This window comes from Elephantulus edwardii, unplaced genomic scaffold (genome assembly GCF_000299155.1).
Source record: "Elephantulus edwardii isolate Elephantulus edwardi_28Jun2011 unplaced genomic scaffold, EleEdw1.0 scaffold00027, whole genome shotgun sequence".
Lineage (NCBI taxonomy): Eukaryota > Metazoa > Chordata > Mammalia > Macroscelidea > Macroscelididae > Elephantulus > Elephantulus edwardii.
The window spans coordinates 16,756,708-16,828,796 of NW_006399777.1; the positions used below are offsets into that span (position 1 = coordinate 16,756,708).

The following is a 72,089-nucleotide window of genomic DNA, read 5'->3' on the forward strand; positions in this document are numbered from 1 at the left end:
ATGTTGAGAAAAGAGACATCCAAGTAAACTGAAGAATGGAATTAGCATCAGTTGGAATGGGAATGAGAAGGCTGGTGCTGATGGGGAAAAGCCAGTCAGGACTTGTTTTGAATATGTTAAGTGTGAGACAGCTTTAGACATTCAAGTGTCGATGCAAAACAGGCAAGTGGACATTGTTCTCTATTGGAATGGTCAAGACGAGATAAAGGAACCTAGAATTTATCAGCATCCACACAGGGTCTGCGTTTTTTAGGCTGAATAAGATCACCAAAGGAGTGAGAGAGAGAAAATGACAGGACCCTAAGTATTCCAATGTCAAAACGTTATAAAACAAAGGAGACTAAAGGAGAATGGTTAACCTCCTTTGTTTTAAAAGCTTTGGACACTGGAATACCTTGGGGTGCTGTGGTTAGAGCTGAAAAGATTAGATAATGATGGGCAAGGTCCAATGGTGACTGATTTCATAAAATATAATGCATGGGAATGACTGTATGAAAATATGAATGAAGAATAGTGTGAAACACAAGGTATATGAACTTCTAGAGTAAACTAATTTAAAATTTTTTTAAAAGAGGCTAAATAGTATAAAGATAAAAGGGGGGGAGGGGGGAGAGAGAGAATGGTTAGTAAGGAAGGAAGAAACTGGCTTTTTCCCCTAAACCTAGTTCAAGAAAGTATTTTGCAGAGGAGGCCCAAATGCTGATGACATCAGTGACGTGTCAGCTCTTGGTGACTTCCATTTTACCTCCATTTTAGTGCTCATTTGGGTAAAGCTACTATTATTTTAAACTCGAGAAAGAAGGGAAGAAAAAGAAATGGAGAGAAGCATAGATGTCTGAATTATTTTAGTCCTAAAATTAAGGGGGGAAATAGAGCACCTGTCAGCGATGGAGGAGAGACGTTTGGAAGGAAAATAGAAAGAATGCAGAGAAGAGAGGAAAAGTGATGATGCAAAGTGCTGAGGGAGAGGGCAGCAGGGAACACAGGGCCTGGGACAGAAAGAGGACCCCACAGGAGAGCCACAGACCCAGGAAACCGCGGAGATACCGTGGGGTCAGTCCCCGACCACCACAGTAAAGCAAGTGTCACAATAATTCAGTTCACACAATATCTTTTGGGTAGTTCCCTAGTGCACATAAAAGTTACATTTATATTACAGTCTATTACATGTACAAAGGATTATGGCAAAGTTTGAAATACTGTGAGAATGAACCAAAATGGGGCAGAGAGACACAAAGTGAGTAGATGCCAGTGGAAAAATGGCACCGACAGGCTTGCTGGATGCAGGGCTGCCAGACGCCTTCAATTTGTCATGTTTTTCTGTGATGTGCAGTAAAGCCAAGCCCAAAGAAACAAGGTGTGCCTGAGAATGAGTGGACACAGGCTGGGAGGATGTGAAAGGTATCTTCCCGTTGCTTCTCCCAGAGGACTCTGTACAAAAAGCAATCATATACTTAAAAGATTTATTACCCCTATGCTATTAGCGCTTAATCCAGGCCATGACCTCCACAATTACTTGCTATGCATCAGAGACCTGGACAATGATTAAGGATGACAGAAGAATTGATGCCTTTAAGTTGTGGTGCTGGAGAAGAGTCTTCAACATACCATGGACCACCAAGAAAACAAATAGGTCTGTTTTGGAAAGAGTGAAAACAAGTTTTCCTTGGAGGGTAGAATTTTGAAACTCCGTCTCACATAAGTTGGGCACATGGCCAGGAGAGACCAGTCTTTGGAGAAGACTATCATGCTCGGAAGGGTGGGGGGACAGCACAGTAAAGGAAGACTCCAGATGAGATGGATTGATACAGTAACTGGGACAACGGGGGGTGGTGTGTCGGAATTAGTGAGACAGGCACAGGACAGGGCAGGCTTCAGAGCTGTTGTACAGAGGGTCACTATGGGCCAATGGAAACTCAATGGCACATAACAACAATGCTATCAGATGCTGGAGATGCAATGATTACAGAAAAAAAACCCAAAACCATCCATACAGCACAAACGCGCTGCCTATAATAATCACCAGGCCTTGACAGAAGAGACACTAGCATTTTGATGCCTCTGAATTGTGGTGCTGGAGAAGAGTCCTCAACATTCCATGGACTACCAAGAAAGTAAATAGGTCTGTCCTGGAGAGAGTGAAAACAAGTTTCTCCTTGGAGGCTAGAATGGGATAATTCCCGTGTGGAAAAGTACCAGACATGTTTCACGTTCTTGATCCCTGCCCCCTGAATTCCAGCTGTATGTCTCTGTAATTCTGACGACTATAACAATGTCTCCATACATTTCCAACATTCTCTTCTCGTCTAGCCAGGAGAATTACTCATAGCGGGTAGTAAATGCAGCAGGGAGCCAGGGATGCTAATCTGCACAGTGCATCCCCCATTCCCCCACTCACACCCCCATGCACCCCCGAGCCCAGCCACCTCTGAAACTGCTCCGTGGTAATCCTGCAGATGGGAGAAAACTTGTTGAGGAAACAGCACTGTTATAAACAGCTCCCTACACCAAGGCTAGCTAGCAATCACTGGGAACACACTGCTGCTATGAACATACCTCTATTTTGCTAGTCAGCCTCTCAATTTCACACCGATCCTCCCTCTGACACCTGGTGCTTCCTCGGGAATCCCGTACATGCTTCTTTTGAAGCCTTTCATAGCTTCTCTTCAGTTTGTCTAACTGGAGAGAGAGTTCGAGAGTTATCATTTAAGACCTTTGTAAATAGTGAAAGGATAAACTGAGATTACGAAAGCAATAAAACTAAAAAGTCTTATTAAGAGCAGACTGATGACATACTTGAAACAAAAATAAAAACAAAATAACATGGAAATTAAAAACTAGCAAAGAAATACACTTGGAAATTAAAAACTAGCAAAGAAATACACTGAAAGTATTTTTTTAAACAAATCTTTCTATTACAATAACTTTATCCTTAAGTATCTCTCTCCACCTACAAACACACACACACACACACACACACACACACACTAAAACCTTCTTGTCTTCTCTGAAGGTCTGTGGTCTTGAACCACGCTCATTCACATGGACTAATGATATTCAATAGCCAAAAGCGTATTTCTGTTTGAGTGGTTTTTTGTTTTGACGGGAGATCTTAGGAGGGATTTTTTAAAGGAGAGTTTCCACTTTCTTATAAAAGAAATATTTTCAATTTAAAATAATATAAGTTTTACCCAAATGACCACTAAAACTGATTTCATAGAAATTTCTTATGTTCAGGTTTTTACCACAAAACAGGTCCATCAATTATTTAAACCCAGTCACTATAACAGACAATAACCCTAGACAAACAATCAAAAAGCCCCCCAAGGAACCCCTGAGGCGTTAAAATATCATTTGAGCCACCTATTACTTAAGCCACTAGTAGAATGACTTACAAAGTAGCCTGTGAGTACAGCCCTCCCTTTAAATAATCAATGTTACAAAACCAAATAGTCAACATTTGCCCCACAGCAGCGATGAGAAGGATAGGAGAGGTAGGGAAGCTAGACAAAAGTAAATAGAACAGAAATGGGACTGCTGATACACTGTGAAAACTGTAACCAATGTTATGGAACAGCCAGTATAAAAACTGTGTAATGAGAACTCAGTTTCCTTGCATATAATAATAATAAAATAACAGTAGAAAATAAATAGAGAAGTAAACGCCAATCACTGGTTTAATGCAAAAATTCTAATTTTAAACATCTGGGTTTGTTACAAATATTTTACAGCATTATGCAAAAATAACTTTTTCATTCAGGTACTCAAACCAAGAAATGCATTTTAGAATCTCTGTTCTAGGTAACAGCAAGTATTCAAATGGCAAGATTCTACATGTAGCCTGTTGTTGTTGTTTTGTGCCGTCGAGTCGTAGACGAGTCATAGCGACCCTATGAATGAAAGGCCTGAGCACTGTTCACAGGGTTTCCGGAGACAAGCCATTTCAGAAGTGGACGCCACTCCTGCTCCCAAGCTTGTTTTTATCAGGGAGCTCCACCCAACACTGTCCACCATGGGTGACCATTATCACATCAGGGCACAGAAAGAAAGGATTTTCACTTCTGCACCATTCGTGGAATTTGTATCTGAGCTTTATCAACGAGAAAATGCTCATTAACACAACTCTCATTAAGTATTAAAGAGACAGAATTACACAACAATTTTTAAAAAATGGCCGTCTCACCTCTTCGTGTAGTTTCATCAACTCTCGCTTGTAGTTCATGGCCATTTCTTGCTTGACCTTCTCATGTTCTTCTACCTGCTGACACAATATTCCAACCTACAGACAGAGCAAACGGTAGCATTTCTCATCATTTACACTGAAATATAAAACAGGAAGTCACTTTTGTTCTTACACATAATCTCAAATTATATAAGGTCACACACCCCGCTCATCAGGAAGTCAAATATACAGTGCCCTTGATCATTTATAACATGGCCAAAACAGAGAAAACAGTTTTAGAATACTTAGGTGAGGTGGACACTTAACTCTCACTGCCTGATACACTCTTCACTCTTTTCATCAAATATTTCAAGCAAAAAAGCTTTAAGAAACATTGGAAACTAAGACTGAACAAAATTCGGCCAGATTTCAAGAATAATTTCCACAAGTCAAAGTGCAGGATATTAATGTTAGACAAAGAGAATAGAAGGTTTGTGCTTTTATCATTCAAACTACTTCAGGGAAACCAGCTGGTCCAATCTCACCAAAACAAAGGTATCCAAACTTGTATTTCAGTGGCTTCCTGTCAGCCACAGCTATTCAATAACCTCGCCCTCAGCTCCACCTGTATTTCTCTGTATCTCTTGACAATAAGGTCGAACTGCATCCATTAATAACAGGAAGGGAAGAGGGAGTAAAAGAAATCTCAGTCACAATACCAGTAGAGTCAAATCCATTTATAACAGGGAGGGGAGGACAGGGAGTAAGAGAAATCTCAGTTACAATACAGAACCACACAAAAAACTAGAAATAAACTCCCTCACAGGAATAAGAGTCGTCTCAATGAAAATACCAGCAGGAATTTATTCAAGTTGAAATAGAGATTCTGAAGCTCAAATTCATAGAATGGATAAATATTATTACTAACATACAAAAGATAAAACTATTCTTTTTTTTTTTGTGATTTTAATGCAAGTTTTAAAGAAGACTTCAAATTCCTTGTCACACAAGGTCAATCTGCTCTGTTGGGCCTGAGAAGACAATGGAAGTCAGAATGTCCATTCATATCACGCCAAGCCCAACAGTGTCACTGAAAAACACACTAACTTACAAAATGAGTTTTCATACCAAATGTTCCTGCAAGAGTGATTCTTCAGAGCAGGAGATGGGAGCTGGTCAAAACCCAAAGTCTACCACAGAGAGGGACCTTGAGCGAGAAGGAAAATCAACTGTGTCAACAGACACCTTGTTTACATCAAGTGACATTTTTAGGATACAAAACTTTTTGATGGAAGATGCAGTGTCAATTTATATCCCCTTTATCTCTTTGTGGACAAGCCTCTGTCTGAGCAATAAATACCTAAGTGCTGACCTCTTCTAGGTCTTTGCCCTTCAAACAAATTAGAATGACAAAAACATAAACTTCTATTTTCCAGTTCTTACAACATATATTGCTCAAAGTAGATGATGAACGTGTTTATAACTCTCACTTGACAGACGTGCTTCGATGCAACACAATTTCACCAAGTCTATGTGGAATAATTCCATTACTACTGAGTGGTAAAAGTACATTAATTCTAGAAACGTAATCAACTTTCAGCCAGCAAACCAATGAAGCAGGAAATGGACCAGACGGTTGCATTTCTTAATGTCTTATTTGTCCCTAGATCAAACCCGTAATCTTCAAATCCTACTGTAGAAACTATCCTAGCCATACTGTAATATCTCTTTACAGGTATTAAGTGATAGTAATAATGTCCCTGAACCCAAAGCTAAGCTAGAAGAATGAGTTCAAAATAGGCCTAGGTGGTTAAATGTTCGCATTATCACACTAACAAGAATTTCTTTAATGGGTTTCTAACAAAATGAACAACTTAGGTACCTATTTATATGGTGGCTTTCTTAACTAAGAAATGATTCTCATTTAAATTTATTATCCAGAGCTACTTTTGTTTTGTTTTAGGGAAAAAATAGATAGTAGCTGCCCAAAGAGTAGACAATAGGACAGGGGAAGATAGGGCCACGAGTGTCTTTCTGAAAGGGCCAGAGGGCCAGGATGAGTGAGAATAGCACAGCCTCTCACTCAGAAAGCAGACAAAGAGCCCGTAGCCCAGCACCATGGCTCTAGAACCACACCACCAGCAAGAGGTTCGTTTACTTGTTGTTGACTCACAGACTTAACTCTCAGTTGTAGTACCAAGAATGGGGTTTATTAGGGAATTAAGTTGAAGAGTAGGAAAGGCAAAACTATCACAATTCCTCAATTGGTCTAGGCTCTGGTTTCAGTTCAGCAACACAAATTCAACAAGCCTCTGGTTTCCTCAGTCATCCAGCAGGGTTTGTCTCAGTGCAGTTATAAATCAGCTTCTCCTTTAGGCATGTGGCAAGAACAGCAAAAACCTTTCACTGTGGCCTAATTTATCTCAGGGCTCCTCTGGCTACAACTTGCCTTCTCCACAGCAATGCCACAGTCTCTCTACCACCATCGCCAGGGGCTCACTCCAGTCTCCCTCAAGTCTTGCTGCTCAGTGTGGGAAGCACTCTCTCTTATCCTAGTTCTACAGCTGTTGATGATCTACAAGCTCCAGCGTCTGCAGTTAAGGCAGCGGGAGAGCAGAGGGGGCTAAAATAATGGCTAAGAAAAGCCAGCTTTAAGCTAACACCATAGTAGCTAAAGTAGCTTATCAAGAAAGAAGGACCCTATAAAAATTAGTTGTTATAAAATCATAAAAGATTATCATTCCATACATTTTTCCTACCACCTTCTCTATATCATTGTATAATATTCATTGTATGAAGCACAATTTTCAAGTACATTCTAAACCGAAGAGCCAAAATTATTTGTATACTATCACTTAAATAAAAAATAATTTAACAAGACAATAACCAAATAAATAAAACACATCTTAAAAGTTATGCATAAATTTGAGAACAAAATCCCATTTTGGTAGGTGGTATTTCCACCTAGAACACGGAATTTGAACAGCCAGTATTATGATGCAGTGCTTTCAGCCAGCGTGACAATGGCCAGCCACTGAAAGACTCCTTTGAAAAGCACAAAACACTTGCATTGTTGTTGCTGTTGGCAGGCATCAAGGAGCCCACCATGACTCATAAGGAGTCTATGAACAACAGATCTGAACCTTGCCCTTTCCCGTGCTAGTCGCACAATTTCTGGCATGCTCCAACTCACTGTCACAGTCATTATGCCAATCCATTTCTTTAGAGTTGTCTTCTTTTTCTTTGACCCTCCACCTCTCCCAGCATGATGTCTTTTCCCAAAAACTGGCCTCTCCATATTCAACGCACGTGATGTGAAGTTTCACCATCCTTATTGCGAAGGAGCATGCTTGGTTGCACTTCCTCTAAGACACGTTTGCTTTTCCTTCTGGTGGCCTAGTGGTAAGGAGTTGTGCTACCAACCCTAAGACATGCAGTTCAAATCCACCAAATGCTCAGGGAAGAAGGATGGACAATATCCTCCTATGCTATTTATATCCTCTGAAAACCTGCTGCAGGGTTACTTACAAATGGGTTCCAACTTGATGGCACCTAACAACAATAATATGGGGTATTTCATATTATTCACCAACACTACAATTCAAAGACATCAATTCTCCTTCAAGCGTCTTTAGTCACTGTCCAACATTCAAATGCTTGGTTTCTTGACTACTGCTGCCATGGGGGGTGGCGGGGGGTGGGGGAGTAGGGGGGGTAGTGACTGTTGATACAAATAAAATAAAGTTGCTGACATTTTTAACCTTTTCACCACCCACCTCTTCAAATTCAATATGGATTACATCTCAGCATTAAGAAAATAAAAATTCTTACTGTGCAGCTTGAACTTCTTCATTACCATTGGTTCTTCCTCATATATGCACTTCCTGAAATGGTTCAGTATTGACCAATTCTTTTTGGTATGTCTCTATGTATTCCTCCCATCTTCTTTGGATGCATCCTGCATCATTCAAGATTTTATCTATAGAATCATTCAGTATTGTAACTCAAAGTCTGAATCCGTTCTTCAGTTCTTCCAGCTTGACAAATACTGAGTGTGTTCTTCCGTTGTATCCAACTCCAGCTCTTTGATATTCTGCTATCCTACTTTGCCTCTTCTTCTTTAACTCTTTGAAATCTTCATATTTTTTACTTCATTATTTCATCCCTTTGTTGTAGCCTCTCTACTTTCTAGTGCAAGTTTCAGAGCCCCTTCTGATATTCACTTTGGTCTTTTCCCCCATCCCCCATTGTCTTTGCAACAGCCTTTTGCTTTCTTCTGATATACCCTGATATCATTCCTCCACAAGTCACGTGGTGCTCACTCAGTCACTACTGTCCAATGCCTCAAGTCCATTCTTGAGATGACTGTCTCTATTTTGGTTCTGGTGCACTTTGGAGAGTTCCTTGACAGCAGGTTTTTCCAATGCAACATATCTTCTGATTTCTTGACTGCTGTTGATTGTGCATCTCAATCTATCATGATGTTGCCTATTGGTCCACTAGTGAGGATTTTTATTTTCTTGATGTTGAGATGTAGTCTACTTTGAAAGTTATAGTCTTTGCATTAATTGTAACCGGCGACTCAAATACAAAAGTTGGAAACAAAGATGAAATTAAAAAATATGGACTTGGTGACAGACTAGAGACTGAATGAAAAAATTTTGTACAAGCACTGATTCACTTACTATAAATACCTTTTCTAAAAACCACATATAGCAACTATGTAAGGATCTCACCTGATAGACTACACAGGACTCAGGCTGACTACATCTGTGCAAAGAGTCCAGGGAGAAGCTCAACATCAACAGTCAAAACAAGCCTACAGGGGGAGTGTGGCACAAATCCTCAGTTATGCATGTGCAAGTTCAAAGTGAAGCTAAAGAAAATTACAAGTTCAACAAGATACAACCTTGAATTTCAAAACCATCTCAAGAACAGACTTGATATACAAGATACTAACAGCCAAAGACCAGTTAGTGGGATTACACTAAGGATATCATCCATAAAGAAAGCACAAGAATTACTGCATAACCTGGGAGGGTCTGGAGAGCATTATGCTGAATGAACTAACCCAGTCCCATAAGGACAAATACTGTATAAGACCATTATTTTTAAAATAGAAAGATAACTAGTAAAATGTGTAGGAGGATTCAAAGGGGATAAGCAGAAGGGTGAGGATAGATGGGGAAAATCATAAGGTTGTACAAAACGATGGGGGAGGAAGAGTGGGAAAAGGAAATGGGAAAGATCCACTGGGGATGTGAAAAGACAGGGCAAGGGTGGGCATGTTTTCATCTTTATTAATTGTCTAAAATATAATGAAAGGGAATAATTGTATGAAACATAACATGAATGAAAGCTAATATGAAACACAATGTATACGAACTTTGTAAGCAAACTAGCACAAAATAAAAATTTATTTAATTAAAAAAACGGCAAAAAATTATTCGAGCAGAGAATACCAGGAAGATGTTCACTGGTGTTTCATCAGCCATGCAAAAGCATTTCATTGTGTGGATTGCAACAAATTATAGATAATGCTGAGAAGAATGGAAATCTCGGAACATTTGATTGTGCTCATGTGAAATCTACAGAAAGACCAAGAAAAAATGCTGTCCAAACAGTACAAAGGAACTCAACATGAAGAGAGAAACAAGTCCACAATAACAGGAGACTAAAATACACCTTTTATGATGAAGGACAGAATGACTAGAAGGATCTGACACAAAATGTACTTTCCACTCGATAAGAGTATCAGAATCAGTGCACTGAGGGGATTGTCTAGAATAGACCATGTATTAGGTTACAAAGCAAAGTAAGCCTCAATCAATCAAAAACATCAGAATGCTGCAAAACACCATCTCTGATGACAAGACTCTAAAATTCAAAAGCAACAACAGGGAGATTAAAGGGAAAAATAAGTGCATTTCTGGCAGCGAATGGTGATGAAAACAGACCCTTCCAAATTTCTGGGACACAGCAAAAGCAGTACTCAGGTCAGTTTATAAAGCTAAAGCCATGTATTAAAAAAGAAGGAGTGAAAAGTAACACCTCAACCCAGCATCTCCAAAAATGATAACAAGAACAGTGAGCAAACTCTCAAAATGTTCAGAGTAAAGGAAATAACAATGAAGACAGAACTCGAACTCACAGTTGACCCTCCAGCGGGTCTTCTGAGGCTGTCAATCACATGGGAGAAGCATGCTCACCTCTCTCCTCTGGATTAGAGCCAAGAGAAAGGGTGTCCTTCATATTAGCCGTGCAACGCCTTACCTACTAGGCCACTAGAGCTCACTAACAGATAAACACAGAAATTAGTGAAGCAGAAAAAAATAAAAACAATAGACACAATCGACCAGACTAGAAGTTGGTCCTCTGAAAGGTTTCATAAAATCCAACCTCGTGCAAAACTGACACAGGAAAAGAAAGACCGGGTACAAATAACACAAACAAGAAATAGAACAGGTGAAGCGACAGAAATAACAAGGTTAATAAAGGGAGCTCGGGTGGCCTAGTAGGAAGAAACTGCACTGTGATCCCAAAGGCATGCAGTTCAAATCCACCAGCTGTTCTGTGGGAGGAGGATGGGCAATCTCTTTCTGTGTGATTAACTGCCTCTGAAAACCCACTAGAGGGTCAGGTATGGGTTAGTTCTGACTCAGTGGTACATAACAACAACAAAATAATGGAATACTATGAAGGACTCTGTTGTTAGGTGCTGTCAAGTCGAGTATGGCTCATAGCGACCCTGTGAATAACCCGTCTGAACCCTGCCCTATTCTGTGCCATCTTCACCTTCTCTGACACACTCAAGCCCACTGCTGCAGGCACTGCATCAGTCCACCTGGCTGAGGGTCTTCCTCTCCTTCACCGCCTCTCCCCTTCTCTAGCGGGACCTTCCTCTTCAAGGAATAACCAACACTTGAAACCTTAGAGGAAATGGATGTATTTTTACAAAGTCACTGCCTAGGGAGCTCTGGAGGTGGTAGTCTGGAGGTGAGGTGGAAGGGGTCTCACTGCCAAGCCCAAAGGCAAGCGGTTTGTGTACACCAGCTGCTTCATGACAGACATCTGGGCAACCTTCTCTCATTTCACTTGGAGTCTCTGAAGATCGACTGGAGGATCAGCTATGAGTCATATCTGACTCAAACGGCAATGAGCTGAGCTGACCTAAATTAACACATCCAGAAAATCTGTACAGACTCCTCACAAAAGGAGAGATTGAACAGGTCGCAAAAACATTATGAACCAAAATAATGCCTAGCCCAGAGAGCCTCCCAGGGGAATTCTACCAAACATTCAGATACAACGTGACACCAATTCTACTCTATTTCAGAATACAGATGAAGATGGAACACTCCTGAACTCAGTCTATGACACAAGAGTAACCCTCATACCAAAACCAAGCACAGACACAATTCAAAGAGAAAATGACAGACCAATATCCCTCCTAAAACACAGATGCAAAAATTCTCACCAAAATCCCAGCCAACAAATTCTAACATCACATAAAAAAATCTTTCATCATAGTCAAGTGGAATTCAGATAAGCAAAGATGAATCAAAATTAGAAAAACAACTGGTACAATCAATCACATCAATAAAACAAAGGAAAACAACATAACCATCTCAATTGATACAGAAAAGGCATCTGACAAAATTCAGTATTTATTTATAAAACTCTCAATAAAAGGTAAATTCCTCAAAGTGATTAAAAGCATATACACAAAACCAATGATAAACTTTATTTTTTAAAAAAAATATTTTTTGTGAGTGAAAGTTTCCTAATCTCTTTGGTTTTAATAATTAGTTGATGCAATTAACTTTCTGCAATGTCTAAGCCAACCCTGAATGTATACTGCTATTCCCTTTATTCATCTTCTTTTTATTAAGTTTTCCTCTTTCCCACCCCCTCAATTTTCAATTAATCAGCAGTATGTCCTGTTCCAGACTGTTGACTGGGATATACATCTGATCATCTACTCATTTCCAGTACAGGAATTATCTCTGCACTCTTTTCCTGTTCTCCCTGTCCACCCTTCTTCTACCTACTATCTTGCTATTTTTTATTAAATTTATCTTCCACAATATCTGTCCTTTTGTGACGGAGTTCTTTCATTCTGCATAATGTCTTCTGGACACATCCATGTTGTGTAGTGTTTCACGAGGTTTTCCTTGTTTTTCAATGCCGTGCAATACTCCACTGGGACAGCCAGATCACAGGGTATTTCTAACTGAGAAAGTGCTAGATTGCCTTCCAGAGTGGTTGCTCCATTTCACATTTCTACTGCAGCGCATGAGAGTTCCAATCTCTCCACATCCTCGCCAACATTTGCTGTTCAATAAATAACCTGTTGAACTTGGATATTGTCACTGGGGTAAGGAGATAGTCTCATTATTTTGATTTGCATTTATTTAATTGCCTTGATTAATATAATTAGTGCTGTAAAACAAAATATTTATGAGTAACTGAATGAAAATCAGTATGATTTAAAAACATTCATTCAAAAGTATTAAAGTTAAGACAGAAAATAAATGTGTGAATTATAAAAGACAACACAGAAATTTTCTTGCTAAGTGAATCACTTTCCTGAAAAAAATACTAAAAAAATATGCTTAATATTAAAAACCCTCTCATTATCATTGAATCAGAACCAACTCATAGCTGGATCTACCAGCAGTTTGTGGGAGGCTGTAAGTCACACGGGAGACCACCCATCCTTCTCCAAGAGCCAGAGAGGCAAGTTCTTACAGATGACACCACCAGAGTTCCCTGTTAATATAAAACTAACTTGTTGCTGTGGGGTTGGGATGGACTCACAGCTGACCCTCCAGCAGGTTTTCAGAGGCTAGCAATTAGATGGGAGAAGACTACCCATCTCTCTCCCACAGAACAGCTGGTGGATTTAAACCACCTGTCTGAGCTGGTAGCGCAGCTCCTTACCTACGGGCCACCAGAGAGTCACACTGAAGATAAAAGAAAGTCAAAATATCAGAAAGATAAAGAAAGGCAATGGCTTTACCTCTTTGTGCTTCATATCCAACTGATTCCTAAGAGCCTTAAGTTCCTGTTCACGGATGTCCAAGCAAGCCTCCAGGGCATGTGTCTGACCTTCCCATTCAGATTTTTTATGGGCCACCATTATGTCGATCTGCTTCATGAGCTCCTGCAGTTCTGCTTCACAGGATGTCAAAAATCCCCTACGGGAAACACAGCCCATTAACAACGCAGGACACACGGCCACGTGGCCTCTCATCCTTCACATGCAAAACATGAAGATGCACATGGACCTCACGTGGAACGTCAACAGGGAAACTGCTGGCAGCAAAGAACGGATGGGACTGCTCACCTTTTTGCTTTCTCTACTCCTATGAAGACAATTACCTACGCCAAAGGCTATTTCATCTTTCCAGGCAGTCAATCCGCAGACAAGCCATTTGGCCAATAGCGTTTTAAGGCTGGCTTGTGGGGTTCAACTTTCACAACTGGTAACTAACTCTTTAGTATTATTTGTTGAGAAGCTTCAAGGCATGTTTTCAGCTAGCCAAAATAAAAAGCTAGCAAAGTACGAATAGTGCTTTTAAGATCTATTTTCAAAAATGTATTCATGAGCCAATTTATGTAAACTATTTCTCCTACCTTATTATTACAAATTTAGTACAGTCTATTTTATTGGAAAGATACTCAGATCCTTCCAAGTTTCTGAAGATGCTAGATAATACTGCAGGTTCATAGTATAGAGGGACTCTGAAACAGAGAGGAACTTCATAGATGTACTGGAGTCAGAGACTCCTAGCCACGGACACAGCAACCTGTTAACTAGCAAGGTTGAATTACTTTTTCAAATAAAAGGCGCCAGCACTTGAGACTTTGAGTCAGAAAAAAAGTCTGTATTTTTCCTTTTTCAGACTAGAGAGTGCAAGGTTGGATTAAGGCAAGTACCCAAGTTCACATTTCTGAGGGGAGGAGGCAAATACCCCAAAAGGGCTGCTGGCCACACAGAGAATATGAATCAGTTCTGTGTTCAACAATGAGCCTGAAAAAACTTTTATATTCAAAGCACATTCTACTCACCCAGCCCCCGTCAGATTCTCATGCACGTTTTACTAGTTTTCCTTCTATTTCTACAATAATAGTTTTATACAGTATTTGTCCTTATGGGACTGAGTTCACTTAACATAATGCTCTCCAGATCCTCCCAAGTTAGGTAGTAATTTACAAAATCATTGCTCCTGCACCATGTGCAGGATTCCACCGTGTGAATTTACCACTATTTCTCAATCCATTCAATTGCGGTTGGACATTTGGGCTGGGAGGATGGGCAAGGGGATAATCAATAGGGTCACTCAATTTGATGGGAAAAAGGGAGGGAAGGGTAAAGGAAATGGAAAAGATCTGGTGTGAAAAACAATGTGTATGAACTTTGTGAGTAAACCAGTATAAAATAAAGAACTTTATTAAAAAAAAAATGTTCTACAAAGAAAATCCTTCTCAAGAGAACCAGCTGGATCAAGACACCAACATGGAACTCAAATTCCAGTCATAGTCCCAAGAGGAATTGAAATCAGGTGTGTCATCTCTGTCATCAGCTGGACCCTGGCAGAGAGCAGAGAATAACAGAAAGATTGAATTTATTGTTTCCTTGAGTTCTGCCACAGTGGACAATTAATAAAGTGGGGTTTGCTCCTTTAAAAAAAAAATCAAAACAAAGTAACAAAGCACATTCTAATCAGAGGCATAGCTTGGACATGCTTCTTACACTGCGGTGCAAAGCTTGGGGTCAAAAAGGAGACTTACCCACCATGTCCCCGACTCTGCATCCCCTCCAACAATGCCTCCATCACCAATTCTCCTTTATTGTGGCAACTGGAAAAAAAACAACAAAAAGCACACCACAGTCAAGGGGGGGGGATAATTTTCATTTCAAACATCTGACAATTTAAGAATGTGAATGAAAGCATGAAAACAATGAGAAAGAGGAGCGCTTCTTAAGATGTAGCACTTCAAGGAAGACTGAAACACAATATATTTCAGACTCAAATATAAAACAACTTAAATTACTGGACTGCTAATACTGCAGCGTCCCCAGTCAAACACATGACTGACAGCTAGTTCCTAATGCAAGGGCAGGGCAGGGGTGTAAGTGGAAGCTGTAGAGCAGAGGGACCCTAACAGGGACACTTATAAAAATGAAAGCACCTAACTGGGAGTCATACTAGTCAAACAGGGAGGTTTGGTGGCCACGTGGTTAAGGAGCTGCACTGCCAACTCGAACGCATGCGGTTCTAATCCAACAGCTGCTCCACAAGGTAAAGATGGGCCATCTTCTCTCTGGTGATTTACTGCCTCTGAAAATCCGCCGGAGGGTCAGCTATGAGTTGGTTCTGACCCAATGGCACTTAACACCTAGTCAAAGAGGAAATGTGTAATCCGCTTTATTTAGGTTTTTTAAGAGACAATTAATTGTAAGGTTAAAAGTAACCCATGCTGCACATGAACAAATTATAAGTGAAAAACTATATAAATTACAATGTAAATATTAATAAAATTTTTTTAAAAAACAACAACAAAATGTCCTGAGGTGGAATCCTGGTTTGTCCCTGCAGATTCTACCCACTCTTAAAGTGTCTGGGAAGCTGCCTGCAGCACCTCCCGCTCCTGGTGGGACTCTTGGACCCTCCCGTTCAAGGAGATCTCGGTTTTTTGGGGACTTTTGTTTGTTTGTCATTGCGTGGGTTTTTTGGGGTTTTGTTTTCTTTTTATTGTTGTGTACCATCAAACTGGATCCAAATGGCACCGGAGGAGATTGCCCCTCCTTTTCTAGAGGTGCATTTGAAGCAGCTGGAGATCTTGAAGATGTTCTTTCACAAATACGATGCCACCACACTGGCAATTAAGCTTCCACATACAATCCTCATCTGGGCACGTTGTTAGGAGAGGGCAGTTTTTGGGGAAAGGTAACATATTTGGAGAAAAACAGAGGGTCAGTGAAGAAGAGCTCTGAGAGGCTCACAGAGATGGTAACAATCCGCTAAGCACAGTGGAAACGGAGAGGAGGGCGCAGGACTGGGAAGCTCGTGGTTGTGCTGTACACAGGGTCACTGCAGGTCAAAGCTTACTCAGTGGGGCCTGCCGCACACACCTCAGACAAGCCATGTGACCAGGAGGAGACAACATGTGAAGAGACATTGTGCTTTTCCAACAAACCCCGTGAGTGTAAGAACAGTGTCATGAGCTCTGTGTGGCCACTGCAACAGCTCCGCAGACCCAGCAGCAGAGGCAGGAAAACCCTGGGAGCTACGGCTGGCATCAGTACTGATGGAAATTAGTGCAGGAGCATGAAGCCAGGTCTGCCCCGGCGAAAATGTGGTTTGTGTGGTGGGTGTTGTTGATGAGGACAGGTCCCCCATGTGAGTTAGAGGCCAGGTTTGGTCGTTCCCAGGCAGGGGTACCCTTTTACAAAGACACTCAAAATACTAGTAAGGACACTCGCTCTCCTCAGAGTCTACCTGAATGGACATGGAGGAAGTAAAGCTTTTACAGTGAAGGGCCTTCACTTGCTGTTGCGTCACAATTCAAAACGAGGAGAAACACCTGCAAACCACTATTAATAACTGAGAAACGGAATGTGCAAAGTATGAATCTAGGAAAACAGGGAAGTGTAAAAAACTAAATGGAATGCATAAAGATCTTAAGCATTAGTAAGCTGAAATGAATTCTGATCATTCTGAATCAAATAATTTTATGGGCTAAGAATGGCAAACTGAAGAGAAATGTCAGAGCTTTAAAAAAACACCACCACCTTTCCATCATAGATAATTAATCAATAGAATACAACAGAGAACCCAGAAATAAACTCATTTACCTACAGAACAAGTGATCGTTGACAAAGAAATGAAATCCATCAAGTGAAGAAAACACAGAATCTCCTCCATGTTGTGAACCATCAAGTCGGAACCAACCCATAACTGACCCTCCAGCATGTTTTCAGAGGCAGTAAATCACTCAGGAGCAGAGAGTTCTTTCTCCCATGAAGCAGCTGGTAGACTGGAACCATATACCTGTGCACTAACAGTGAAATTAATTACCACAAAGCCACCAGAGTTCCTACGTCCATAAACGGTGCTGGAAAAATGGAGCACCTAGTTTCAGAAACGAGAAACAAGACTCATTCCTCATACAAATGAAATTTTAAAAAAACAAAGTCTATAGATCAAAGACCTACACATAAAACCTAGAATTTTAAAAGACCACAGAAGAAAAAAAAAATGGGACAAACATAGGAGCCCTAATCTATGGAATAAATAAGACTATCAAATGTAACTGAAAACGTAAAATCAGCAGAAGAAACACCATACAGAATTGTCCTCTGAAAAATGAAAGTTTTATGTGTATCAAAATATTTCTCCAATAGTACACTACAGACAATATCTGGCAATGGCTTATCTTTATAAGATATAAATAAAAACAACAATGGGGTATCAACTCAACAGGACAGCAAACAACAAATGCTGGCAAGGGGCTGGAAGATGAACACTCCCACACTGGCTGGTGAGATTGTAAAATAGTGTAACTAGCAGTTTGGTGCTTCCTTTAAAAGTTGTAAACAGAAATGTCATTTGATCTAGCAATCCCACAACTAGGTATACATTCTAAAAACAAGAGCTGCAGCACGTACAGAGAAATGCACCGCCAGGTTTTCCAGGATTTTTACCAGGGGTGGAAAGGGAGGTAGACAGGTATAAAAATAAATAGATAGATAGATAATATATATTAATTTTGGTGAAGGGAAAGGCAACACACAATAAGGGTTTGTTTGATGTTGTTGATGTTGTTAAGTGCCATCGAGTTGTATACGACTCGTAGTGACCATATGAATGAAAGACCTGAATACTTGTATAGCTTTCATCCTTTCTCCAGGGTCACAGGGTTTCCAGAGGCGAGCTGTTTTGGAAGTGGATGCCACTCCTGCTTCCAAGCTTGTTTTAATCGGGGAGATCCACCAAACACTGTCCACCATTGGTAACCTTTCTCACATCTGACATGTCAGTGTCACAGTGTTCTGCTTCACAGAAACCACGAGTTTCCTCTCTGTACAGCAAGTGGACAGGATAGGACTATATGACTTTGAAGAATGTTTCATCAAAAAACAATTAAAGACAGGCCCAAGGGCCCTAACGGATTTTAAGATACCCCCTGGAGCAAACTCCACAGGCTCTGCCCTTACTTCCCCTTAGTCTAAGGCTCTGGGCCGCTCACCCACTTTTTAAGGGTAAAAAGAACACTAACACACAGCGAAAAGGACCCCAGAAACTTCCCTTGCCTTGAATGCCACCAAGTCAAGCCACCATCGAGATGCCAGCCATCCCGCCAGTTAGCCAGCTAACTTCCAGGGTGGAGGGGAGACTCCAGTCCCCAAGTCTCGTGAAAAGGGTTTGACAGATCATGTAATTAATGACATTAATGCTAAGCAATGTTATAAAACAGTGTGTTTTTAATGAAGCCAGTATGATTTGTAAAATTTCACTCAAATCGCAATGAAAGGAAAAGAAATACACTGTAGTGACATGCCTAATTTGAAAATAATAGTACTAACAATGTAATGAAGAATTATGGTGCTGGTCTCTCTCCAAGGAATAGCCTCCCCTAGCAACATGTCCCAAGTATGTGAAAGGAAGCTTTATCATCTTTGTCTCCAAGGAGCACTCTGGCTGCTCTTTCTCCAAGTCATATCTCTTATTCTTTTGACAGACCATGGGACGTTCAACATCCGTCTCTAAAATCACAGTTCAAAGGCATTAATTCTTCTGTCATCCTTATTAATTATCCAGCTCTCAGATGCATGTTGCTGCTGTTATGTGCTGTCGAGTTACCGCCAACTCAGAGCGGCCCTATGTATAACAGTCCTAAACTCTGCTCTACCCTGTGCTAATCTCACTGTCTCCGATACACCTACCCCCATTAACCCAGTCACTGAATCAATCCACCTCATAGAAGGTCTTTCTCTCCTGCGCCGTCCCTCCACCCTACCAAGCATGACGTCCCTCTCCAAGAATTGGTCCCTCCTTGCAACATGTCCAAAATAAGTCAGACAAAGCTTCAGAAGCTCCTTGCCTCCAAGGAGCAGCCTGTATAGCAAGTGACTAAAAAGACCATGGACTGAATCAGATGCACCTTAGTCCTCAAACTGACATCATTGTTCCTCAATAATTCAGAGAAGTCCCTGACTGCAAGCTTTCCCAGTGCACTACGGCTCCTAATTTCCTGACTGCTGGTACCGAGGATGTTGACTGAGGATTCAAGACACATGAAATAGTTGACAGCTTCAATCTTTTCTCATCTATCATGATGTTGCCTACTAGTCCAGTGGTAAGAATTTGTGTCTTCTTGATGTTGGGATGCAATCCATACTGGAGGCAATATACTTTCGCATACTTTGGGCATGTTTCTAGAAGAGGCTATTCCTTGGAGGGACCAAGACCATAATTCATTGCTTTTCAGTATTTTGTTGAGATCCCTGACAGCAGATGTGCTCAATGCAATACATCTCCTGAATGCTGTTGATGCATTGTTGATGCAAGCACCTTCCATTCCTTTCTCCAACTATAATGGCATTGCCTATTGGCCCAGAGGTAGGATTCTTGTCTTCCTGATGTTGAGAAGTAATCCATATAGAAGGTCATAGAGCTTGACCTTCTGCAGCAAGAATTTCAATTCCTCCTAATTTTCAGCAAGCAAGGCTGTGTCATCTGCATAATGCAGGTTCTTGATGAGTCTTCCTGCAATCTTGATGCCACATGCCTCTTCAAACAGTCCATCTTCACAAACGATTTGCACAGCACACAGACTGAATAGGTATGGAGAGGCTACATCACTAGCCCACACTCTTACAGATTTTAAACCATGTAGTGTTCCCTTGCTCCACTCAGACATCAGCTTTTTGGTTTAGGTATAGATTTCATATGAGCGCAATTAAATGTACTGGGATTTCCATTCTCTCAATGATAGCCATAGTTTGTTTTGATCCACACAGTCAAATGCCTTTGCATACTCAATAGAACACATTCTTCTTGTGGTCTCTGCTTTCAGCCAGGATCCCTCCGACATCAGCAAGGATATCTCTGGTGTTGCAACCTCTTCTAAAATTACCCTGAATTTCTAGTAGTTCCCTGTGGAGTTTCGCCATGTTTGGATGATTTTCAGCAATATTTTGTTTGCATGAGATAGTAACGATAATTGTTTGATAATTTTCACATTTTTGGGGGTCACGTTTCTTAGGAATGGGGAAAAACATGGGTCTCTTCTAGTCAGTCAGGCAGCTGTCCTCCAAATTTTCTGCCATAGTCTGGTTAACTAATCCAAGGTTGTAACTGTTAGACAAAACATGTCAATTCATATCTCATCAATTCTTGGGGCCTCATTTTTTTGTCAATGCCTTTGCATAGCTCGAACCTCTTCCTTTATTACCATTAGCTTATGTTTATATGATACTTCCTAGAATTTTTAGCATTCACCAATTCTTTCTGGTACAGAGACCAATGGAATAGAATTGGGAATCCAGAAATAAACTTGTACATCTATGATCAATTGATTTTTTTTTTTAATAAGTGACACATTTAATGGGGAAAGTATCTTCAGTAAATGTTACTGGGACAACTAGATCATCACACACATGCGTGCGCATGTGCACACACAAACACACACACACACACACACACCCCACACCATAGTGAACTAAATTATTTAAAAAAAAAACACAGACCTCAGTGTAAGAGCTAAAATTGTAAAACTCTTAGAACAAGACAAGAGCAATGGTTATAAAACCTAGTTTTTTTGACCACGGATTCACGACTCTAATATCAAAAAACACAAGATCAGTTAGACTTGATCAAAACTAAAGCAAAACAAAAATTGTGTATCAAGAGTTTACCAGGTAATGAACGACCAACCTACAAATTAAGAGAGAGTATTTGACACAATAACTGGAGTGATGGAATTAAGTGTGTCAGAGTTAGTGAGACTGGCTCAGGATAGGGCAGGGTTCAGAGCTGTTGTACACAGGGTCATGATGAGTCACAGGTGACTCAATGGCACCTACCAACAACAACATTTGGAAACCACAGACCTGAAGTGGGTTTAATAAACAAAATATACAAAATGCTCCAAGTCAACAAAAAGGCAAACAACTCAATTTTTAAAAGCCTTAAAGCACTTGGGGTGACATTTCACCAAAGAATAAATGACCAAAAGCACATTAAAAGTTGAGCAATGTCATTACAGTTTGGGAAAAGCATATCAAAACCATAAGGAGATTAAAGAATCCAGACTCTTTGGACCTACTGATACTGCAGGAGCCTAAGTCCATCCATGGCTGAGTTGTTCTTCAAACCTTGAATTCAAAAGCCAGACACACGGTATGGAGAAATCTGGAGGACTTTACACTTGTGAAAGTCAATCACAAGAAGACAAATACTGTATGACAATTATTACAAAAGGCTAAAGAAAGGATGTCACACAGTAAGAAATCTTTTTTGATGGTTATCAGGGATGGGAGGGGAGAGAGAGGAGAGGAAAAAATCAGCAAACAGATAATTATTATTATTATTGTTGTGTGTCATCGAGTCTGAATCAACTCATAGCTGGCCCTCCAGTGGGTTTTCAGAGGCAATAAATAGCACAGGAGTAGACTGCCCATCCTTCTCCCATGGAGTAGGGGGTGGATTTGAACCACCTGCCTTTGGAATGGCAGTGCATCTTCTTACCGCTAGGCCACCAGAGCTCCAAACAGACAACAGACACATAATAAGTTGAGTGAAAGCAAAGGCATTTACAATAAGGGATAAGCAGCACATTATTACCTCCTTTAATGCAGATGATAAAACCTTCCTTATCTGAAGAAAACTTAAAACACTTGCTGCAGGAAATCAAAGACCACTACCTTCAACATTTCAAGATTACATCTTAACATGAAGGAAACAAAAATCCTCACCTCTGAATCAACAGGCAAAATCATAAAAGACAGAGTAAAGACTGACATTCTCATTGATCCAATGTTTACTTAGATCCACAATCAACACCCACTGTACCAATAACAGCCAAGAAATCAAAAGATGTGTTGCATTAGGAAAATGTGTTGTCAAAGGCTTTTCCAAAGGGCTAGAGAGCAATGATGTCAGTTTCAAGTGAAAATGCACTTGATCTAAGCCATGGTCTTTTGGATTACTTTCTATGACTCTAAGTATGACAGAAGAATTGATGCTTCTGAGCTGTGGTGTTGGAGAAGAGTACTGAGTATGTCATGAACTGCCAAAGGACAAACAAGTCTGTCTCAGAGGAGGTGTAACCAGAGTGGCCCTTAGAAGCAAGAGTGGTCAAACTTTGTCTTACATAGGAGGGGCGAGTTATTGGAAAAGGACATCACGCCGTGAAACGTGGAGGGTCAGAGAAAAAGAGGAAGACACCTCCTCCCCAAACAAAATAGACTGACAGTGTACCTGGCTTGAGCATATCAGAGATGGTCAGGTTGGTGCAGGACACGACAAGGTTCAGGTTTGTTGTTCATAGGGTCACTATGAGCTGTAGCTAACTTAAGGGTGCCTAACCACTGTTGAAAAGCAGGACTGACCTTGGGGTTGGGGGGAGACTGAGAAGGATGGGCTCAATAATGTATACGCACTGAAACAGATGAGGAAAACTGTTTAAGAGGGAAAATTATTAGGGATTTTTGTCAGGACAGGAGTCCAGAATGAAGGCTGTATAATGGAGAGGACCTGGGGGGAGGGATTGTAAAACAATAAAAGAGTTTTTCTCTTACTTTTCCAAAAGGGTAGTGTACTAGGGTGGAGGGTTGGGAGGGGAGAAAAGTGCAACAATGAATGAATGGAAATCCAAAGTCTCTGTAAATCTCCATTGAAATTAATAATTTTTTTAAAAAAAAGGTGCCTAACAAGAACTGTAAATCACATTACCAATGAACAATATAGTAATACTATCTCCTGCTAAAAGGAACCAAAGCTCCCTGGTGGCCAGAAACCTATCAAAGATCAGGAATATGTTTTACTAGAAAAGCAAGGATATTATTTAAGATTAAAGGAGTTGTAGAAAAGAAGGAATCAATTTAAAGGGATGCCCACCTGACAAAAAAAAATACAAATTAACTACTAAAATGATTAACAGTTGCAACAGACTGAAACAATTAAAATATATTCAAGTCTAGGAGTACATGATTAAAAACAAAATTGCATGGTGACATGGTTACCTTTGAAGGCTGTTAAGGCATCGATGCATTATGGTAGTCTGAAAATAGAGGGAAAGAAGTAAGCATTTTTTGCCTTTCCTGTACAACTTGTTGTTCGAGGGTCAAATAGTTGCTATGGGAAAGTAGTTCTGCACTGAGATTCCCAGGTAATACACAGAGAAGGAATTGAAAACTTAAAACCCCTAATGCAAAAAAGAGTCCTGGTGGCATGTGATTATATGCTTGCATTGAAAGGCTAGGGACTCAAACGCACTCTTGCTCCACAGAAGAAAGCCATGACTGCATGTTTCTATGACGATTACAGCCATGAAAACACTAACAGGCCAGTTCTACTCTGTCCTATAGAGTCACTATGAGTCAGAGCCCACTTGATGGCAATGGCTAATGAAATCCACCTATTCCTCACTTAGCAACTAAGTTACAATCTGATACTTCACACTTATTAATAAAAATAACCTATCCAACTGTTTGGATCATATTAAGGACTCACAACTGGCAGTCACCAATGCTGAAGTGCAAGAAGAGATTAGCACTGGTTATGAGGGTTAAGGTTGTGTGCCCCCTTGGCTGGGCCATGATTTTCAGTCATTCAGCAGTTATCTACCATGTAACTTGAGATGCAATGATGTAGTCATTTTCTATTTTTTCCTAATACTGTTTCCACACCATATCTTTGGAACATAGCCATGTCAATAACTGAGGAGAGGGTGACAACCCCCACACCACACCCTGCCTTTGGGTCAATCCCAGCTCCTAATGACTGTAGGAGGCAGAGCTAAATGTCCCACGGGGTTTCCAAGGCTGGAGATATTCAGAGAAGCAGGTCACATCTTTCTCTCATGTTAGCAACTGTGCACTTGACCACTGCACCAACAAGGGCTCTTTAATAATGGAGACCTGGCCATCAAATCTATTCCAACTCAGAGATACCTGTCATAACCAAGGTTATAAATCTCTAGGGGAAGAAATTGCCTCTTGTTCCTATAGAGCAGCTAGTGGATTCAAACCAATGACCTTTCGTTTAGCAGCAAAATCCTATTAAAGGATTTACCAATAGGTGAAATGCTCCCAGGGAACTTGCATGCTGCAAGGACTGGGCCAACCATACTTGAAGCCACTGCCCATGCCCAACCACAGCATCCCTACCAACAGATAAAGGATGCAAGAGCAAGCATACTACAGTATCTATGAAATACTTTTGCTGCCACTCATCGGAAACCAAAGAATCAAGGTTGACTGTGATCCAGCCTCTAGATAAGCACTGTTCAACAGAACTTGATGTAACTCTGGAAAAGATGGGCTGCCCAGAGGTAACCACTAGTCATTCAAAGTTACACTGAAAAGGTGTCTAAAGGGCCTAATAAAGTAAACTTGACAAATGAAGCAAACATTCTATTCCTTTAATTGCTCACTGTGGCTGGTGGCTACCACACAGGGCTGGGCAATTCTTGATCTAACCAATAGTTTAGAAGAAAGCAAGGTATGAGCTCAAAGATACTATGTAGACACAATCAGCTAAATCTAGCAGGGAGAGAAAAAAGAGCTAGCACATATAGTAAGATTTTCATCTAAACAAGTTGGAAAGACATTTATGAGATGGAGAAATCTTAACCCGATCTGAGTATAAACATTAAATTTTATTAGTGTTTTTTATGAACACGGGGTGGTGTGAAACTGAAATATCAATGGTCTTGGGGGGAGGTGTGGGAATCTCAAGTAACATTAAAGTAAAAACTTCAAACTCCTGAAACCTTAGGTAAAGGTTGGCTCTGGCAGAACTTCAAGTCAACCCTTGGGGAAAAGTGCTATCCATTGAAAAAACCTGCCGATGCTTATTGCATTTATCACACCAAAAAGTTCAGGACTAAGCAAAGGACTTCCATCTCTGAACTGGAATGTGTAATTATTAACTACTGATTAATAACTTTCAGTTGTTAATTTATCATTATCACACTTTTAAAACTATGAATCTATGTAACTTTAAAGGGCAATGTTAGTATGAAGGTTTGTAAATTTAACTTATTTTAATTTTGTAATTTTTTGTAAACCTACTTCTGATAATGGCGTAGCCAAAAGACAAGCCCCAGCAGGACTGAGAAACAAAACTGATAACCAATCATGTCATCCACTTTAAATTAAAGGATACAAATTCACCTAAAAATGTACTGTATTCCAAACAATACTCTTTTTGGGTTAAGTAACAGCCAAACGAGAAATATACATATTCTTTCTTCCTATTAAGTAATAGATAGAAGCATATGGAACCTCTGATTGGTACAAAAGTTAATGCACTGAGTTAATAACGAAAAAGCTTGTGGTTCAAGCCCACAGAGTAAAGCCCTGACAACTCGCTCCTGGAAAAGATTTGAAAACCAGGTGCACAACCATTCTATTCTTGACACCCATTAGCTGAGTTAAAAAAGGAGGGCAGCGTTTCTTTTCCTTTTGTGTAACTGTAAAGTGTACTTGATTATCTTTAGGATGTTTTCTTCCTACCACTAAAATAAAACTAAATGCTTGCATTCGCCTTTGCAAGCTGTACAAATACAAGCATCTACAATTAATGGTTTAAATAAGGCAATAACCTTTAAAATCTAGCTTCGGGAATGATATAGAAAAAGTAATGCTCAGGGGGAAAAAATATTTTAATTGGATGCAAAAGGTAATACACAGGGAAAACGATTTATTTTGATCACGTGGGATCTAACTACAAATGCAGGGGAAATCTGATCGCCTGGCCTTTACTCCCCCTTCATTCCAGGGACTGCCTGGCTGTTCTCCTTATTTAAGAGTGTTACCTTATTTCTAAGGATTCACCATTTTAACCCACGTTCCCACGCAGTCCCCAGTCCTGCCTTCCCCAACTTTAGTCCTTAACGATCTCGTGCCACATCCCTGTCCTTTATAAATGAACTTTGAAAAAGGTAGGTCCTAGCCCCTGATGACAGGCCATGAGGCTCCACCCATAACCGGAACCGGAAGACGGGGGGGGCGCGCGGGCTCCGGCCGGACCGGGGATTGGGCAGTTCGCCCCCGCCCGGCAAGGGAGGGCTGACCACCTGGCAGGCCCGGACAGCGCGCCCGGCAGACCCATCTCTGCCTTCTCGTATCCGCAGGGAGTGTGTAGCGAAGCCGAGGGGCGTAGCGCGGCAGCGGGACCGAGCCGGCGGAGGCGGGCCTGGTGGCCGGCGGGAAACTGCGAGAACCAGCCCCGGGCCATGTACCCGCGCGGCCGATGGCACCACCGCAGCCAGGGCGGCGTCCGTACCAGCCCGGCCCTCATCGGCTGCTACCCGCGCTTAGGCGGTTACCGGGTCACCGCTAGCGGGCAGCGGGCCTTCCCGCCGTTACCTCGGGCCGCGGCGCGCATGCGCGCCACCGCCGACCTCGTGCCAACTGATTGACACGTTCGTCCCGCCCACAAGGCTGGCCTCGCGTCAATGGCTTGGCACGCTTGCCCCGCCCACAGCCCTCCGCTTACCTCACGTCGCCAACCCAACCTGTGTAATTTACATGCCCCGCCCACAAGCACTCTGCGCACGCGCCCAACCAAGCTTTGTAATTGACACGCTCGCCCCACCCACAAGCCCTCTGCTATGCGCGCCTCCGCCGACCTCGTGCCAAATGTCTGATTGACACGCTCGCCACGCCCACAAGGCTGGCCTCGCGCCAATGGTGTGATTGGCAGCTTGCCCCGCCCACAGACCTCCGCTTCGCGCACGCCCCCAACCCACCATGTGTAATTTACATGCCCCGCCCACAAGCGCTCTGCGCACGCGCTCAACCCACAAGCCCTCTGCACTGAGCACGCGCGCCACCGCCTGCATCGCGCCATCTGTGTAATTGACTCATTCGCCCCACCCACAGGTCCTCCACCCTGCGCATGCGCTCAGCCGCCGGCTTCACGCCAAGCTCGTTGGCACTCTCGCCCCGCCCACAAGCTCTACCCACCCCACCCCAACTTCCGCGCATGCGAACAACTACCTCACATCCGGGAACTTGCCGAGAGGCGCGTGCGGCGACGTAACGCGCGCGGCGTGTCTCAGCGGAAGCGGGTGGTGCGTGGAGCGGATACTGGTAAGGGTTTCCCGCGCTTCTGGTCTAGGACTTGCCAGGCATTTGTTCTTGGGGAACGTCCTCCTCATCCCCCGGTGGCCGGTGTCGCTAGCCGTACTGTTCTACCACTGTCCGCACCTCTTGACTGGAAAGGGGCGTACGCGGTGCTCCAGAACCCCGCCTTCCTCTCGGCCGCCACCTTGGCTAATATCCGCGCTGGCACCGGAAGCCGCGCCTCGGGGGGCGGGACTTCCCGTTTGGTTGTCTAGGTGGGTGTTTACGGAGCCGGGAGGTGGCAGGTGGGGGGGACGTGACCTAGTTTCGAGGTCAGGCAATTAGTGGGACAGGTTCCGTAACTGGGGACTGCTCACCGTGCTCGAGGTGATAGCGGGAGGAAGCGCCCTGTTTTTATACTGATTTGAGGATTAGCCGAAATGACAGCAGTGTTAGAACATTCCTGGCATTGGAGCGAACACAATATTTGTCACCGAGACGCCAGGGAAAAGATGGTTGGTTATTCAGGAAAATTTACAAGAGTACGGAGAATACTTGTTCAGTGCGACCGACGTTGTGATGGGTCGGAAAACCAGCGGGTTTCAGAGGCTGGAAATCGCACGGGAGGCAATTGCTCATCTTCCTCCTGCAGAGCAGACGGTGGATTTGAACCGCATGCCTTTAGGTTGGCAGTGACATTTCTTAACCACTATGAACTTTGGTAAATGTCGATCATTATGGAAAGGCTCCAGGCCGTTTTGTTCATAGGGCCGCTATGAGTCATGCTGATTCAAGGCTATCAACAAGAAGATACAGAGATAAGGATGGACGTGAAAAGGATGACAGAAAAAGAATTGATGCCTTTGAGCTGTGGCGTTGGAGAAGAGCACTGAACATCCCATGGACAGCCAAGAGAACAGACAGATATATATGTCTTGGAGAGGGTGCAGCCCCAGTGCTCTTTGGAGGCAAGAATGATGGGCTTCGCCTCACAAAATGTAGACATGCTGCTAGGAGGGGCTGTTCCGTGGAGAGGGACATGATGCTGGGAAGGATGGAGGGTCAGGGAAGGAGAGGAAGACCTTCCCCCAGATGGATTGACACAATGACTGCTGTAATGGGCTCTTGTGTGTCAGGAAGTGTGAAGATGGTGTAGGATAGGACTGATTTCAGACCTTCTGTTCATAGGGCCACTATGGGTCTAAAATGATACAGTGTGCTGTGTCCTAAAACCAAAACAAGTCAATACCAACTTCCAGGACAGAATACAGCTGCCCCACGGAGCTGTGCTGATTAAGGACTTCCACATGTTTCAACTTTTTGATTGGCTGCCAGGTGCTGCTTTTACCTCTGCACCCTCGGTGATCCTAGATATGCGTATGTTTACGCTTTCCACCTCAGTTGGCCCGTAGCTGACCCTCCGGGTTTTCAGAGGTAGTCTGCTCAAGAGGACATTGTCCATCCTTCTCCCACAAAGCAGCTCCTTACCACTAACCTACGCAAAAGCTGGCAAGTGTGACAAGATCTGGCTGTCAGGAAGAGATTGAACTCAAATTGGGGAAAGCTGTGATGATGATGTTGTTATGTGTCGTCAGTCACTTGCGACACAGAGACCCTAACGTACAGTAGCCCTGAACGTGCTCTATCCTGTGACAGCTTGACTCTCTCTGACACACTTACCCTCATTACCCCAGTCACTGAGTCAATCCATCTCATCAAGGATCATCTTCTAACACTGACCTTCTATCCTTCCAAGCATGGTGTCCCTCTCTGAGGACTGGTCCCTCCTTGTAACATATCCGGAGTATGTCAGAGAAAGCCTTAGAATCCTGGCCTCTGAGGACCAGCCTGATTTCACTGTCTCCAGCTATGATATGGAGTCTTTAATACAAAATTTTCTGCAGACAATCAGTGACTACAGGCTTCTCTGTAGATTGCATCTCAGCATCCAGAAAATAGAAATTCTCACCACTGGACTGATAGGCAACATCATGATAGATGGAGAAAAAGTTGAAACTGTCAATGATTTCATTTTACTTGGACCCAAAATCAACACCTTTGGCACCAGGAGACCTATTGCACTGAGGAAGCCTGCATTCAGCGACCTCTCCAAATTATGGAGGAGCAGTGTTGTAAGTTTGAGGACTAAGGTGCACCTGACTTAGGCACAGGTCTTTTCAGTAAGTAGCTATGCATCTGAGACCTGGACGGTGAATAAAGATGACAGAAGAAGAATTGATGTCTTTGAGCTGTGGTGTTGGAGAACAGTGCTCATTTTCCCATGGACTGCTAAAAGAAAAAACAAATCTTGGAGGCAAAGGTGGTAAAACTTCATCTCATATACTTTGGAAACGTCTCTAGGAGAGTCTTACTTCTTGGAGAAAGACATCATGCATGATGGAGGGTCAGCAAAAGAGGGGAGTAACCTCAGCCAGGTGGATTGACACAGTGACCGCAGCAGTGGACTCAAGTGTGTCAGAGATTATGAGGATGGCACAGGATAGGACAAGCTTCAGATCTCTTGTGCATACTCTGTGGCACCTAACAACATACTAAGGAGTCCTTAATACACAATCTGCATGTAACAACTGGAAAAAATAAAACCTTGGTGCACATCTAACTTGTCTACTAAATCATGAACACAAAAAGCACACAGACACCAGATGCTCTGCCGGGGAAGGAGGGACAAATTCCTCCTGTACCAGTCAGATCTGATTTGATGGAGCACTCACACAAAAATAATCAAAAATATAAAAATTCCATTACAATCACAATTAAAATTTTTTCAAATTATTTTAAAATAAAAAATATATATAAAAAAATTTAAAAAAAGCACACAGAAGGAAGAGAAACTTGAGTGTTTTAAGAATCCCCTCCTCTCCTCAAAAGATGGAATCTGTAGACTTGGACAAATCAGTTGTGAAATCAGTGGGGAGGGTGGAGAGCCGAGAGGTCAGAGGGGGTGGTGCAGGATGAGGGAGAACTCCATCATTTTAACAAACCAAGGTTGAAAACCTCTTGTATACAGATAACCTAAACATAAGCTCTTCAAACTTGATTTACCTTCTCCACTGGGTAGTATTCTGGAGTGAGTATTGAACAGGGAATTTACCTGTCTGACAGTTGATATCCACCAGAGACTCCAAAGGAGAAAGGAGGTAGGCAGTCTCCTCCTGTGTAATTGACAAGCCTCTTTAACCCTACTGGAGGGTCAGCTATGCATCGATTCCTACTCTAGGGCAGTGAGAGTTTAATTACTGAAACATTGAGACATTCGTTGTTTACTGGTAGCCGAAGTAGTGCTGGGTACTTTTTGCTTCATACTTCTACTAAGATATTTACAGGAGTAAAAGCTGCTCCCTCTCCAGCCTCTGTAAATTTTGACCCCTTGTTGGGGACCTAAAATATGAAGGAGTCCCATTCTGTCCTTAAAAAAATCATTCCTGTATGAGTCTCTAGGAACCATAAGTAACTAGAATGCATTTGGTGCAAGTGGCCCCCAGAAAGAGGGCATGTCTGTAGCAGGGAAACAGCAGTAGAGCGTAGTGCTTTGTTCCAGGAGGCGATGTGAGGAATCAAGTATGCTGGAGGAGCTAAGATCATGGCAGACCTCCAGACACCATGGCACGGTGACAGCTGGCAGCACAGTGACTGACTGCACGGGACCAGGGTCGGGACAGCTGGCGTGGAGGCAAGGACCATGAGACTCTGTCTCGTACCTTAGCCATGTTAAGAGGGAGCAGTCCTCTAGTAAGGACATCATGCTTGGAAAGGTGAAGGGTCAACATAAGAGAGGGGAGGACCCTCAGCAAGATAGACTGACATGATAACACCAAGCTCAAGTATGTTGGAGGGAGGATTGTACAGGACAGAGCAAGATCACACCATTCTTAGGGTCTTGGGTCACATTTGACTTGACAGCACATAAGAAGGAGCTAAGTAGGTGTCCCAGCCCCTTGAGCCAGGAGGAGGAGAATAATAAAAATGAGGGAAGGAACGTCACGTAGAAGCAGTAACTGTGGGGCCACCTGGGGTCCCGCCGTGTTGTTCACCTGGAGAGGTTCTTTCGGAGCTCACTCAAGTTCTCTTTAAAGAACAGCTGGCCTCTCCTTTGAGGATTGATGTCAGAACTGGTCAAAACTGGACATAGATCAGTTTTTCAGTTACCTCCTGTGTCATGAGAGCGCCAAGGCTGGAGCCAAAGCAGGGGGAGACTTATCAATGTTGTGGAGGCAAAGAGCCCTGGTAGTGACACGGTTAAAGTGTTTGGCTCCTGACTAGCAGGTCTGAAGCTACCAGCTATTCCGTGGGCTTTCAAAAGATGAGCATTCAGCTTCCATAAAGATTTACAGCCCTAAAGACCCCATGGCGTAGTTCTCTCTTCTGTAAGGTCATCTGCAGGTCATCTCTGGCAGGGGTGGCTGGTGGTGGTGCAGGAAATGTGTGAGGGGCTCAGGAGGGTTTTGCAGAGTTACAGCGCAGGAACTCCTCAAAGGCATCCTGATGAGAGTAAAGTGACTGTGTATTTACCATGTCCACTGTTCTCTTAAAGAAGATCGTCCAGTATGGGGCCCAGGTTTTCACACTGTGCACCTGGTTTTCCCTCCTCCATCACCCTCCCAGATGGGGTATGTCTGTCCAGAATACACTGTTAAAGCATCCATCAGCTAGTGCTGTGCCATGGCCTCATGACTAAATTGTTACCCAACCCATGTTGGAGAAAGTGAGGTGACACTCGAGAAAATGAGAACTCCAGGGAGTCTTGGTACTGGATTGCACCATCTCCTCAGTCTTCATGTCTTAAGAAATCTCCACTTTGGCTTTCAGCTCTGACAAGATCAAAGCAGCTGGAGAATGGACAGTGAGGTACAGAGGGATGGGAGGATCCTGGATTTGATTGACGATGCTTGGCGAGAAGACAAGCTGCCCTATGAAGATGTTGCAATACCTCTGGTAGGTCCTGATTTCTGCAGAGCATGAAGGTGTGTCGAGGTTGAAGGGGTGGCCTGTCAGGCCCTAGCTGAGATAATTCATGGATAGATAAACTAATAAAGCAGGGAGCTCAAACCTTTGGGATTCTCTAGCTATGGAAGCCTCTGGAGAAGGTCTAGCATGACCTTTTCTTAGATGTGAAATGTGCCTGAGAGAGGTAAAGTGACCAGCTCAGTTATGTCCCATGTCAGCCCTGGAACTTGTGTCTTTAGACTCACGTTCATTGCAGCACATCAAAGCTCAAGGTGAACTAAAAAGTGAGGTGATGGGTAAGATTGTTGTTACGTGCCTTCAAGTCGGAACCAACCCATAGCTGACCCTCCAGCAGGTCTTCAGAGGGATTAAATCGCACTGGAGGAGATTGTCCATCTTCCCCCGCAGAGCAGCTGCAGGATTCAAACCGTGTACCTCTGCATCATTCCCGATCACTAAGCCCCCAGGCGGGTAGGGTAGGGAAGGATAATTCCCTGCCTGTGTGGTTTATTAGTCTGTTACCATTATTAGAAATGCACATACATTCTTGCTTCCCTGGAATATATTCAGCAGATCACCTGGCTTCTACATTTGGACCAGCAGGCTCCTGAAATACTCTTCTTCCCTGATCTCCCAGACACTCTCCCCTGGCGTGCTGGCAGCAGGCTGCGTCTTTGCGGATAGCCGCACAGTTAGTGAGTTGGCAGCTACAGGCTGTGTGTCATGTTATGCAGGGTCCAACCCAGACTCCACAGAGCTGCCTCGGGGTTCCAGAAGCAGTGTGTGAGGAAATGGCAAAGCCTGGAGAGACACACAGTTCAGAAGTGACACTCTGGCACTGCCACTACAGTCTCTTGACCAAAGCAGGTGACACAGCCAGTCCAAAGTCCAGGTGAGGCCAGAGACCCTGCTTTGGAGGAGCTGCTGAGGATGCTGGCGTGTTTACAATCCACATGTGCATCACCTAACTCCCATGATACAACCTGCGAAGTAGAACGTTTCTGTGGCTTGGATATTTCACGAGCACCGCATCAAAACCTCGTGGAGCCACTTCCGATTGTACCTGCCACTGCTGCTGCTGCTGCTGAAGCCAGTGGTAAAGGCCAGAAGAACGTGGATTAACAGCAGTAGAGGTCAGGAGACAGAAGATGCAAAAATCCGCTCGCCTGAGCTAGAGGAACAGCCCAGGCTTGGCAGCCGCACTGCCACGGATCCTGCCTGCTGTCCAGACAAAGCCCACAGTCTGTGCCCAGAGCCGTGTCCTGTCTCCCACACATTGTCCAGTCCTAGGGGCTGGATGTGAGGTCTTGAAAACCACTGAAGACCAGTAATGTAAGGAATGCCGCATTCCCTTAAAAGAAAAAAAAATACCCACTGGGACCACAGACATTAAGTAATTAATGTTCCTATACTTAGTTTTGTTTCCCTGGGAACATCGTGCAACTTTATGTGTTGAAATTCACTGCAAAAGAAATGGTGGCTAAATGAAAGGTACATTAATTTAGAAAATCTATATAACACAGGTAGGATGAAATAAACCAAGCCGTCTGCCTCTGAATTAAACAATTTGTTAAGCAAGGATCTGCTTAAAGATTTCTATACTAAAATTACTGAGGCCAAGCTTGCTTTTAATTTTGAATTTATTACTTTAAGTTTATTTATTTGTGTTACTGTTTTAAGGTGAAGAATAGTTATTTTCTATTTGTAGCAATATGTTTGAATCTCAAATTTGTACAGTAAGATATTATTTTTACTATTTATAAGTAAATATGCATATACCCATGGAACGTTAAGTTATGACAATAGTATGTTCACTTGCCACAAATTAGAATCCAGGGGGAAATACTAAGACTTCGTAGTTAGAATAATTTGCTTAATTATGTAACTAATAAATAATTATAATTTATAAATTATAGTAATTTATATAATAACTAATATTTAATTAATTCATTCAAGCAAATAATTTATTTCATAATCCTTAAAAAAAGAGAGCTCTCATGGCCCAGAGATAAGGAGCTTATCTGCCTGCCTGAAAGTTTACAGTTTGAATCTGCCAGCCACTCTGCCAGGGGATGACGGTCGTCTCCCGTGTGATTTATGGCCTCTGAAAACCCGTTATTGACTCAGCCATGAGCTGGTTCCAACAAATCGGCACATTAAAAAAAAATAAACTAAAAAAAAGTCTTTAATTCAGGTAAATGAAAAGAAATGCCAATGACTACCAGTATGGCCCAGAGTTCTGGTCATGATAACATTTAAATATAAAACAAAAGGAAGGTGTCCTTGATTTTCCTTCGCATTGATTGATTGATTGGCCCTTTCCTTGCCATTTTAAGCAGATTGTGGGTGGGATGTGAATTTGTAATTTGTTGAGCTTGTGTTGGCTCTTTTCTGCCACTGGAGGGCGTCTCAGCCATTCCTATGCGTCTTCCGTGTCCCCATCCATATTTCTTTTGTTAGTTTGCTTCAGGATCATTTTTTTCTTACATTTGTTAAGCTCAAAGAATGTGCCAGCACATACGTATTCGCTGTTCTACTAAGGCAGTCTCTCAGTAAGGATTTTGAAACCGACCCGCGGGTTCATACGTGTTCTAAAGTGGAATCTGTGTGGATTAAAAGAGGAACAGGGGGACGAGAGATTGGGGCAAGACAAAAGATCTCTGATCAAGCCCCAAATTTATTCAATGAATTCTGCTCTAAATAGGCCGGGCTGCCAGGGAACCCAGCCCTAGGTTATCAGTTTACAAATGAGAGGGAGGGGCATGCCCCAAGGTGTTGATTTACAGGTGCTGATTTAAGAGGTAGGCATAATCCCAGAGATGGACAGGGGTGGCAGCTGCATGTCAAAAAGTGTTATCAGTGGCAGAGTTAAGATCTACTCAGAATGGCTTCCTACAGGATTTCATATTGTTCTCCAGTGTTCTAATCACTAATAAAAGTAGCAAGTCACCAGTGCACACTGTGTGCCCTGCATGATGCTGGACCCATAATCAGAATCCCCTCACTTCGTCCCCCTTCATAGTAGTTCCATGAGGTGACAGTGTTTTTGTCCACCACTTGCTAACACTGGTGGTGTTGCCTGGTGGATGAAGCACTGGACTGCTAACTGAAAGGGGGGTGGATCTGAATCCACCAGCTGCTTTGAGGGATAGCAATACAGCAGTGTGTGTCTGTAAAGATCTGCAGCCCTGGGGACCCTCAAGGCAACTCTGTCCTTCAAGGTCAACTCAGTGGTGGTTGTGTTAGGAGCTTGCTGAGGGGGAACAAGGGTTCTGAAGGGTTGATGACCTTGCTCAGAGTCACGCCGCAAATGGTGGAGTCGGGAGCTAGGATCCAGATTGCCTTCAGAGACTTTGTGCCCTTAATCCTTCTGTGCCAGCCTTCCTCCTGTGTAAGTGTCATGATGTCCGTCATTCCCTACTGTAGACAGATCAGGCCACCCTTGAACAGTGCTGCTGATCCTTTACTTTTATCTGTTTATCTTAGCTCCCTCTTTAGACTAAGCATCTGTCCACCGACTATGCTTCCTGTTCATAGGAAGTCCTTGGTTTTAATCCTAAGGGCTCTTGAGTTTGAAGAGATTTGTTAATGCAACAGATAGGATTGTGAATGTCCGTTCTGTATTTTCAGAATGAACTTCCGGAACCTGAACAAGACAATGGTGGCACTACAGAATCTGTTAAAGAGCAAGAAATGAAGTGGACTGACTTAGCCTTACAGTATCTCCACGAGAACGTGCCCCCCATCGGAAACTAGCACCTGGCTCCTCTTCATCAACAGTGGGGGACTTTTTTTAGAGTGGGGGGGTTAGTGCTTTAAAAAATATGTCTGCTAACTTCCTATCTCTTCACAATAAACCAACACTCAGAAGTGTATGCATATTTGCTTAGCTTGCAGCAGCTAAGTAGACCATGAAAATGTTCACCTAGATAAGCAGCTGATTGTGATTTCCCAAGAATGTAGACTGTTTGGCTCTTTGAGCATTAACGTCTCCCTTCAAATACCAGCTTGTATTTGAACATAATTGGTAAACATTTGCCCTTAGCTTTGTTTTCATCTTCCTGTCCTACTTTTATCACTTCCCAATGACTTACATGTATCTTGTGATGAAAGGTGATAAAGGTACAAGAGGCAGGCACAGAAAAAAGAAACCAGCTGTGCAAATTACTAACTTCTCATTTACCCGGCTTGGAGAAGTAGTTTGAATGGATGGGCTGTTGGGTTCTTACCATATAGATATTGGTATATTTAGATATCCCATTTATGAATTACCGTGATTCTTGTCCACATGTTTTAAAATATGGATGAGTTTACAGATTACAAGGGTATCTGAAGGAAAGTGTGTGAATGAACAAATTTTTTAAAATAATTTTTTAATAAAGGATATCTGACCTTTGTGCCCTTGGAAAGGATCTTTAACCAGCTGGACCACTCATTTTATCCAGTAACCATGTTTCTTATTTTCCAAAAACCCTTTCACGTATAACTACAACACCATACAATCAGTGATTAGTTAGGTGTTTGTATAAGAAAATGTAGTTTGAGGGAGCACTGGTGGCCTAGTGGCAAGAAGCAGCACTGCAATCCCAGAGATATGCAGTTCGAATCCACCAGATGCTCTGCTAGAGAAGGAGGGGCAATCTCCTCCTGTACGAGCCAGATCCGATTTGACAGTACACACATAAAAAATTTAAAAAATTAAAACAACAACCAGCAGTTGTAAAGAAAAAAGAATATGTAGTTTGAAAGACAGTTCACAGTGTGGGGGGAATAAGCATCATGTGACCAAAGTGTAAGAAGACACAGGCGAGGCAGGGTTACTATGGTAAAAGCTGGGATACGTGCAATTCAACAACAGTAGTAACAACCAGAGGAGTCTGTGAGAGTTTTCATAGATAGTTGTGTATACCACATAGATGTAAGACAGTATAAGAGAGTAAATATATAGGTATAATGAGTATTGTGTATGTGAGTCTGTGCTACCAATGTGTACGATACGGAACACGCAGGGGACACAGCAGAAAATCCAGAGACTTCGTGGAACTAAGATGACAGGTATGGAAAATCCAGATACCTCACAGAACTGAGTTGACTAGATCAACTGGTATAACATAACTCATAAAGATAATATCCATCCTAGCTTGATGGATAGCATCTAAGGCTTTAAACAGCTTGTGCACGGCCGTCTTTGATTCAGCTGCTGGTCTCTTCTCACCCGTAGCTAAGGAAACCAGAGACTCATCAATTAGCCCACACAAACCGTAGCCTGTTGTATTCTGAGGTAGAAGGATTGGATGGTGCCTGGCTACCACCACCACCACCACCACCTGTTCTGACCAGGAACGTAATAGTCCCAGAGAGAAGGGGAGAAAAGTAAAATGAAGCAAAAAAGACTCATTAGTGATAACTTGGACAAACACCTGAGACTATTGCCCTGAAACAACCTTTCACCTGAAGCTGAAGCGCCTCTGGGGGTCACCTATCAGCCAGTAATACATTAACCCTAACCCTCGTAATACATTAACCCTAACCCTCACGCCAGTGAGGGCTGGACACCTTAAAACAACCAAACACAAGACCAAACACAGCATGTGCCCAAAAGTAAAGATACAGAATAACTTGTGTGTGAAGTGTTGGATGGAAAACTAATGTGCTCTGAAAACTGTCTTAAAACACTTAAAGATAATTCACAAATAGAGTACAGATGCTCACACTTAGGCATAACTCATCAGCTCACCTTTACTTTTCTTGGTTTGAAGAGAGGGTCATGGTCACAATCACGGTGTAGTAAGTTTTTCAAATCTACTTCCTAGTTTGATAAGTAGCATCTGGGGTATTAAGAGCTAAGGAGCAGCCGTGCTCTGTGTACATCTGGAGCAAAAGACTAACAACCTAACAGCATGACTCTCCATGAACTACTACTGCCTTTGCTGTAGAGACCAGGGCAACTCGGCGGTGCCTGAGCACCACTACCAAATGCTCTTGTCAGGGAACCAGTAGTTGGATCTTGATAGAAAGGGAGAAATGTGTACAAAGAAACTCCAAATTCTTAAATTAGCCACATTTGCTGGACCCATTAAAACTGGAGAAGACCCTGAAACTATCCTTTGAAGTCACCCTTTAACTAAATAGCAGATCAACTCACAAAAGGAATCATGTTTATGCCAGGAAATTTGGAGGACAGCTACCTGGCTGACTGCCTGGAAGAGAACCAAATCTGTCCACATTCCTAAGAAAGGTGGTTCAACAAAATGTGGAAATTACAGACTAATATTAATATCCCAGGCAAGCAAAATACTGCTGAAGATAATGCGAAAGAGGCTAGAACAGTAGATACACAGAACTGCCAGATCTTCAAGCTGGATTTAAAACAGGCCTTGGCACCAGGAATACCACTGCTGATGTCAGAAAGCAAAGACTACCAAAATGTCGATTTGTGATTTATTGACTATGCAAAGGCATATGACTGTAATTCCTAACATATGGCTAATGTTGAGAAGAATGGGAATCCCAGCACTGAATCGTCCTCATGCAAAACCTGTACCTAGACCAAGAAGCTGTGTGTGAACAGAACATGGTTTATAGTTAAGAAAGATGTACATCAGCGTTGTATTCTTTCTCCACACCTATTTCATCTATATGCTGAGCAAATTATTCAATAAACTGTACTCTATGAAGAATGTGGCTTCAGGATTGGAGAACTCATCAATAACTTTCATTATGAAAATGACACACCTTGCTGAAAGTGAGGAGGACTTGAAGACTTGGAAAAGATAAAAAACTAGAGCCTTCAATATAGATTACATCTCAACATCAAGAAAACAAAAATTCTCACCACTGGACTGATAGGCAGCATCATGATAGTGTAGAAAAGATTGAAACTGTCAATGACTTCATCTTACTTGGATCCACAATCAACATACTTGGTACCAACAGTCAGAAAATCAGGGGATGTATTGCACTGAGAAAGTCTACAGTCAGGAACCTCTCCAAATGATTTAGGAGCAATGTTAGTTTGAGCACTAAGGTGCATCTGATTCAGACCTGCCTCCCTGCCTCCCCGCTCCCCCCCCCCCATTATTTGCTATATATCTGAGAGCTGGAAAATGCATAAGGATCACAGAAGAATTGGTGCCTTTGAGCTGTGATATTGGAGGAGAGTACTGAACATCCCATAGTCTGCCAAAAGAACAAACATCAATCTTGGAGAAAGTGCAGCTAGAGTTTCTCCTTGGAGGCAAAGATGGTAAAGCTTCGTCTCGCATACTTCGGGGCATGTTGCTAGGAGAGGCTATTCCTTTCAGAGGAACGTCATGCTTGGAAAGGTGGGGGGTTAAGGAAAGACCCTCATCCAGGTGGGTTGAGGTAGTGACTGCAGCAATGGGCTTGAGTGTATCAGAAAGTGTGGGGATGGCACAGGGTAGGACGGAGTTCAAAGCTGCTGGTAACGGGATCATAATGGGATCACTAAGTCCACTTGACTTAACAAGAAGAATAGTAGTATTACACTCTTTAGAAATTGTATGGACACTTCTACTTGAAAGCAAGATGGAAAAAGCCTAGGCCACAGTGACGGGAAGTTAAAAGGAAATAAAACAACTAAAAAAAATAATAATGAGAATATTGGCAGCATGGTACGCATGTATCCAGTGTCATTGAACATTATGGGTAGAAATTGTTAAATGAGGAGTTTTGCTGGTTTTCACCCAAAATACAATAACATTTTTTTTTACATGTTGGTGAGAAAAATAACAACAGAACTTGTGCTTTGAAAAGTGGGTCATCAGGGAGCTCTGATGGACTAGTGGCAAGAAGCTGCACTGCAATCCCAGAGGTATGTGGTTCAAATCCACCAGATTCTCTGCTGGAGAAGGAGGGACAATCTCCTCCTGTACTAGTCAGATCCAATATGACAGTACACACGGCAAGAAATAATTTTTTTAAAGAGAGAGAGAGGAGCTTCTGAGAATTTGCCTGAGGGAGGTCTTAGAACCAATCCCCTGTGGCTGGAGAAAGAGGGACAGTATCCTCCTGTACCAGTCAGATCCAATTTGACAGCACACACACAAAGAAATGATAAAATTTAAAGAAAAATATCATCCGAACTTCATACCTTTTCAATCTATATGCAGAACAGATATCAGGGACACCGGGCTCTATAAGGAGGAGTATATCATCAGACTTGGAAAAAGACTCAGCAGCAACCTTTTACACAGATGATGCAATCTTGCTTGCTGAAACGAGAGGACCTGAGGCATTTACAGACAGTCAAGAACTGCAACCTTCAATATGTATTGAAGCTCAACATCAAGAAAGATTCTCATCACTGGGCCTATTGGTAGCATCATGACAGACGAGATTAGATAGAAGAGATTGAGATATCATTAGGGAAATGCAAATCAAAACCATGGTGAAAAAAATATTTCACACTCATTGGAATGGTTATTAGGGAGCTCTGGTGGTCTAGTGGTAAGAAGCTGTGCTGCGATCCAGAAGACACACGGTTCAAATCCACTGGCTGCTCGGTGGGAGATAGCTGGGCAGTCTCCTCCTGTGCATGTAACTGCCTCTGAAAACCTACTGGAGGGTCAGCTGTGGGTGGGTTCCAATACAACAGTACAGACAACAGAATAATTAAACAAACTGAAAGTAAGTGCTGGTGAAAATGTGGAGAAACAAACTCTCAATCTATCACTGGTAAAAATGTAAAGTGCTGAAGCCAGTGCAGGAAAGGTTGGGGGTCCCTTCAAAAGTTAAACTCAGAATTCCCTATGACCCAGCAATTCCCTTCTCAGGTAGATACCAAATAACAACCAATTCAGCCCACTACCATCACCTGGCAACTGATTTCTAACTGACCCTCCATTGCATTCCGCAGTCTGTACATTGCACAAGAGGAGGCTGCCTGTGTTTTGCCCTCAGAGCCAGTCTAGACAAATCACAGAACTATGAGACCAAGGACTCAAATAAATGATTTTATGTCAATGTTTATAGCAGCGTTATTCGCAGTAAGCAAAGGTGGAAGTATCCCAAATATCCGTCAACAGACGTATGTATAATATGTTGTTAAGTGCCGTCAAGTCGTAGCGACCTTATGAACAAAAGACCTGAACACTTGTATAACTTTGATCATTTCTCCACATTCATAGAGTTTCTGGAGGTAAGTTCTTTCGGAAGTGGATGCCACTCCTGCTTCCAAGCTTGTTTTAATTGGGAAGTTCCATCAAACACTGTCCCCCGTGGGTAACCGTTATCACATTTGACTCATCAGTGTCATAGTGTTCAGCTTCACAGCAACCACAAGCTACCTCTGTACAGCAAATGGGCAGACGAGTGCTATGCCACTTAGAAGAATGTTTGACAGATGAGGGAGAGAACTGTTTAAAAGCGATATATGGTTGGGTATTATGACGAGAGTCCGGAATGAAGGCTTCATAGTGGAGTGTATTTCGGCGGGGGGATGGGGGGGTTGGGTAGTGTATACAAGTAAAAGAATTTTTCTTGGACTTTTCAAAGAGAAGAGCGAACTGGGCGAAGGGGTGGGCAGGGAGAAAAATGCAACAATAAATGAATGGAAATCCAAAGTCTCTGTAAACGTTCATTAAAATTAATTTTAAAAAAAAAGAATGTTTGACCAAAAACAATTAAAACCAGGTCTTAGGGCCACAGATGAAAATCACCCACCTTTGGCTTGGTAGTAAGCATCACTTTCTGTCCACTAGGACAACTGAGCTCTCATTGCTGTTGTTGTTCAGTGCTGTCGAGTCATACATGACTCATAGCGACTCTATGAATGAAAGACCTGAACACTTGTATAACTTTCCTCATTTCTCAAAGTTCATAGCCATAAAAAGGAATAAAATTCTGATACATGGATATTCTGATATATGGATGAATCTTAAAAACATGATGCTAAGAGAAAGAAACCAGGTAAAACAGGGAAGTGCTGTATGAGTCCAATAAATGAGAATAAGTAAATGCCTAGTGACAGAAGTCTGCCAGTGGTAATCATAGGTGATGATTGGTAAGTACAGTCTAGTCGGGTTGGAACCAACTCAGCTGAGCCTCTGGCGGGTTTTCAGAAGCAGTAAATTGCACAGGAAAAGATTGCCCATTTTTCTCCCATGGAACGGCTGGTGGATTCGAAGCGAGTAGCATAAGGTTGGCAGCACAATTCCTTCTCACTAGGCCACCAGAGTGTCCTGGTTATCCAGGGAATGGGGGTTTATTACTTACCTCTGTTGGAGGTGGTAAGAAAGTTTTAGAAATTGATGGTTGTGCATCATGGTGAGTGGAATTAGTGCTCTTGATAGAAAATAGTTATAATGGCAAAATGTATGTTTTATATACTTTACGCCAGGGATGCATCCATCTCCATACCTTTTCAACCTATATGCAGAACAGATTATCCGGGAGGCTGGGCTCTATGAGGAGAAATGTGGGGTCAAGATTGGTGGATGATTTATCAATGACCTGCTTTATGCGGATGACACAACCCTGCTTGCTGAAACTGAAGAGGACCTGAAGCGCCTGCTGCAGAGTGTCAAGGACTGCAGCCTACAATATGGATTGAGGCTCAATGTCAAGAAGACAAAGATTCTCACCACTGGACCAATTGGCAGCATCAGGATGGATGGTGAAGAGATTGAGATTGTACACAGCTTTAGTTTGCTTGGCTCCACAGTCAACAGTCTTGGCACCAGCAGCCAGGAAATTAAAAGACGCATTGCCATGGGAAAGTCTGCTGTTAGGGACCTCTCCAAAGTACTGAAGAGCAATGGTATCTCTCTGGAGACTAAGGTGCGTCTGATACAGGCCATGGTCTTTGCAATCACCTGTTATGCATCAGAGAGTTGGACAATGACCAAGGAGGATAGAAGGAGAATTGATGCCTTTGAGCTGTGGTGCTGGAGAAGAGTATTGAGAGTACCATGGACTGCTAGGAAAACAAACAGATTTGTCCTGGAAAGGGTTAAACCGGGTGGCTCCTTGGAGGCAAGGATTCTGAGGCTCCGTCTAACTTACTTTGGACATGTTGTGAGGAGAGACCAGTCCTTGGAGAGGAACATCATGCTTGGGAGGGTGGAGGGACAGCGGAGGAGTGGAAGGCCCTCTATGAGGTGGATTGATTCAGTGACTGGGATAATTGGGATGGGAGTGTCAGAGACAGTGCGATTGGCACAGGACAGAGCGGAGTTTAGGGCTGTTGTACATAGGGTCGCTATGAGTCACAGGCGACTCGACGGCACATAACAACACCACCACCACAATGAAATGAGTTTTAATTTCTCGTCAAAGTTAACTTGTCACAAGTTAAACATGAAGGACTTACTATTCCAAGATGTGCAGGTGGCAAATGGATTCCAGCCTCGTCTATGTGATCCCCAAAAACCTTGTCACCCCCACAGTAAAGCCTGTGATCACTCCGTTTTGCAAAGTTACCTTTGTTGTTATCACTAAGACAAAGAACAGACAGAATAGTTTTAAACAAGAGCTGGACATTGTGGTAACTAGTCACTTGACAGCTAAGGAAAGACTGAGAGTTTGAATAATTCGGCAGCTGTAGAGGGGAAAAGTGTCTGCTCTCACAAAGATTGTTGCTGGTAGGTGCCATCGAGTCAAATTCAGCCTATTATCAAATGCATAGGACTCAGTTTTGCCACCACGATCTAGTCAGGATGTTTCCGTACAAGGTTCAATTTCTTTCTTTCTTTTTTTTTTTTTCAGGACTGTCCTTTAATCTTCCTCTGCTCTGCAGCTGAGGCAAAGGGGGATGGCCAAGGCTTTCAGGTGGGGTCAGTATGACTGTAGGGTCACAGCGACAGCCTTGGCTGTACAAGGTTCAGTTTCTGAAGCCTGTTTTCCTGCATAGGTGAAAGGAGGGGAGAGTTTAAGGAGCAATGCAATCTACCGTCCAGCAGAGGGCACTCAGTATCTTCTTAAAAAATTCTACTATCTGCTCATCTTTGCTCTAAAACTGAAGCCTAAATGTGGTCTCACCTGGCAGGGATTCTACAAATCTAAAACACCAGGGGCAAGTTTATGTGAGGAAAGCTTGGCCACCTTGAGATGTTCACTGGCTGCACTTGGACTCAAGAGCTGACCTCAGCTGACACCTCATTATCCTTTGGGGAGGACTATATGTGATGGCTTGAGTTGGAATTGGCATCGTGGCTTCAAGGGGAAGGCTGTTTAGAACTGTGGTTTTTGTTTTTTTGGGTTTTTTTAGGGTAAACTCATAAGTTTACTTTATTGAATAACTTTTCCAGAAAATATGTTCATTAAAATGGCAACGTAGGGCTTAGGCTCGTAAGCCTTTGAAATATTTAAGCAATCTTCAATGGTGTTGATCTGAAAAGTCTTTCATTGGTAGAATTACCTCTCCAGTCTCCAGCATTGTATCACTTGGCAATAGTTTAGGTTTCGTGACAACGATGGCATATGGTTTGACATTCACATGATATTGGAGATACTAATGAATAATCCATGCAGGTATAAGGACATGCAAAGGTACCGTGTCAGTTTACTTCATACACTGCGTTCCTCCAGGGGTTCTTATTCCTGAACTCTTCCAGAGGCTATAACCTCTTGGGGGCTTCAGTGGCTCCCAAGGGCTCCTGATCCTTCAGCCATCGCCTCCTCAGCTCTCGCAGCTGCTGCAACTCCAGTTTCTCGTCTGGCGTGTACCCCGCCATGGCCCCACTGGCACCGAGGCAAAAGGGTGGTGCATCCCTCTAGACCTGTGGTTCTTGAAAAACACGACCAAGGTCAGATTTGCTGTCCACCTGCAGCCTCCCTTGGAGACTCAGGCATGGAACTGGGAACCAGAATCAACCCATTAGGGTCTCTCTCTGTGTTTTAATTTGACTTTATCCTGTTGGGTTGGTTGGATCAGATGAATAAACTGATTCTGTAGGTCAAGATTCAAAACTAAGCAAACTGCAGTTTTCTTATTCTCACTAAGATTAGTCTTACCTGGAGCCAGTTGTGTGAAATGCACAAACACAAAGCAACACACACAATTTGGAAGGGGAGATGGGGCGGGGCACAGGCAAAGGGTGGAGAATTTCAAAAGAACCAAATGAGTAGAAAGGAAATGAGGATGGTTGCTGTGCAAACCCATCCCAGTTATTCTGTGCCTTGCCTCATGACTCAGATCCCCTGGACCATGGCGCCACCACCCAGCAGAAGGTGCTTTCCTGCTTTCCTCAGCCCATACCATGAGCTCACCATCTCTCTTGGTGTCTCTGTCAGGCTTCCAACCCCTTCTGCCCTCCTGGTCTCGAGAAATAACGTCTGCCCATCCCCAGGCTCACAGGCTGGTACCCAGTCTAACCGTGCAAGATGTCTTAAGGAGGAGACGGGGGTCTACATCCTGCATCTTTGCTCTTGGTGAAGCGTTATGTTTATCACAGCCCCCTGGGTCTGCCTCGAGAGACCCCTCCCTCCCCGCCTCATCTCCTGGGTTCTTGCGTCCCAGCCTCCATGCTCAGAGCTGTGCACATGTTAAGAGAGAGAATTCTTTTCTCTCTACTCCCGCTGCCCTGTGAGTACAGAGGCTAAATTCTTGGCCCAGAATGGGAGGCAACATGAACTGTAGGAGCGCAAACACAAGGAGTCTCAGGTGGGTTGAAGAATCTCAGACAGATGTGAGGCAGATGTGAAGAGAGCTGGGACTGGCTGCCTCCTCACCACTGACTCACACACACAAATTCGTTTTCTGTCCATCAAGCAAGCAATCAGCCAATATGTATGTAGATTCCTCTTTCTCCTTTACCTACTGGGACTTTTTCTCCCTCAAGAGTTCTTTTATCATCATTTACTTTGGAAATCCAGCAATTTGTTCATAAATTCATGTATCTCAATATACAGCCTACTTTAAAAAATAATGTATGTGTAGTGTGTGTGTATATATGTATATGTATATACATAAATATAGTGTGTGTATATATGTATATATATGTATACATAAATATAATATATACTATACAATACTAATATATATACACACACTATATATATATATACACACACTATATATATATACTCACACTATATATATATATCCATGACATTGTATACTGTAATACAGCAAGTTATTTGATGTGGCTCTTCCAGTCTTCATAACTCCCACCACATGCCTGAGCTGTTTTTGTTGTTGCTGTTATGTGCCATTGAGTCGGCTGTGACTCACGTGACCCTGTGAATAATGGATCTCAACCCTGTGTCATCCTCAGTATCTCGGAAATATTTGAGCCCATTGCCACAGTCACCACGTCAATCCATCTTGTTCAGGGACTTCTCTTTACCTGATCTTTCCAAGCATGATGTCTTTTTCCAAACACTGGCCCCTCCTAAGAACATGTCCAAAGTGTGTGAGACAAAGTTTCCCCATCTTGCTTCCAAGGAGCCCTCTGGTTTCACTTTCTCCAAGACAGACACATTTGTTCTCGTGGCAGTCCACAAGATATGCAGCACTCCTTTGCAACACCACAACTCAAAGGCATCGATTCTTCTTCTGTCTTGCTCGCTGTCCAACTTTCAGATGTATAGTAAGTAACTGAGAAGACTATGTTCTGGATCAAGGGCATCTTAGCTTTTAAACTGACATCATTGCATGTGTGTGTGTGTGTGTGTGTGTGTGTGTGTGTGTGTGTGTGTTAAATTTTTTATTATTTTTGTGTGTGTGTACCGTCAAATCAGATCTGACTGGTACAGGAGGAGATTGTCCCTCCTTCTTCAGCAGAGCTTCTGATGGATTTGAACCGCGTACCTCTGGGATTTCAGTGCAACTTCTTGCCACTAGGCCACCAGAGCTCACCCACATCATTGCTCTTTAGCATTTTGAAGAAACCCTTGACAGCACATTTTCCCCATTGCAACATATCTTTTCATTTCTTGACTACTAGTACCAAGGATGTTAATTGTGGATCCAAGTAATGTGGACATTGATAACATCCTTCTTTTCTCCATCTATCATGATAATGCCTACTGGCCTGATGGTGAGGACTTATGTTGTTTTTAGTTGTTTTGTTTTGTACTTTTGTTTTCTTTAATATTCCATATTGAAGGCTGAAGTCCTTGGTCATCTACAGCAAAGGCTTCAAGTCCTCATTTTCAGCGAGCAAAGTTGTATCATTTGCATAAGATAGACCTTCCTCCAATCTTGATGGATGCCATAGCCTTCTTCATAAAGTCCAGCTTCTTAAATGCTTCCTTCAGCATATAGATTGAATAGATGTGGAGAAAAGATAAAGGCTTTCTGCACACCTTACTTGATTTTAAACAAGGCAGTGTTCCCTCACATTTTTTTTCACAACAGCCTCTTAGTCTAGGTCTAGGTTTTGCACGAACATTAAGTGTTCTGGAATTCCCATTCTTCTCAGTGTTAGCCATCATTTGTTATATGATGCATAGAGACAAATGCCTTTGCATAATCAGTAAAACACAGACAAACATCTTTATGGAATTCTCTGCTTTGAACCAGGATCCATCTGACATCAACAATGCTATCTGCGGTGCCGTGGTCTCTCCTAAATTCAGCTTGAATTCCAGGCAGTTCTCTGCTGATGTTCTATTCTATTTGCATTGGAAAGCCTTCAAGACTTTGCTTACATATGATATGAGTGATATTGTTCAGTAATTTCTACATTCTGTCGAATCACCTTTTTTTGAATGGAAACAAATTTGACTTCTAGCTTTCTTAGCATAGACTGGTGAGCACGACCAGGGCTGCGTCTGATTGTTGGCCTATGTCAATTTATATTCCATCAGTTTCTGGAGGCTTATTTTTGTCAAAGCCTTCAGTGCAGTTTGAACTGCTCCCTTTATTACCATTGGTTCTGGATCATATGCTACTTCCTGAAATAGTTCCATGTAAGGAAATTAATTGTAGTACAGTGACTCTGTATATTCCTTCCATTTGCTTTGGAAAAATGGATCAGTCAAGGGTTTTGCCCATAGGATTATGAAAGATGTGAGGCTTGTGGCCCACCAGGAGGATTGAATAATTAACTGTTGATGCAAATAAGGTACATGGCATCCCCGCAGCATGCGGGCAGACAGGTGGGGTGTGTGGGATGCTATTAGGAGAATGGGTTCCTTTCTCCATTGCATGAAACTTAGAATACGCCACCTAGAGGAGGAAAGTGGGACTCCCATTTCCATTAAGAAAGAAGAGCTAAAGGTGTGTCCACTGGCTCTGAAATCCCTGAGATGAATCGCTGGCCCAGGAGACAGAGCTGTCACAGGGGAGGGACAGTGAGTGACAGCTGCTGAGAAACAGCAGCAAAGGAAGCAGCAGAACCAGGAGCCTTACACAGGGCAGAGCTGTGGGCTTCCCACCTATGCATCAGAGAGCTGGACAGTGACTAGGGAGGATAGAAGGAGAACTGATGCCTTTGGACTGTGGTGCTGGAGAAGAGTATTGAATATACCAGGGACTGCTGGGAGAACAAACAAGTTCACCCTGGAGAAACCAGGTGAAACCAGGCGAAACCAGGCTGCTCTTTGGAGACAAGAATTCTGAGGCTTTATGTGACCTACTTTAGACATGTTGCAAGGAGGGACCAGTCCTTAGAGAGGGACGTCATGCTTGAGAGGGTAGAGGGACAGTGCAGGAGAGGAAGACCCTGGATAAGACGGATTGATTCAGTGACTGGGGCAATGGGGGTAGATGTGTCGGAGACAATAAGATTGGCAAGGGATAGAGCAGGGTTCAGGGCTCTTGTATGTAGGGTCGCTATGAGTCGCAAGCAGCTCGATGGCACATAACATATAGATATAGCAGACAAGAAGAAATTGTATTGCTTCTAGGTGCTGTCCAGTTATTTTAGGTTTATACCAGCCAACAGAAAGAACTTTCCAGCTCTTGCACCATCCTTAAAATCTCTTCTGTGTCTGAGGCCATCGTTGGAGCAACTGTGTCAATCCAGCTCATTGCTAGTCTCCCTCTTTTGCTCTGACTCTCTCCCAAGCAGGATTTCCTTCTTCAGGGACTAGTTTCTCCTGAAAACATGTCCAAATTATATGAGACGTCTTACCACCTTGCCTCCAAGGAGCATTCAGTCTGCATTTCTTCCAATATGTTGTTGTTGCTGACTGCCTTCGAGTCAAGTCAAGTACGACTCATAGCGACCCTATGAACAAAAGGCCTGAAGCACCTCTACAACTATAGACATTTATCAAAGTGCGTAGAGTTTCCGGAGGCATCTGCTTAATCTTTTAATAGTTTACGATACATTCAATATTCCTACCAATACTGCAATTCAAAGACAATTATATTTCTGTCTTCCACATTCATTGCCTACCTTTTACATGTAGATGAAACAATTTAAAATGTCATGGCTTGATTCAGTTACACCTTAGTCCTCAAAGGGACATCCTTGCTCTTTGTCACTTTGAAGAAGTCCTTTATAGCAGATGCATTCTTTGATTTCTTCTCATTCTTATCATTCATTGCTTCAGTGGACTTGATTGTAAACCCAAGTAAAAGGAAATCCTTGATAAGTTTAATCTTTGCTCTGTTTGTGGTGATGTTGCTTATTGGTCCAGTTGTAAGAATTTCATTTTCTCTATAACAGATTGAGGTTGTTAGCAATTATAGCTTGCTCAGCTCCACAATCAACACTCTTTTTTTAAAATTTTTTTTTATTTTATTGTATTATTTTTTACATGTACCGTCAAATCAGATCTGACTGGTACAGGACGAGATTGCCCCTCCTTCTCCAGCAGAGCATCTGGTGGATTTGAACCGCGTACCTCTGGGATTGCAGTGCAGCGTCTTGCCACTAGGCCACCAGAGCTCCCTCACAATCAGCACTCTTAACACCAGCAGTCAGAAAATCAAAAGATGAATTGCATTGAGAAAATCTGCTGTCATGGACTTCCCTGGAGTGCTGAAGAGCAATGATGTCAGCCTAGATACAAAGGTGAGCCTATTCTAGGCCATGGTCTTCTCAATTATTTGTTATGCTTCAGAGAGTTGGACAATAACTAAGGATGACAGAAGAAGAATAGATGCCTTTGAGTTGTGGTGCTAGAGAAGAATCTTGAACATACCGTAACTGCCAAGAAAACAAATAGATCTTGTCTTGGAGAGGGTGAAACCAAGTCTCCCTTGGAGTATAGGATTTTGAAGCTCTGCCTCACTTACTTTGGGTACATGGCCAGGAGAAATCAGTCCTTGGAGAAGGACATCATTCTCAGAAGGGTGGATGGACAGCGCAGGAAAGGGAGACCCCAGATGAAATGGATTGATACAGTAAGTGGGGCAATGGGAGTTGGTGTGTCAGAATTAGTGAGACTGGCTCAGGACAGAGAAGGGTTCAGAGCTGCTGTACATAGGGTCGCTATACATTACAGGTGATTCAATGGTACATAACAACAATAACATTCTATGACAGGTTTGGAAGCAGGAGTGGCATCCGCTTCCTAAACAACTTACCTCCTGAAATCCTATGAACTTTGATAAATGTCAATAGTTGTAGAGAGGCTTCAGGCCTTTTGTTCATAGGGTCATTATGAGTCGTGCTCAACTCAAAAGCAATCAGCAACAACATACTGCGGTATAATCCATACAGAAGGCTATGGTATTTAAGTTTCATTAGTAAATCTTTTAAGGCTTCGCTTTCAATGAGTAAGTTTATGTTCTCTGCATATTTCAAGTGGCTGTTGCCTTTCCTTTAAATCCTGATGTCTGGTTCTTTGTTATAGAGTCCAACCTTTCAGTTTGTTCAGCATACAGGTTGAATAAGTGTGGAAAAAGAATACAACCCTGACACACATCTTTTCTGATTTTAAGCCATGAATCCCCTTGTTTGTTTAAATGACTGCTTCTTGGTATGTGTAAAGATTCTACATGAACACAAAATTCTTAAAGTGTACTGGAATTCTCATTCTTCACAATGTTCTCAGTAATGTGAGGTGATACACACAGTCAAATGCCTTTGCACAGTCACTAAAACGCAGATGCCTGCATCTCTCTGGAATTCTTGCTTTCAGCCAAGATCCATCTGACATCAGCAATGATCACCTTCATTCCGTGGCCCCTTCTGCATCTGGCTTGCATTTCTGCCAGTTCCTTGCCAATATATTGCTCCATCTGTTTTTAAGTTCTCCTCAGCAAGATATTTTATTTGTGTGTGCTATTAGGTATTTTGCTGCATAATTTTCTCACCCAAAGCTGGCTCATTCTTCTTCGGGATGAACATCAAGAGGAGTGACTCCCTCTAGTTGACCAGGTAACTGTCTTCCAAATTTCTTGGCATAGACAAGTGAGTATTCAGTGGCTAAAACCTTTCACTCATTTGCTGAAACATTTCAATTGGTATTCTGCTTTGTTTTTCACCAAAGCCTTTAGTGCAGCTTGGATTTTAAGTCTTTTGGAGTAGGTGATGGGTGATTAAAAAAAAGTTTTTAAAAGTAACACTTTGGGGGGGCTCTGGTGGCCTAGTGGCAAGAAACTGCACTGCAATCCCAGAGGTACACGGTTCGAATCCACCAGATGCTCTGACAGAGAAGGAGGAGCAATATCCTCCTGTACCAGTCAGATCTGATTTGATGGTACACGCACACAAAATAATAATTTTAAAAAGTTTAAATAAATATTAAAAATAAAAAGTAACACTTTGGAGGATTGGGGGCAGAATCTGGTGGCCTGGTGTCAAGAAGCAGCACTGTAATCCCAGAGGTGGTTGTGGTTGTTGTCATGTGCCATCGAGTCGCTTGTGCCTCATAGTGACCCTGTGTACAACACCCCTAAACTCTGCTCTGTCTTCTGCCAATCGCACTGTCTCTGACACACCCATCCCGATTACCCCAGAGGGCCTTCCCCTCCTGCGCTGTCCCTCCACCCTCCCAAGCATGATGTCCTTCTCCAAGGACCGGTCTCTTCTTACAACAAGTCCAAAGTATGTTAGACGGAGCCTCAGAAACCTTGCCTCCAATCCCAGAGGTACACAGTTCAAATCCACCAGATGCTCTACTGGAGAAGAAGGGACAATCTCCTCCAATACCAGTCAGATCCGATTTGATGGTACATACACAAGAAATAATAATAAAATATTTTTTTAAAAAAATTAATATTTGCACACCCATGTTTATCGTGGCTCTGTTCACAATAGCAAGGAGTTGGAAACAACCCAGGTGCCCATCAACAAACGAATGGATAGAGAAGCTGTGATATATTCACACAATGGAATACTATGCTGCATTGAAAAACAAGTAACTCATGCAATATTATTCAAAATGGGTGACCCTGGAGGACATTATGCTGAGTGAAATATCTCAGTTGCAAAAGGACAAATATTGCATGGTGCATGGGACTGATATCAGGGTTGGGGTAAGACTGAGAAAACTGGATATATTGTGTATACTGCACTGAAACAGATGAGGGAGTGAATAATTTAAAAGCGATGTATGATAGGGTATTATGGTTATCACAAGAGTCCACAATTAAGGTTACATAGTGGAATGTACTTGGGGCGGTGGGAGGGGTGCGGGGGGATTGTGTACCAGGGAGGGAGTGTTTCTTTTACTTTTGAAAGAGAGGAGCGAACTGGGGAGGGGGGGAGTGGCTGGTCGGGGAGAAAAGTACAGCAATGAATGAATGGAAATCCAAACTCTCTGTAAATGCTCATTAAAATGATTTTTTTTAAAAAAATAAAGCTTAAGAAGAAAAAAAAATAAATAGAGCGCTGTGTATCACCAGAAAAAAATTAATACTTTGAAAAAGTAATTCCTTTTAAAAGTAATAATAATGTAAGTACTTTAAAAAATGTTTTTACAAAACAGCTATGAGATATCCTCTTATCCCAGTCAGAATAGCAAAATTTAACAGAGCAGCAAACAATAAATTCAGGCGAGGTTGTGGAGAAACTGGAACCCTTATTCACTGTTGGTGGGAGTGTAAAATGGTGCAACCAGTGTGGAAAGTGGTGTGGCGCTTTCTCAAAAAGTTGGAAATAGAAATACCATTTGACCCAGCAATTCCACTACTGGGATTATACCCTTTAAAAACCAGAACTGCCACCCAAGCAGATATATGCACACCCATGTTTATCGCAGCTTTGTTCACAATAGCTAGGAGTTGGAAACAACCTAAGTGCCCATCAACAAATTGATAGAGAAGCTCTGGTATATTCACACAATGGAATACTATGCTGCACTGAAAAACAAGGAACTCGTGAAATAGTATACAAAATGCGTGACCCTGGAGGACATTATGCTGAGGGAAATATCTCAGTCACAAAAGAAAAATACTATATAGTGCCACTGTTATAAAACAGGACTAACAGTGGGTTTGGGGAAACAAAAAAAAAGAGGGGATAAATAATGTACACGGCATTGAAACAGATGAGGGAGAGAACTGTATAAAAGGAATATATGATTAGGTAGTATTAGTATGACAAGAGTCCAGAATAAGAGCTGCACAGTAAGGTGGTCTGGGGGGAGGGATTGTGTAACAATGAAGACCTTTTTTCCAAAGAAAAAAGCAAACTCGCGGGGAGGACAGGGCAGGGAGGAAAATGTGCAACTGTGAATGAAAGGAAATCCAAGTTCTTTATAAACTCACACTAAATCCCAATTTAAAAAAAAATTAGGGAAAAAAGTTTTTAATAGTAGTAATAATAATACATGTATTTAGAAATCTCTGGTGTCTTAATGCCAAGAAGCTGTGCTGTAGTCCCAAAGGCACATGGTTCAAATCCACCAGCTGCTCTGCAGGAGAAGGATGGGCAATCTCCTACCATTTGATTAAATACCTCTGAAAACCTGCTGGAGGGTCAACTGCATTGGTTCCCACTCAGCAATACACAATGCACAGCAACAATGTATGTACTATGAATATCAGAAAATTATAGGTTTTAAAATATACGCTCATTGGTTTTGAACAAAGAATTGGTATGTGTGTTAAAACTATGCCTGCGTTCATTAACGTTCACCCTCTTAAACGTTCAGCAGGGAACCCAGCTCTGCAAAGCATCCTGGGAGATGCAAAGCTGGAACGGACGTGGGATTAGACCTGAGTTTACATCTGGTGGACCACACAGGACTCTCACGCTCACATAAGACTGTGGTCAGTGTGACCGGCTCAGTAAATGCTCAGTAAGTACTTATTGGGTGGAAGAACAAATGCATGAGTAGATGGATGGAAGATGGATAAATGGACACGGGGACATAGCACCCGGGAAGAGGAGAGTCAGAAAAGGAATAGGGAATTGAGGAGAGCTATAGGGATGGCATTTAACAACAACAACAACATAGAGCTCAGTTGGCCTAGTGGACAGAAAGGATGCTACCAAGCCAAAGGTGGGTGATTTTTATCTGCAGCCCTCAGGTCTGGTTTTCATTGTTTTTGGTCAAACATTCTTCTAAGTGGTATAGCACTGGTCTATGCATTGCTGTACAGAGGTAACTCGTGGTTGCTGTGATGTTGAACACTGTGACACTGATGTGTCAAATGTGAGAATGGTTACTCATGGTGGACAGTGTTTGGTGGAGCTCCCTAATTAAAACAAGCTTGGAAGCAGGAGTGGCATCCACTTCCCAAATAGCTTGCCTCCGGAAACCCTATGAACCTGGAGAAAGGATGAAAGTTATACAAGTGTTCGGGTCTTTAGTTCATAGGGTCACTATGAGTTGTCTACGACTCGGCTACACTTAACAGCAACAAACAACATAGGGAGCTCTGGTGGCCTAGTGGCAAGAAGCTGCACTGCAATCCCAAAAGCACGGGGTTCGAGGCCACCAGCTGCTCTGCAGAAAAATGGGCAATTTCCTCTGGTGTGATTAACTGCCTCTGAGTACTCGCCCAAGGGTCAACTGTGGGTCGGTTCCAACTCAGTGGTACACAACAACAACAACATGAGGAGAAGTAGGCCTTTGAAAGACTAGGGCTAGATTTGGGCATCCAGGAATTGGGACCAGAATTGTGACGGTGCATTATGGTGATGATAGAGTGTGTCATGACTGACTTAAGGCTCATTTTTTCCACTCCTCCTCTCTCCTGTAAAAGGTGCAAGTTAGATGGGTTTGGAAACATGTGGTAATAATTTTCTGTTGTTGTTGTCAAAATGACTGAGATGAAAGGAGTAAGAGATACTGTTATAATTGGGGGATGTTGGTTGGGGCTATTAAATATACTGAAGTAAACAACGACCACATTGAGGAATATTGTAGGTGACAGAGGAACCATAAACAGGTCATTACTGTGCCATAAAGTGGCAACAAAGTTGTCTACACAGATACTCTGCTTGCCTTCGTCAAGCCAAATGATAGAACCTCCTTCAAGGGCAAGAAGAAGAGAAATAAGATCCAGAAAGTCCACTATGGGCTGAACAGAGAGGAGGCCTAGCTACAAAGATTAAACCTCGACAGAAATTAAACTTTGGTCTTGTTGAGGAGAATCAATTGAGGTCTTTAACTAGAGGAATAATTTTGTCATAGTTATACTTGAGTAGATACCAAACACCTACTTGTTAAAAAAAATAAAAGTATATAGATAAACGGAATAGAATCAGAAACCCAGAAATCAACACATTTGCTTATGGTCAGTTGATACGCAACAAGAAACGAAACTCATTAAATAGGGAAACAACAGCCTCTTTAACAAATGGTTTGGGCAAAACTGGATGTCTGCCTGCAGAAAAATGAAATGAAATCCAGATCTCATACCGTACATGAAAACTAACTCTAACTGGATCAGAAGGCTAGTGGTAAAAGCCAAAAATAATCATAGAGATTATCAGAGGAAAATATAGAAACAAATTTAGAAGCCCGAGTTCTATGGCATGAATAGGCTTGCAAACATAGCCCAAAATGCAAAACCAGGAAAAGATAAAATCAATGAATAAGACTCTAGAAAAAATCACATCCTTATGTGCATTTAAAACTGTTCCAGTAGGGTGAGAAAAAGCCCACAGACTAGGAAAAAAATATTTGGCAATGACATTTCTGACAAGAGACTCATAACTAAAATTTATAGAATACTAGAGTGCCTTTGCAAGAAAAAGACTGATAACTCAATTACAAAACAGGCAGAAGAATCTTCACCAAAGAGGATATTCAGATGGCCAAGAGACACATGAGGAAATGCTCACAATCACTTGCAGTTAGAGAGATACAAGCCAAAATGAAAATGAGACAGATCACTCAGAAAGAAATGATACTTGAACTAGTATTTTTTGAGGCCAAAAGAATAGTACCTTTGAATGAAACACAATTAGGGGAAAAAAGATTAATATCTTCACAGTACAGAAGGAAATATCTTTAGATAAATGTTGTTTACTAAGCAAAACTCTCTTTTAGGAAAATGATGGATATGGAATCCATATTGTTTGGAGACAGAGAAGCTGAGGAACCACTACACCATTGTGCTATGATCATCTTTATTTAAACTTCAAACCGAAAATATTCTCTGACTTAAAACCAAACAATGGGTTTAGTTTAAACACCAGGAGGAAAGAACACACTCAGCATTTCTCAAACTGAAAGAACCACAGACTAATTTCAAGTCTCGAGTGGCAGTAGGGAAGGATTGTGTTGGTAAAACAGTGAGTGATGCAAGAAACAGCAAAAGATGGAAGAAATACAGAGTCACTGTACCAAAAAGAATTGGTTGACAATGACACATTTCAGGAAGGGTCATATGATTGAGAATCAGTGGTAATGAAGGAAGAAGATCAAGCTGCATTGAAGACACTATCAAAAAACAAAGCCTCAGAAATTGATGTCAGACCAATTGACATGTGTCAACAAACAGATTCAGCTTTGGACGTGCTCATTGTTGTTGATGGGTATCGTAGAGTCAGAACTGACCCATAGCTGACCCTCCAGTGGGTTTCCAGAGGCAGTTAATTGCATGGAGGAGATTGCCCATCCTTCTCCCGTGGAGCAGCTGGTGGCCTCGAACCGCATGCCTTCAAGATTGTGGCGCAGCTCTTGCCACTAGACCACCAGAGGTTCTTTATCAATCTTTGCCAAAAAATTTGGAAAGTAGTTCCTTGGTTTACTGGAAGAGATCCATATTTGTTCCCATCGAAAACCAGAAAAGTGATCTAACAGAATCTAACAGGAAAGTGTTCTAACAGAATCTAACAGAAAAGTGTTCTAACAGTGGAAATTGTCTAACATTATCATCACTATAACGTGAAAGTGAAACCTTGTTGAAGAGTATTTTTAAATGCCTGAAACAAGTACATGCATGGAGAACTGATAAAATTCAAGGTGGATTCAGAAGAGGCCATGGAAGGAGGGGGAAATATGGTCAATCCCCTCCTGTGAGATTTCCAGCCTCTGAAAACTCGCTGGAGGATCATGCATCGAGTCACCTCTGAGTGGATGGCTCCACCAGTCGTTGTAGACCATGAATCAATAGTAGCACCCAAGGGAAGCGTGCGCCTCTGAACAACCAATCATATGAGACTAAAAGGAGAGCATTGGCCAACACACAAGAAGACAAGGAAGGACAGGAAAGATGTAGACAGGACAGGGGGAAAACACGGAAGCCAGGGCAGGGGTGGGAAGAGGGCTTTTCCCTTAGAGGATTGCAGCTAACCTCATGAGACAGAAAGAGTATAAATTATTGACTGGGAAGCGAATTAGCGCTGTAAAGTTTATCACAACAAAATGCTCCAACCCCCGTGTGTATAACAGCGTGTGCACGTTTAGGTGGGTATGAATACGTACTTTCCCGGGCTGTGTTTTTCAGCAGAAATGAGATCATGCCATGCACACCGGATTGTTTGTGGCTGGGCGCCCTGCTCATCCTTCATTCACCACGCTTCTGCTGTGCAAGGAGATGTTTCCAGATGTGAGAGCAAAGCTTGCTCGGCACAGAGTGTGGCCAAGAGGCACCGGAAACCTTTCCCGCTCGCTTGGGGGAGCCAGTGCCTTCTCACTCTTGTGGCCAGTGGCTTGAGGGGCCAGTGAAGGGGTCTCAGGAGATCTCAGGGTGCAGATCCCCCCTCTCCCCACACCTGGCTCTCCCTGCCATCATCAGTTAGGACCAGCTCCCAGCTGACTTTCCACTCCTCCCCCAGCAAAGGTAGCCGAGCCCAAGGCCAAGAACACCTTTGCCATCAAACATCCCACCGAGATGGACCCAAACTGTCCCTGATAAAGAAGATCCGGGACGCTGCCACCCACAGCAGCTGGTCCAAGGGCAAGGTGGCCACTGAGAGGAGGGCCTGGGGACTGCTTCCAGCCACGCAGGCAGCTCTGAAAAGATTCCATTCACTGGCGCTGGCGTGCCCAGCACTCCTCTGTACTCCCCAGCCTGGTGTTTATTTTTGACATAGCAGTTTGGGTTTTTTTGGGGGGGTGGGGGGACGGGGATGGAAGGAACACCGAACTGGCATTTTAATGAAGACCATCTGGACTGTTTGCCAAGGGGTGTACTATTTGGTACAAGAATGCCTCAGCTCCAGCGAGGACAGGAGGAATGCTGGAAGCTTTTCTGTTGCGCTCACCACCCTCTCTGCCAGAAATGATGTTGACCAGAACCCCCTAGAACCCACAGAGCATCGGGACCAGCAGGGGCGGGTGGGGGCTGCACGGGGAGAGAGCAGGCTCCCTCTGACGTTCAGCAGCGAGCAGGAATGCGTCTCCTCCGCCAAGGAGACTTTGAGGGATGAGGTGGGGTGGGCCCTGGGCCAGGCCCTGGAATCTGGGTTACCATGGAAACAGCCCTCGGGTGACAACAAACAAGGGATGAAATTTCAGCATTCGCAGCCAGGCCGCAGAGGAATGGGAAAGTTCGGGAAAGTTCTGTCCTTTTTGTAAAGGGAAAGTAGGATTATGAGGGAGGCAGAGAGAGGGGGCTCAGAAGAAAACGCTCTGTGCCTGAAACCCCAATGGAGCCACAAGGAAGCATTTTCTTGGGGAAACTCCTTGTTCTTTTTACTTTTGTACATTTGTGCAAAAAATACATTGTACATTTGTCACTAATTGCATTCTTCCACAAATTCCTCCAAGGGCTGTGTTGTACATAGGGTCGCTATGAGTCACAAAGCGAGGCTCTGGAACCCTCGAGGTAGCTCTATGCTGTGAGGGACTCAGGACACAGCCAGACCCCAGCACAGGCTGCAGGCAGAGCATATACTGTGAGGATGGGGAGGACATCAGTGCATCCTCTCAATTCATCCTCCAGACAGTGCTGCAATGCAGGCCTGCTGGTCCCTTCTTCGATGGAGAGGAGTGTTCAAAATCCAGGATCACCCAGGAATATAAAGCCCATCTGTTCCACTCCCAAGCCAATCCCCTTACACCATGAGTTATACCTGCTCTCTTTATTCTTGACGGAAAAATAATAATAATCTTGGTGGGTTTTTTGTTTTCTTTGTTGTTGTTGTTGTTGTTAAGCCAGGCTGCTCCTTGGAGACAAGGATTCTGAGGCTTTGTCTAACATACTTTGGACATGTTGTAAGGAGGGACCGGTCCTTGGAGAAGGACATCATGCTTGGGAGGGTGGAGGGACAGCGCAGGAGGGGAAGGCCCTCTATGAGGTGGATTCATTCAGCGACTCAGGTAACAGGGATGGGTGTGTCGGAGACAGTGCGATTGGCACAGGACAGAGCAAAGGTTAGGGCTGTGTTGTATGTAGGGTCACTATGAGTTGCAAGCACAGAACACCACCACCATCTAGTTGTAGTAGATAACAGTCTAGTAGTCTAGTAGATAATGGTTACCCATGGGAGACAGTGTTTGGTGGAGCTCCGATTAAAACAAGCTTGGGAGCATGAGTGGCATCCACTTCCCAAATAGCTTGCCTCTGGAAACTCTGTGAACTTGGGGAATGGCTGAAAGATATACAAGTGTTCAGGTCTTTAGTTCATAAGGTTGCTATGAATCATCTAAGACTCAATGACGCTTAACAACAACAACAACAACCATCTAGTTGAATACAACTCATAGCTACTCTGGGAAACAACAGCTTATCCTGTCTATCCTCACAGTCTGACACATTTAAGTCCACTGCTGCAATCACTGTGTCACTCCACCAGGCTAAGGGTCTTCTTCTCCTTTGCAATCCTCGACCTTTCCAAGCATGGTATCCCTCTCCAAGGGATAGCCTCTCCTAACAACACACTCTAAATATGTGAGACAAAACTTGACCACCTTTGCCTCTAAGGAGGGTTTTGGCTGCACTAACTCCCAGACATATCTGTTCGTTCTTTTGATAGACATTTAACACTCTTCTCCAGAATCAGTGCTCATGGGCATCAATTCTTCTTCTGTCATCCTTATTGACTGTCCAATAATTGTGATGGTTACCATTGATTAAGAAGTAAAGCATTCTGGAGTTCTGGCGTCCTCGTGGCGAGAAACTGCATTGCAACGCCAGAGGTATATGGTTCTAATCCACCAGATGCTCTGCTAGAGAAGGAGGGGCAATCTCCTCCTGTACCAGTCAGGTCTGATTTGACGGTACACACACAAAAAATCATAAAATAAATTTAAAAACAGAAGTAAAGCATTCTACATCAACAGTCGAAACCAATTTCCCAACTCAATTATTAAAAATGGTGGGGGGCAGGGGAGGGGTGGGCAGGGAGAAAAGTGCAACAGTGAATGACTGGAAATCCTAAGTCTCTGTAAGCTTTCATTATAATTAATCTTTTTTAAAAAAGAAAAAAATAGTGGGGGATATGATAGTCTTTTTTTTTTCCAACAAACGTTTCTGACAGGTCACTAAACCTGTTGTTCTCCACTTGTATCACATGATAGTTTACTGGTCTTAATAGAATATTCCCTTTTTTAGTGTTAAAAATATAGAATCTCCTCTGAAGCTATGAACATCACATCTTGGAGGGGTGTAGAATATTTTACCGATTAGTAAATGTTGTTGTTGTTGTTGTTGTTGTTGTTTACTGTCAGGTCACAACCAACCCATAGCTGATCCTCCAGCGGATTTTCAGAAACAGTTAATCACGTGGGAGGAGAGCCCATCCTTCTCCTGCAGAGCAGCTGGTGGATTCGAACCATGTGCTTACAGGATTGCAGCGCAGGTTCTTACCACTAGGCCTCCAGAGATCCCTGGTAAATGCTGGTCAACATAATTATTAATGTGCAAATGCCAACTATTGATTTGGCTGCAGAAGCGGTTTTCTGTTCCCTGACCCCAAAGACACAGTCTAGGTTAGATTGGAAAATATTTACAGGTAGAAAGGAAGACATTTCAAGGGCAGTGCTGGTCAAGGAGGGAGGAGGAGGAGGAGCAATCTCCTCCCAGGCAATGAACTGCCTCTGAAAACCCACTGGAGGGTCAGCTATGTGTCGAGTCCAACTCGAGATGGTACACAACAACAAACAACATTTACTAATCAATGAGACATCCTCGATGCTAACAGACAAGAAATAAAGAAAAGAGATTATGGACTTCAGAATATTCTTCTCTGAGGCCTTTCGAGACAGAATACTTTGCCTTTACCTATATATCACAAAGGAATTGGAGTGCAGGGCCAGCGAGCCCCCAGGAACATACCTGCAGGCCCCAGGCTTTGCAGGTGTGGACACCAAGGCCCAGGGTAGTGGGGTTTGCATTGCACAGAACTGAGACTGGAACCCTGTGTCTCAGTTCCTGGTTCAAGTTCTTTTTCTTTACAATAAATCCCAGGAGCCTTGGAGCAAACCTACGAGCCTCTTTTGTGTCCCCAGAGCGGGGTTAGTATCAAACAGTGGGAGCCAGCAGGGTTAATATAGGAGGTAACATTATGCTGAGTGGAGCAAGTCAGTCATAGATAGACAATGATTGGGGTGTGAAGGAATCAGGAAAGAGCGATGGAGACTTGAGAGGACAGGGTAACAGTAGCCTTTTTATAAAATACAATGTGTGTGAGTAATTGTTTGAAACACAATGTGAATGAAGGAGTATGGGAAGCATAATGTATGTGAATGACACACAATGTACACAAATATTGGATACAAATCAACATAAAAATAAAGTGGGAGGAGAAAGGACACTGTGTGGCAAAGCACCCCTTCCCTATTTGAATAGAACAAGCTAAGATAGAGACCAAATGTTAGTAAGGGGTAATTAGAGGGTAAAGGTTTTTAGCAGAAAGGTGGGAAGGAGTGAGGAAATAAGGACCCATTGCTTAAGGAGCTTTGAAATTCTGTTAAGGGTCAGAGAAAGATGAAGTAACATAGCGGTGAGGATTGAGAAATGGGTTGGACGGAATGAGTGTTGAAATGGTTAATTGTTTCTACAAATATATTTAAAGTACATCCAAACGGTGACAACTGTTACAGAGAAAAAGATCATCAATTTTATCATCAGAAAAGGACAACTATCCCCCAGAATGCATAGAGGATTGTCACCCTTCTAAAGTGAGACAAATGGAGGGCAGAATCCAGCCTAGCTTTGCCGTTCTGACCAGCAGCCGGGAGAAGGGAGCCTCTGTTCTAAAAAGAGAAAGAAAATCATTAAGATAGCGAGGAAGAGCATCTTAAATCAGCAAAATTGCGTAACTGCGTAACAGCTTCAAGAAATCATCCTGAAACTTTATTCACCAAAAAATGCTCTAAATGAGACAACAGAAAATAAAACGATGTGGGACTTTCTGGTAACGAGAGTGTGTGCTTTGTTTGCTTGCTTGCTTTTTAAAGGAGGGAAAATGTGGTTTTGAAGGGAAAAGGAAGCCCTGACTCACATAAAGACAGGGTTTCAGCAAAACTAAATTGAAACCAAGTTGAAGATTGTAAGAATTTGGGCTGTGAAGTTAGTGGCGGGGATCCGAGGGCGTGCGTGGGTTACTGAGGAAAAGGAAAAGAAAACACAAAATATCAGCCCCTAAAAATGAGATCACGAAATGAAGCCAATTTTACTTTAAAGACAAAAACCTCATTCTCTTAAACACACACACACACAACTATATCAAGTCTGCGTGAGATTGCCTACAACCCTTCTGAGATTTAATGACTCCAGAGAAATTTGGAAATTGTTTCAGCATTAAGCAAATCAGGAATACTGGCTACTTATCCTGAAATCATTCTTTTCCCCTAAAGCTCCACTTTGTAGTTTCTTAACTTGTGACCCCAAATTTCCCTACTCAGTCATTAAAGAGGATGGGGGATATAACACTCATTTTCTCGACAAATGCTTCTGACAACTAAACAGACTGCAGTTCTCCACTGTTTCAGACTTTTGCTTCTTGAACTTAATTAGATGGCATCAAGTTGAGAACCACTCATAGTGACACTTTGAACAGCCAACCTGAACCCTGCCCTATCCTATGCCATCCTCGTCATCTCTGACACTCAAGCCCATTGCTGAAATCAGAGCACATGCAATTTTTTAATATGAAAAATAGACAATCTTCTGTGAAGCTATGAGCTTTGCTTATATTCACTTTTCTATTCTGAATTAAAAGGAGCTCTTTGGGTGACCCTGGAGGACGTTATGCTGAGTGATGTATCTCAGTCACAGAAGGACAAATACTGCATGGTGCCACTGTTGTAAAACAGGACTGACCTCAGGGTTGCGGGGAGACTGAGAAAGATGGGTTCAATAATGTATACTGCATTGAAACAGATGAGGGAGAAAACTGCTTAAAAGGGATGTGTGATTAGGTATTTTTGTCATGACAGAAGTCCAGAGTGAAGGCTTCATAGTAGAGTGGACCTGGGGGAGGAATTGTAAAACAATGAAAGAATTTTCTTCTACTTTTCCAAGAGTGTAGTGTACTAGAGGGGAGGGTTGGGAAGGGAGAAAAGTGCAACAATGAATGAATGGAAATCCAAAGTCTCTGCCAACTTTCATTGGAACTAATAATATTTTTTTTTTTTAAAAAAAAGGAGCTCTTGTGGTTAAATGTTAAGAAGTTGTGCTGCCAACCCAATGGTGTGTGGTTCAAACTCACCAGCTCTATGGGAGGGAAGAATGGGCACCCTTGATGTAACTTACTGCCTCTGAAAACTCACTGGAGATCTGAGTTGATTCTGCTGCAGAGTCAGCTCTGCATTGGTTCCAACTTGATAACAGTTATGGAGTCACAGTTGCTGTACCATAGACAGAGTCAGAACCCACCCACAGCTGACCCTCCAGAGGGTGTTCAGAGGCAATTAATCACACAGGAGGAGACTGCCCATCTTTCTCCCTCAGAGCAGCTGGTAGATTCAAAATGCCTGCCTTTCAGTTGACAGCATAATTCTTACCACATAGATCCCTAGGCTTGGCATTGCTGGATCAAAGAGTAAATGCATATATATTGTTGTTAGGTGCTGTCACATAGGCCTGACCCTGCATGATTCTCACAATCTCTGAGGTGCTTCAACACAGGAGTGGAGGCGCAACTGAGTTTAAACATCCTGCTGCATCCAGACTGGTCCATTGCTCACTGCTTTCTTAAAACAAGCAAACAAACCCAAAAACCTCCAGCCTCCATACCTGCAGTCACATGAATCATTCTCCTGAAGGGTCTGATTCCCTGGACGATCTTTTAGCAAATCATCAAACCCACAGGCCATGGAGGAATTAGGGAACTGAGCCAGAGATTTGGGAATACATTGACCAGAGGCTTCTGATTGTTGTTGTTGTTATGTGCCGTCGAGTCGCTTGTGACTCATAGCGACCCTAAGTACAACAGCCCTAAACTCTGCTCTATCCTGTGCCAATCACACTGTCTCTGACACTCCTATCTCGAGTATCCCAGTCACTGAATCAATCCACCTCATAGAGGGTCTTCCCCTCCTGCGCTGTCCCTCCACCCTCCCAAACATGATGTCCTTCTCCAAGGACCGGTCTCTCCTCACAACATGTCCAAAGTATGTTAGACGGAGCCTCAGAATCCTTGCCTCCAAGGAGCCACACAGTTTAACCCTTTCCAGGACAAATCTGTTTGTTTTCCTAGCAGTCAATGGTATTCTCAATACTCTTCTCCAGCACCACAGCTCAAAAGCATCAGTTCTCCTTCTATCCTCCTTGGTCATTGTCCAACTCTCTGATGCATAACAAGTGATTGTGAAGACCATGGCCTGTATCAAACGCACCTTAGTCTCTTTGTTGCTACTGTTGTTATGTACCGTCAGAATCAACCCATAGTTGACCCTCTGGTGGGCTTTCAGAGACAGTTAATCCAAAGGGCAGAGATTGTCCGTTCTGCTGATGGTTAGAACTGCGTGCCTCTGAGACTGCAGTGCAGCTTCTTGCCACCAGGCCACCAGAGCTCCATCTATTAATCTTAGCACATAGTCAGGACATAGGGTAACAAAGACAGCTTTAAAAACCAACATTAAAAAGGAATGGAGGTAAGGTTCATCATCTGGATTCGCTGTTGTAACGTCTGTTGCCACCTGTAATTAAAATGAAGTGTTGTCTTGGAGCCTGGTGTACATTTAAGAAGAAACTTTGTGAAACAGTGAAGAAGAAAAAACCCTATGATGGTCCAGCTCCAGTTCTCACTCAGCCATTCTGGTCTTAGCTGTGCAAAGTAAATGCAATCCAGAATCCTGTCAGAATCTCCTCTTCATTCTTCACTGTGCCCAGAATTCTGTACTAACTGGAGTTAAACCAACTCATTTAAAAAGCAAGCAAACAAACAAACAGAAAACAACAACAACCCAACATTACATTTGCTAATTCAATCTATCTTATCAAGGGTCTTGTCTTTGTTCATTGAACCCTTATTTTACCAAGCATCATGTCAATCTCCAAGGACTGGCCCTTCTCCATAATGTGAGAAAAGTATGGGGCACAAAATCTCACCGTCATTTCCTGGGACCACCACATCCGTCAGCTTGCCCTAATGTGTTGGCTTGACTGTTGCTGGGATTCTGTTAGCTACGCCATTGGTCTTTCAAATACCAGTGGAGTCACCCCTGGCAGGTGGGTTTTAGCAGAGCTTATAGATGAGGACAGACTAAGAAGAAGCAGGACTGGCCATCAAGCTACGAAATAAAACACCTTTGAAAACTGTATGGCCAAAGGTCGAACACGGTGGGATATAGTGCCTGAAGACAGGCCCCTCAGGTTAGAAGGCACTCGAAATGCAACCAGGGAAGAGCTGTTTGCGTAAAGACATGTTGTTGTTGTTATGTTGTTGTTGTTGTGGAGGTAGGCGACTCTTAGCGACCCTATGAGCAAAAGTCCTCGACACTTGTGTGCCTGTGCATGACTTTCATCCTCTCTCCAGGTTCATAGGATTTCTGGAAGCAAGCTATTTATGGAAGTGGATGCCACTCCTGCTTCCAAGCTTGTTTCAATCAGGGAGCTCCACCAAATACTGTCCACCATGGGTGACCGTTATCACATTTGACACATCAATGTCACAGTGTTCAGCTTCACAGTGACCAAAAGTTATCTCTGTACAGCAAGTGGACACATCAGGGCTATATGACCTACAAAACTGTTTGAACAAAAACAATGAAAATCAGGCCTTAGGGCCGCAGATTAGAGTCACCCACCTTTGGCTTGGTAGCATTGCTTTTGGTCCACTAGTCCAACTGGTCTCTCTCTGTGTTGTTAAGTGTCATTGAGTCATAGGCGACTCATAGCAACCCTATGAACAAAAGTCTTCGACATTTGCATGCGTGACTCTCATCCTTTCTCCAGGTTCAGGTTCATAGGATTTCTGGAGGCAAGCTATTTATGGACATGTTGTAGTTATTGTTGTTATGTGTGGTTGAGTTGCTTGCGACTCATAGCAACCCTTAGTACAACAGCCCTAAACTCTGCTCTGTCCTGTGCCAATCTCACAGTGTCTCTGACACTCCCATCCTGATTACCCCAGTCACTGAATCAATCCACTTCATAGAGGGTCTTCCTCTCCTGTGCCGTCCCTCCACCCTCCCAAACATGATGTCCTTCTCCAAGGACCGGTCTCTCCTTACCACATGTCCAAAGTATGTTAGATGGAGCCTCAGAATCCTTGCCTCCAAGGAGCCATCCGGTTTAACCCTTTCCAGAATGAATCTGTTTGTTTTCCTAGAAGTCCATGGTGCTCTCAATACTCCTCCAGCACCACAGCTCAAAGGCATAAATTCTCCTTCTATCCTCCTTGGTCTTTGTCCAACTCTGATGCATAACAAGTGATCGCAAAGACCATGGCCTGTATCCTTTCACCCTAGGCAAGACCTTCATTTGCTGATGTGGCAAGATTCAAAATAAGGGGAAAGACAATCCACCAAAAAAAAAGTTTTATATATTACTCTAACCTGTTGTCCTCCACATCCTATTGTCTTAATTGTACCATTTTCTGATCTTTATTTATGTCTTAAGACGGTAACTTTTTAAATAAAAATCAACCTACAATTTAAAAAAGGGGGAAGTGGCTGCAAGTATCCGTTAATAATTACTAGGACATGGAATGTACAAAGTACAAATCTAGGAAGTAGTAAAAAAATGAAATGGAACGCATAAAGATTGGCATCCAAGGTATCAGTGAGCTGAAATGAACTGGTCTTGGCCTTTTTGAATAGGACGATCACATGATCTACCGTGGTGGAAATGACAAACTGAAGAGGAATGATAAGGCATTCACCATCAAAAAGAACATTTCAAGAGCTCTTCTAAAGCACAATTCTGTGAGAGATAGGATACCATTCATAGTATACAATAAAGTCCTGTCAGTACAACTATTACTCAGATATACACACTAAACTTTAAAGCCAAAGATACAGAAATGAAAGATTTCTATAAACTTTTGCAGTCTGAAATGGATGCACTGATGATAACTGGTGACTTGGAAAATCTGACCTGGTGGCTCAGTGGCTAAATGTTCAACTGCAAAGCAGGTTAGTAATTCAAACTCACCAGCTAGTCTGCAGGGGGAAAAAACCGTAACAATCTGCTTCCATAAAGCTGGCAGCGTTAGAACCCAATGGGGCCGTCCAACCCTGTCCTGTGGAGTTGCTATGAGTTGCAATTGACTCACGGTGATAACAATAATAACACTTCAAATACCATAACTACTATGCAATCTTGAAGAAGTCACTGCCCATTCTTAATGAGAATCTTGTTTGTGATTCATGGATTAAATCCCTATAAACAGCCTTCTGCACATGCCCAAAATATGTGGATCCACAGGAGGTCTGAGGATATTCATGGAAGTATGTATCTGCCCGTGAGAAAACGTGTGTGGGAGGGAAGAAAGGAGCAGGATGTTTTCCTTTCTAAAAAGCTAGACCTGCAAGTGAAAATTATCCACATACATCATTAAGAAGTGACTGTATAGACAGTTCAAGGTGGAAGCCAACTCACTTCCAGGCTGTCAACTGGCTGGCCCTTGAAAAGAATGTTTCTTGGTGGGAAACCACAGATTGATGATTAATTATCCAGAGAGAGAGAACCCATTTCTGGTGGTGAGGTGGTGTCCACATCAGTACCTCACATAGCCTGACTGAGTTGAAAGTGATGTTTAATGAGATCTCAGTTCAAGGAATCCAAATGTTTGCTCATGGAAAAGTGTTCTCCAGATAGAGTTACTCCTTTCAGAGCATTTCTGTATTGTGCCTGTCGGGTACTGAGTGGGGAGCACTGTGAAGACTCTCCTCTCTGGCCCTCACTGGCCTGTCCCCAATGTGTTCTTCTAACCATTATGGAAGAGAGCAAACAACTGGAGCTACTGCTCTGATGATCTATATTATAGGAAAGTGGAAGTATCACTTCTACCTTTTGCCAAAATGTGTATGTAAAATGTTAATGTTATCATTGATTTTTTTTCTTAACAATCATTCTGATGAAAATACCCAACTAGGTTACACTGGGTTCTACTGTATATTGAGCTGTCAAATATAGAAGTCCAACAAAGAGACTTTTATCAAGGCAGCAGGTGGACACATTTTATATCATTACATGAGATATAACTAAAAGAAGTTTAAATAATACATTATTTACTTAAAACCATCCCAGATCCAGGGTGAGTTAATTCAATAGTTAATTGTCAGCACCCAGAATCTAAGTTCCTGTCCCTTCTTCCCCCCCCCACCCCAATGTTGGATGGGTGAGGTTGAGCCAGAAAGGAGCAAGCTGGCCCTAGACATTTCCAATTCCTTATTTCTTTGCCTCCAATTCTTACGTGTCCAAGAACGGAAAACCACAGACACGCCTTTTTAGGAGGAGAGTTCCTGTTCCTTCTTTAAGGATCTTCTGCTAACTGATTCCCTTCATAGTTACAAGACAGCAAGCACATTCCTGGGCACCATATTCTCATGTCAAGTGCAGAAATCAGAAAGTACATTATCTTTCTTTGTCTCTTTGAAAATGAAGAAACTTTCCTTAGTGGTCCACTTTCACCTACCCTCATGTCTCACTGACTAGAATGGAATAAAATATGTATTTCTAAGCCAAACCCTGGCAGAGAAAAAGGAATTAATCTTACTGAGTTTGAATAATGATCATCCCATCTCCTTAGAGTTGGGTTCAAGGTCACCTTCTTAAAGTAAATGAAAGACCTCAACACCTGAACAAAATCCAAGGTTCTAGTCACACTGTAAGCTAAGAAAAGGTGAGACATTGTGAAAAGGCAAATCAGTACTATCTTTCCAATATCTATTGCAGTCATGGTAGGGAGCTTTGGTGGTCTAGTGGTAAAAAGATGCGCTGCAATCCCAGAGGCAGAAGTTCAATTCCACCAGCTGCTCCACAGGAGAAGGATGGGCAGTCTCCTCTTAACGTGATTTGCTGCCTCCAAAAACCCGCTGGGAGGTCAGCTAGGGGTGGGTTCTGACTCAATGGTATTCAACAACAACAACAACAACATTGCAGTCCTAAATAAAAACCATTTGTTTTCTTTTTCTCCATTAAAAAAACAAAAGTTAACGTATCAGTGCAAGGTTGATAACCATTCTTCCTTGAAAATAACTTTTTATTCTAATTGGTATTAACATTTCCTTTGTTTTGGGATAATTGTAGTATTGTATAATTGTAGGATTTTTAAAAGTATTAAGCTCATAAAGTAGAGATCTTTTCTGCATTCTTCTTCTTTTAAAATTATACTCTGATAGTTCGTTTCCGTGTTTCGGCACCAAAAAAAAGTACTCATTTCCTGCTGGAGGCTATCTTGATTCTTCCTTCTTGATGACACTTCCTTCTAAAGATTGGGATAGACTTCGGCCCAGAAAATTAGTCTATCACATTCCACTCATCTTGGTGATGTGTTCAATAAGAACCAATAAGAACTTAGTTGGAAAACCGGGAAAAAGTTGACTATCCCACCCCTATTTTCCCAACACATATATCTCAATGGATATAGACAAATGGGTTGCTGGTATAGCCTTAGAATTGTGCATTAAGTGCTATCTGAGAATGACCCAACCATTCAGACAGACAGATAAGGCTGCCACTGAAACCAAATACCATATTGACCTCAGAAAAGACACAAGACTTTCCAGGTTTATGACCTAATAAACCTGCTAGTTGAGGAGACACTTCAGGTAGGGTTTTCTGTCACTTGGAACACAGAGACAAGTCTAACCAACTCCCCTAATTTTGTTTTGCTTTTTAAAAATATATTACAAAATACCTAAGCTATAGGCTGTAAAACTGGCAAGTTCATGATAAAGATTTGAGAGACTGCCACCAATTGGAAGAGAACATGGAGATGTGATGAATAAAGTTAATGTGCTGTCTTGGATTGAAGGAGCTTTGTTGGTGCTATGGTTAAGGCACTCAGCTGCTAGCCAAAAGGTTGGTAGTTCAAACCCACCAGATGCTCTGCAGGGAAAAAGATGGGACAGTCTACTCCTGTAAAGATTTACACCAAGTGAGCCCTATCAAGCAGTTCTAACCTTTCCTTACAGGGTAGCTAGCTGTGAAGTGGAATCAACTTCATGCTTTTGTTTTGGTTTTTCTCTTGGATTAGGCTATGAAACAGGTCAAGGTAATTAGTGAAACGCTTCTCTTCTGTCATCCATAAATATCTCACGGACTGCCAAACAGATATGTCTTGGAGAAAGTGTAGCCAAAGTGCCCCTTCGAGGCAAGGAGGGTGAAGTTTTGTCTCATGTATTTTGAGCATTCTTCTAGGAAAAGCTATTCCTTGGAAAGGGACATCAGGCTTAGAAAAGTGGAAAGTCAGCAAAGGAGAGGAAGACTCTCAACAAATTGGATTGACAAAGTGACTGCAACTATGGGACCCAGTGTGTCAGAGACGATGAGGATGGCACAGAAGAGGACAGGGTTCAGGTCTGTGGTTTTTAGGGTTTCTGTAAGTTGTACTCAACGTCACCTAACAGCAAACAACAGTGAAAAACTGGTGAAATCCAAAAGAAAGTATGTCCCTCAGTTAATAGCATTACACCCGTGTTATAAAGCCTTCATTTTTACAATTGCACTATGTTATGTACAATATTAACAGTAGGGGATGGAGAATTTGTGGGAATGCTCTGTATTATCTTTACAACTTTTCTGTGAATATAAAGTTATTTCTCCAAAACAGATATCCTTAAAAACACATATTACTGGTTCCTGGTAGCCCAAGGTCTAATAATCCCTGAACTACTCTGACTTCCTCAATTCACACATGAGGAGGGTAAGTTCCAGAGAGCTGGAAAGACATGCTCATGGCAATTCATGTGAGACCTAAGCCTGGAACGCAGGCCATAAAGCCTGTCTACACAACTCACATTGCAGCCCAGGGACCTTTCTCAAAGGATGCAGTTACTATGGCAACAGTGCTTCTCCACACACAATTCATTCCCTTCCTGCTCTTCCCA

The 72,089-nt window shown here is 42.7% G+C and overlaps 2 protein-coding genes and 1 pseudogene across 4 annotated transcripts in view; 1 reads left to right on the top strand and 2 right to left on the bottom strand.

Moving 5' to 3' along the window:
• The window catches only part of CEP63 (centrosomal protein 63kDa), a 45,260-nt gene extending 30,239 nt beyond the window's left edge, over nt 1–15,021 (bottom strand). For 2 of the 3 annotated variants that reach the window (XM_006883373.1, XM_006883372.1), the window contains exons 1-4: nt 14,960–15,021; nt 13,185–13,362; nt 4,184–4,279; nt 2,557–2,679 (exon numbers count right to left, since the gene is read on the bottom strand). In XM_006883373.1, coding sequence (XP_006883435.1) covers nt 2,557–2,679; nt 4,184–4,279; nt 13,185–13,362; nt 14,960–15,003 — 441 coding nt within the window. In that variant the 5' untranslated portion in view covers nt 15,004–15,021. The remainder of the gene's footprint in view (nt 1–2,556; nt 2,680–4,183; nt 4,280–13,184; nt 13,363–14,959) is intronic. The other variant, XM_006883371.1, reaches the window with a different exon arrangement.
• A 17,303-nt stretch (nt 15,022–32,324) lies between these two features.
• On the top strand, nt 32,325–36,191 carry ANAPC13 (anaphase promoting complex subunit 13). The gene is made up of 2 exons (XM_006883374.1): nt 32,325–32,423; nt 36,066–36,191. Exons 1-2 carry the CDS (start codon nt 32,325–32,327, stop codon nt 36,189–36,191), a joined length of 225 nt encoding a protein of 74 aa, XP_006883436.1.
• Nucleotides 36,192–44,772: 8,581 nt separating this feature from the next.
• LOC102857347 lies at nt 44,773–45,130 on the bottom strand (annotated as a pseudogene).
• Between the last annotated feature and the right edge of the window lie 26,959 nt (nt 45,131–72,089).

What these genes read in the sequence shown, in the direction of transcription:
- ANAPC13 (XM_006883374.1), top strand. Translation starts at nt 32,325, where the DNA reads ATGGACAGTGAGGTACAGAGGGATGGGAGGATCCTGGATTTGATTGAC. An exon ending in AAGATGTTGCAATACCTCTG is followed by an intron (nt 32,424 to 36,065) that starts GTAGGTCCTGAT and finishes CTGTATTTTCAG; the next exon opens with AATGAACTTCCGGAACCTGA.